General features: G+C 37.8%; 1 pseudogene; it reads left to right on the forward strand.

The window, feature by feature from the left end:
• The first annotated feature begins 31,052 nt into the window (after positions 1-31,052).
• LOC128922549 (odorant receptor 94a-like) lies at positions 31,053-53,796 on the forward strand (annotated as a pseudogene).
• The last annotated feature ends 18,293 nt before the right edge of the window (positions 53,797-72,089 follow it).

Here is a 72,089-nt window from a genome sequence, read left to right on the forward strand (position 1 = left end):
ACTCGCTTCTGGGGTGTTTTCGGGGTCACGAATTACGAATCCGGTGTCGATTTTTCAAAATTCCAAAAGACGGATCCAATATGATGGACGCTTTTCTGAAAAATTCATCAATTTCGCTTAAAACTTGCTTATTACGAATTTGACGTTAATTTTCAAAAATTTAAAATGGCGAACCAATACGTATTTTTTTGAAAGTATCCATTAAATTGGTTTGCCATTTTGAATCTTTATTTCCTTATAATTTTTATACTCTCGCAACAAAAGTTGCTAAGAGAGTATTATAGTTTTGTCCACATAACGGTTGTTTGTAAGTCCTAAAACTAACCGAGTTAGATATAGCGTTATATATACCAAAGTGATTTGGGTGACGAGTAAAGTTCAAATCCGGATGTCTGTCTGTCCGTCTGCCCGTCCGAGCTTGCACTTGAGTAAAAATTGAGAAATCTTAATGAAACTTGAAACACATGCTCCTTGGGACCATAAGAAGGTTAAGTTCGAAGATGGGCAAAATCGGATCACTGCCACTCCCACAAAATGGCGATAACCGAAAACACATAAAGAGCTATAATTAATAAAGTTATGAAAGTGAAATTTGGTGCACAGGATTGTTCTGAGAAGGGGCATATGTGGATGTAATTTTTTTTGGGAATGTGGGCGTGGCCCCGTCCCCTGATAAATTTTTTGTATATATCTCGTAAACTATAAATATATCTCGTAAAGGTATATCAACGAAAGTCTCAGGGGTCCTTTTTTCAGGCATTTATTTATATAGTCCAAAAATGGATAAAATCGGATTACAGCCACGCCCACCTCCCATACAAAGGTTCCGTTGAAAACTACTAAAAATGCTTTAATTCAGTAATGAAAACCAATGGAAACCTTAAATTTCATTATAAAGAACGTCCAGAAGACCTGCACTCAAAATGGTAAACAAAATGTTTAATGGGCGTGGTTCCGCCCACTTATGGGTAAAAAACCATATCTCCGAAACTACTCGATTAATATCAATGAAATTTGGTTTGTAATACTTTCCTGGCATCCCAATGATATGTTGTGAAAATAGTCCAAATCTACTTCCTATATACCAGAACTTTGAAGTCGATCTGGATCGTTTACTTTACAATATATATATTTTTCACTAGTGAAGATATCGGAACAGAACTTTGATTAAATACTGCATTTTTATTGTGTCAGTTCCTTTCTAAAAATCGCCGAAATCAGACCATAGGTTTTCAAGGCCCCTATATATCGTATATGAGGACCTCGGTGCTTGTAACCTAATATTAGAGTTTCCAACTTTCAATGGACTTTATACCATATATATGAAGAATATGTGGGTCAAATGGTGTGTTATATTAATGAAATTAAATAAATAAATTGCGAGAGTATAAAATGTTCGGTTACACCCGAACTTATTTATTTAAAGGAAATACAATTATAAATAATTATACTACCTGTAAGATATAACAGCACTATCAACAGGGCCTTCGGGTGTGGGCTAATATTATTTTTTTTTTTGTAATACGTAAGTTTAGTTAAGAATAAGTATGTATAGGTACATTTACGCTTATGTTTAGTATAAAGTGTTATTAAATTGTATATACATATGAATTTTTCATTTATTATTAAATGTTTTGAATGGACTTTGGAGATGATTATTTTTATGTTGGTATTTGAAGGTTCTTTGAGAAGTTTGGAAATGAGGTAAGAGAATTCCTGTCTAATATTGCTTAGAGTAGGGCAGTGATTTAATAAGTGTTCTACAGAATTCGTAGAACTATTACAATGTCGACATCCAGGTATTGTTGCATTGTGTTCCCGAATATGCAGGTGTGTAAAAATATAATCTCCTAAACGGAGCCGAGTGAAAATTCTAATTTCCAGTATGCTGCAGGAAGTAGGATAATTACTGCTTTACTGTGCTCAGGATTTTTGAGTCGATAGTGGATGTTTAACGTAGACCAGGCAGCCCTTATTTGAAGATTTTTTAATAAACCGTGAAATATCGATGTTTTCATAAGTTTTAACATAAGTACATGGGTTTCTTTACCAGCGAGTTCGTTGCGCTTTATGTCACAGTGGCCTGGTACCCACAATAGTATTATCTTTCTTTTACCATCAATTTAATTGTCCCGAGTTTTATTATACTCTCGCACCAAAGTTGCTAGCAACAACGTTGCTACGAGAGTATAATAGTTTTGTTCACATAACGGTTGTTTGTGTCACCAAGAAGTAAAAGAGTTAGATATGGGGTTATATATATATAAATGATCAGGATGACGAGTGGAGTTGAAATCCGGATGTCTGTCCGTGCAAGCGATAACTTGAGTAAAAATTGAGATATTTAATGAAACTTGGAACACATGTTCCTTGTGACCGTGAGAGGGTTGCTTTCGAAAAAGGGCAAAGTCGGACCACTGCCACGCCCACAAAATGGCGAAAACCGAAACACGAAAACATAAAGTGTCATAACTAAGCCATAAATAAAGTTATAAAAGTAAAATTTGATATAAAGGATCGCACTAGGAAGGGGCATACTTGGATGTAAATTTTTTGGGGAAGTGGGCGTGGCCCCACCCCAAATCGGTTATTTGTCTATTTCTCACAAACTAATGAAGCTATATAAACCAAACTTTCTGCAGTCGGTTCTCTTACGTACCTCACCACATACCATGAAAAGAGTTGAGATCGGATAATAACCATACAAAGGTTAGGTTGAAAATTACTAAAAGTCAGTTAACTCACTAACGAAAAACGTCAGAAACACTAAATTTTATAAAAAAAATAGCAGAATGAAGCTGCACTCAGATTTTTTTACAAAATGGCAAATGGGCGTGGCATCGCTCACTTATGGGTCAAAAACCATATCTCTGGAACTACTCGAAAGATTTCAATGAAATTCGGTATATAATATTTTCTTGACACCCTGATAAAACGGACAAAAATCGCGAAATCAGTTCACAACAACGACTACTTTCTTTATAACTCAATTTTGAATTCCATCTGATTAGTTCACTTTATAATGTATACATAAGGAACCAATGAAGACAGCGGAATAAAACTTTACACAAATAGTGCATATCACCTCTGGCTTCACTTGTGAAAAAATTGTCAAAAACGGACTAAAACTTTTCAAGGCCCCAGATATCGAACATGTTGAACTCAGCGCCTAAGGGTAAATTTTAACCGAAAATATGGGTAAATCTTTTAGATAATTTGATGTAATTCAGAGGAAATTGTTTTCTTCTAATAGTGTTCTGTTCCAAAAATTATTAAAATCGGGTCATAACATTCCCTTGCTCCCATATACCTAACTATAGATTTTTCAAAAATACGGTGGGCTTTATTCCGCATATATGTATTGGTTAATATGAGAGATATCTTACGAAAATTAAGTGAGCGTATAGTCTTGGATATAGTGCACCTTGCTGGTGAAAATGAATGAAATCGGTTGAGGAATTACCTTAGCCCTCATACACTATATATGACGATTTTCGTTATTCTATTAAACTTTACGCCGAATTTATGGGTAAATTGGTGTGTTATGTAAATAAAGAGTATAAAATGTTCGGTTGCACCCGAACTTATCCCTTCCTTACTTGTTTTCTTTTGAGAATTACAAAAAAAAATTGCACAAATTTCAATTTTACTTAGGTAGTACAGCCAGGCTTTGGCACCCCACTTATTACTGAATTTTTTGTTTTAACAAGTGAAATAATGAAGTTTTATTAGTAAAACAGTGAAAATACAATGAATTAGTGATAATAACATAAAAAAAAAATAAAAAAAATATTATAAAATATTTTATGAATTTCTTAAAAATGACAATTTTTAGTTTTAGCTTAATTTTTTTTTAATACTTTTAATATTATAAAATGTATTCGTTTAATCAACAGTTAAACACCCATGTAAGACATTTACAAAAAGAAGTGGTAACTTTGATAGCCACATTTGACAATACTTGTATTTTAATGGGGTGCCTAATACTTTTGGCTAAGGCTGTGTATATAATGCATTAGTAATGAATGAAGATAACAGAATAAAACTTTACACAAATACTGTATTTGAGGTTTCGGACAACTTGTGGAAGAATTGTTCAAAACAGGTCTATAACTTTTCAAGGCCCCGGATATCGAAAATGAAGAAGTCAATATCTAAGGGTAATTTTACATCGAACATATCGGTAAATCTCTCATTTAATTTAATTCAGTGAGAATATTTTTCTTCTAATAATATGTCTCTGTACCAAAAATGTTTAAAATCGGGTCATAACTTCCTATAGCTCGTAAATACCTAATTATAGGTTTTTCAAAAATACGGGGGCTTCGTTCCGCATATATCGGTTAATATGTGAAATATCTTAGCCAAATTAAATGAGCATATAATCTTAGATATAATGTATGTTGCTTGTGAAAATGTGTGAAGTCGGTTCAGGAATTACCTCAGCCCTCATATACTATATATGATGGTTTTATTTATTCTGTTGGATTTTATGTCGAAAATATAGGCCAAATTTTGTTATCTTTAAAAATTTACATCAATCAATTGCAAGAGTATAATATGTTCGTTTGCACCCGAACTTAGCCGTCTTGTGGCTAAGACAAGGTTAAAGATTTTTCGGTTGTGGTGTGCTTGTACTTTTGTTCAACATTTATATACTCATTTCCTTGTAATCTCTTTTATAGATTACATTACAGTCGATGTTTCCCTGATATGAAGATAAGGCAATTAAAACTGCAATCCTTTTCCAATTGCCGCCATTTGCAAGGTTACATTTAAATGCAATTTCAGTTGAATTTTGTCATTTCACTCAAATGGCAAATGAAAAGCAAACAACGCCCAACTAACCACTCAACCGAACTGGTTTCAACGCTGTTAAAACGCCACATAATCTTATATCCTTTTTCTGCCATCACTTACCGCCTCCACCTCGCTCTTGCATTAAAAGCTTCGCTGCGAAATTTTCACGTGCACAGTGATTGCAGTATTTCACTTTATATGCATTTGCTTATATGAGCGTGTACTGTCGTATGTGGGCACATAAATGCATTGAAACTTATAAATTCATATACTCGACTACATAGCATACCAACATACCTACGTACATGTAATGGCAATTAACTCCGCTGCACCTGCGTCCTCATGCAGCAGAGACGCGCAGAACCGACCAGGACCGAACAGGACCGAATCAACCAAACTTATACCCGGCTGCACTGGCTGCTCAGACTTCAGCCACGCATCCATCTACTCGTCAGCGCGGCGCTACATTCAGCTTATAATTGCTTCTTAAGCGAACGTCACAAAGTCGTTTAAAAATCCGTTGGGTACTGCGAATATCGAGGAAACTGGAGTGCTGGGGGCCCTCATATGCTCACGTGTGGAAATATATTTCATTCGCATCAGTAGGATGGTGACACTTTTTTCAGGTTTCTGCTTGCATCGCTCTCGGTTGCTCTTTCGCTCATTCATATGGCACTAACTTGCACGTTGGCGGGAAATCCTCGATGTTTTTTTATCTTTCGCTTGAAATGTTTACGTTGGTTAAATAAAAGTGCTGTTGCTTAAACGAGTATCATCTATGTATGTAGATATATATATGTATTAAAATGAAAAAGTATAAGTCATACAAAGTTGGGTTGGTAGCACACATATAGCCCAAAACTGATTGCAATAGATATTACTACGAGACGAAACTGGTTACTTTTTTATACTCTCGCAACAAATGTTGCTAAGGGGCAAGGAGAGATCGCACTATGGAGGGGCATATTTGGATGTAATTTTTTTGGGGAAGTGGGCGTGTCACGCCCCCTACTAAGTTTTTTGTACATATCTCGCAAACCAATAGAGCTATATAAACCAAACTTTCTGCAGTCGTTTTATTCAGACACTTTCTTACACAGTCCAAAAATGAAAGAAATCGGATAATAACCACGCCAACCTCCCATACAAAAGTTAGGTTGAAAATTACTAAAAGTGGGTTAACTCACTAACGAAAAACGTCAGAAACACTAAATTTCACATAAAAAATGGCAGATGAAAGCTGCACTCAGATTTTTTTACAAAATGGAAAATGGGTGTGGCGCCGCCCACTTATGGGTCAAAAACAATATCTCAGGAACTACTCTACCGATTTCAATGAAACTTGGTTTGTAATAGTTTCCTTACATCCCAATGATATGTTGTGAAAATAGGCCAAATCGCTTCACAACCACGCCTACTTCCTATATACCAGAACTTTGAAGACTATCTGAATCGTTTACTTTACAATATATAAAGTAAGCACTAGTAGAGATATCGATGCAGAACTTTGCACAAATACTGTGTTAATAGTGTGGCAGCCCCATTCTAAAAATTCGCCATTCGCCGAAATCGGACCATAGGTTTTTAAGGCCTCATATATCGAACACGAGGACCTAAACTAATATTATGGTTTCCAACTTTCTTTACAATATATATGACGAATATGTGGGTCAAATTGTGTATTATATAATATTAATAAAGTTAAATAAATAAATTGCGAGAGTATAAAATGTTCGGTTACACCCGAACTTAGCCCTTCCTTACTTGTTTGTGTAAGCAAAGACCAATGCGAAGAAGTTGCTGTGTCGATTCATGACTGTCGACGAAACAAGGATCCATTGGTACACATTGGAGATTAGACAGTCGAAACAATGGACTTCGCCCGACGAACCGGATCGGAAGATGGCGAAACTGTTCGGTAGCCCGTAAAGGTAATTAGCATTGTTTTCTGGGATCGCTCAAGTTATGGTCTACATATATTCCTCAACATAGTAACACGAACCGAGGGATATTTTTGCCGGACTATTGGATCGATTCAATGTCAGATTGCAGCAAAACAGTTTAATTACGGGAAGATACATTTTTCTGCCATACCATACGAACTATGGCTACGACCTACCTCTTCCACTGTAATCTCCTTATTAGACCCGTGCGAAATCTTTTTGTTTCCAAACTTATAAAAGTCAGTCGGTGAGCAGAAATTTCAGTTAAATGAACACTTTGCAAAGCTTCTAATATAGAATCCATCAAATTAAGTTGTTGTAATACGGAAGCAGATTAGTGAATATAGAAATTTAACTGTAACTTCAATAACCTTTTTAAATTTTTGTGTATCAGTTACTCATTCGGCCGGAATCATGTCAGCAGTTGGGGAACTATTTTTTTAAATTAATTTAATAATTTTCATGGGTTACACTGGGTTACCCCTTAAGGACAAATATGAGCATTAAGGCCAATATTCGAAAATAGTAGGTCTAGTAAAAAGAATCCGTTATTTTCAAAGAGATGACTTTTGTCATTTATATCTCACATTGTGAAAGGCGGCAAATAGTGATAGTGACTCAGTAGAAACTTCGGAAGCTTGTTTGAGAGGTTCTTTTCCATGCACCTTATTATAGTCCAGGCCAGCACCAAGTGATTATTACGTGACCCTGTCTATAGCAAACTTTTAAAAATAAATTAACCTAATTACGAATGCTTCTATAATAGTGACTTTATGACATTATCTTCAAAATCTCAACAACTTTAAACAAAACTGTACATATTTGACATAAATCGAATGTTTCTAGCAGTGCTAAATAAAACCATGCATGGTCCATGGTGATCATTTATTTTAAATCAAAATTAACTGCAAGTGTATTGGTTTAGGTGTTCCTGGTAAGGAACCCTTCTCATTTAATGCTGATAATTCCATAACGCGTTACATTTTAGAACTTTTATTTTCTTCGCGTATTTCTACTGGTTTCAATGATAACATACCTTCATATGCACACAGACACACATATGCATACATTGCGAATAAGTGCATTTTTGAGCGTGATTCCAATGGTCCGCTCTGCCATGCAGTATGGGTATAAAGTGAGCGAGCGTTTTTAATAGTATTCCGTGTGCCTCGAGGATTTAATTTATGTCACAAAATTATTTTCATATATTGTCGAAGGAGGGTGCAGAAAAGGATAACTCAAAAATAAGTACAAAATGATGTAGATATGTTACGTGAAAGAAAATAAGCCACAAGCAGTCAGGCAACTAAAAAACGTCAACAGCGTCCACACGAATATGATCACATGCGAGAAATAAGATAATAAAAGCAGTGCGCTGAAAAAAGTTGCAGCTTAAAAGTGCACAAATTGCAAATGCAACTCATGCGGATGTGATATGCGGGGCAGAGCGCGGGCCGGAGTGAAGGAAATGCTAACCGGGTAAATCGTGGCTTGGCATTGTTGGTGAGTCGACGCTGTCGTTTCGTTGTCACATTGGTGCATCGAAGGCATATTAGTTGATGTAGGTAAAGATTGATGGCTTAGCGGCTGCCTTGCAGGGAGAGAGAGTGAGGTAAAATTTAAAGGGTGATTTTTTAAGAGCTTGATAACTTTTTTTAAAAAAAAAAACGCATAAAATTTGCAAAATCTCATCGGTTCTTTATTTGAAACGTTAGATTGGTTCATGACATTTACTTTTTGAAGATAATTTCATTTAAATGTTGACCGCGGCTGCGTCTTAGGTGGTCCATTCGGAAAGTCCAATTTTGGGCAACTTTTTCGAGCATTTCGGCCGGAATAGCCCGAATTTCTTCGGAAATGTTGTCTTCCAAAGCTGAAATAGTTGCTGGCTTATTTCTGTAGACTTTAGACTTGACGTAGCCCCACAAAAAATAGTCTAAAGGCGTTAAATCGCATGATCTTGGTGGCCAACTTACGGGTCCATTTTTTGAGATGAATTGTTCTCCGAAGTTTTCCCTCAAAATGGCCATAGAATCGCGAGCTGTGTGGCATGTAGCGCCATCTTGTTGAAACCACAAGTCAACCAAGTTCAGTTCTTCCATTTTTGGCAACAAAAAGTTTGTTAGCATCGAACGATAGCGATCGCCATTCACCGTAACGTTGCGTCCAACAGCATCTTTGAAAAAATACGGTCCAATGATTCCACCAGCGTACAAACCACACCAAACAGTGCATTTTTCGGGATGCATGGGCAGTTCTTGAACGGCTTCTGGTTGCTCTTCACCCCAAATGCGGCAATTTTGCTTATTTACGTAGCCATTCAACCAGAAATGAGCCTCATCGCTGAACAAAATTTGTCGATAAAAAAGCGGATTTTCTGCCACTGATTTTGGTAATAAAATTCAATGATTTGCAAGCGTTGCTCGTTAGTAAGTCTATTCATGATGAAATGTCAAAGCATACTGAGCATCTTTCTCTTTGACACCATGTCTGAAATCCCACGTGATCTGTCAAATACTAATGCATGAAAATCCTAACCTCAAAAAAATCACCAGTTACATTGAAACTTTGAAGATGCAATATTAATTAGTAATTAAGGATAAGGTGTGGTATTGGTGGAAAATAATTAATTCCTTTACTGATAATTAGCAAATTTACATTTGAACCTTTACAGCTAGAAATTGTAGCTTAAGACATTTCTCAACCCGGTGAACTAAAGGTTACTAAAAAGTAATCGTTATATATATTTGGCTATTCATGTCAAAATGATCAGGACGGCGAGAGAAAGTTTGTCCGTCCGCGTGTCAATTGATGCGATAACTTAAATTCAAATTCAGATATCTTGTACAGACTTCTTACACTCCTTGGCAATCCGAGGTAACTGGCACTGTTCATGAGCGGAAACGATCACAAAATGAAGACATAGAAGCAAGCCTTAGAAAAAATAATGTATTTTCTTTTAAACTCTAATATTGACAAACTTAAGGTTCAACAAGTAAGGAAATGCTAAGTTCGGATGCAATCGAACATTTTCTCGCAATTTATAGATGAAATATGATTAAGATAACACAATTTGACCCATATATTCGGCATAAAGTCCACTAGAATAACGAAAATCATCGTATATAGTGAATGAGGGCTAAGGTAATTCCTGAATCGAGGTACACTACAGCCAAGGGTATACGCTCACTTAATTTTGCTAAGATATATCGCATATTAACCGATGTATGCTGAATAAAGCCCACCGTATTTTTGAAAAACCTAGAATTAGGTATATGGGAGTTTCGGTAAGCTCGGTTTTAACCATTTTTGGTACAGAGACACAATATTAGAAAAAGAGATTTTCTCTGAATTACATTAAAATATCTAAGAGATTAACCGATATTTTCGGTGAAAAATTACCCTTAGGCACTGAGTTTCCATCCAAATACCATCTTCACTGGTTCCTAATGTATATGTTATGAAGTGAACAAATCATAAAGAATTCAAAATTGAGTTATATGGGAAGTAAGCGTGGTTGTAAACCTTACCTCTCCGTATTCGTAGGGGTTCTTACGGGCCATTGCCCCATTGGGATCCACGCTGTAAGGTTAAAAATCTTACCGGATGCTAGCTGTAGAAGCTGTCGACTCTTAATTGTTAATTATTCCCATAATATGTTCAATGTATAAACTTTCCGCGAGATTGATATTCTTGTTACAGTTACGGGGTTGTTTCTGTTTGATTTAATTAACCTGCTTAATTAACCTGTCAAATATATCTGCTAAGTTTAGCTAAAACACTTCTTTAATAGACTCACAAAAAATCTGTTTAAAGTTGTGAGCCTTTGTATCATTGCTAATCTATTTACCACAGATTTTAGAACAGTGTTGTCCAATGCAATAGTATGTAGCTTTCACTTGTGTGCGTAAAGCGTTGCTGCAAACTGTGTTGGCAGAAAAGTACACTGAATAAATAATGAGCAATTTTTTTTTATAATGTTGATGAAAATGATTTAAGTTCAATTTGTACAAATGTTGATCAGTGCGTTTTCCATTACTTTGTCCTCATTTACCTCAGAATTATACTCCTTAATTCGAATGAGGTCAGCTATATGCCGATCCGAAAGATTGTTTCTATACTTATTTTGGACCAATTTAAGTGTTGAAAATGAAACTTCACAGCTATATGTGGATCCAAACATGGAATATAATTTAAAAATTTGTGTTTTTATGTTATAATATTTTGTTCCGTCTATTTTCTTCCAAAAATTAATCCCTGATTCAATAGCCAATGATAAATCACTCCGCATCTTTAGTAATTCTTCTTGAACCTCAGGGTCTTGGTTATGAAGGGTGCAATATAAGGGATTATTATGAATCGAAATAATTTAAATAGTATTCTGCTTTTTTTTGTAAAAGAAGACTTGATCGTTCGGTACCTAAAATTAAATCATACTGATTGTGGGAGGATTCATAATGTCTACATAATGCATAACGTGTAAGATGTGCAATCACTTTATTACAAATGAGGCAATGAGCTTCTCCCTCCATATTTTCAACAAAAAAAAAAATTTGTCTCCCATTCAATTTTAAACATTTTTATAAATTACGCAAGGGGGTATTTTCTGGCAGTGTAATAAATTAAACTTGCGCATACGTGCTAGCTCACAGAATTCTGAAACGCAACTGAAATAATTAGATTCTTTCGTTTTTTCTGAAGCTGGCAGAAGAGTATTGTGCTGAACACATAGAAGACGACAAACGACGAGCGACATCTGTCAAATATTAAAATACACGCGTTCTTATGGGCACAGATTTTTTGACAACAGCACGACTACGCGACAACAGGCTGGTAGTTGTCGTTGTCGCCAAATTAGAAATGTTTCTAATTTTGCCGACGACAATGGCCGCTGTAAAGCTGCCACTAACATGTGAAATGTAAAATTATTCAAAGTTCTCACAAGTATGACGTTATTTTGCCAGCAGAAACGTAAAATAGCTTTGATATATCATTTATAATAACAATCGATTATTTAAAACAACTTTTACATTTTTTGCGTAAATAATTTCACTTTAAACTAAATATGTAAATTTTATTGAAGTGAAAGATGTTAGTACGGCAACAATGAAATTGCTGTTTGATATGTCGCTGCCGTCTTCAAAATGTTCAAGACGCTGGCTTCAAAGCGGCATTTGTGGTCAGCCGTCGCTACGTCGTGTCGTGTCGTCTTTGTGTTTAGCACTTATACGTGTGAGTATACGTGTTTGACGTCGCAGCAGCTAGCCTATGCCCCGGGCATAGGAAAAATGCATTTTGGCCGACACTGCTTTAGAATGTTATTATTATTTAATATAATTTTATACGAATAAATGAACATGTTTGATCAATTTGAATGTAAATAGAATTTTAATTGACTATTAAGTGATTAAGACAAGCCTTTGATGCGCAAGTCAGCGCTCAGATGAGGCGAATGACTCATCGAGTTTTTAGCGCAATTGTGGTTGCCGCAACAAAGGAGGTACGATATGTTAAAACAGCGGAAGAGCGGCACACAAGCACAAAACCTGATGTCGATGAACACAGTGGGTTTGCTTTGACGTGTGAAAATTAGCGTTAATCACATTTGCGAGCTCAATTAAAAATATGTTGCGCGTTGCAAGTGACTGAACGAAACGACAGGTACCAACGTTTGAGTGAATGAGCATGGTTTCACATTAGGGTTATGGTTAAGTTTGAGCAGAGTTTATTAATATCAAAGCGAGCAATAAATGTTTTAGAACAGTGGAGAATCATAGTTAAATTAAGCATTTTTAAATCATTATGCTTTATTGAAGTCCCCTGAATAATGCTGCACTGATAAAAAATTATGGTTTGAGGAATACTAAGTAATTTATCGAAGTACTTTACCCCGGACGTGCATCGTTCTTTTGACACTGTCTGCGGTTTTTATTAGTAGAAACAACTAACACCAACTTTAAATACAAATTAGAAACTATCTATAGGTGAAAATATTTTGGCTAATTTTAAGTTTATATGTTTATCCAAATTCATATATAAATAGAAACAAGATACATAATTTCGTTTGGCGTACTCTTTTAGAGATCAGGTTACATTTAAGTCTTATTTTCTATATCCGGTAAAAAAGTAAAAAAAAATGGCACATTATTTTGTTTAGTTAATGTATTATATACTAATGCTCGGTTTCACAGTTCGTACTTATACCCCTGACAGACGGCGGCGTTAATCTGGATTAACTGGGATTAATTAAATAATCGGGATTAATTTGGGAGTTATCTCAGTTAACTCCGTTTGCTAATTCCCATTATATCCTCAAAATTTTAGAGAGTTAGTGAGACTTAGTGGCCTTTTCGTTGGCAACATTGTTTAACATGGCCTCTTTTCATCTATTGTGAATGAAAACAAGCAATAGTGACAGTTGTTTTTCAATTAAATGTAAACAAAAAAAACATACACATGCAATGAAATAGCTATTTTTTCTAAAATGGAAGTTCTAATAATAACGTATTATAACGTATGTATACGGCCAACAACCGCAATATTTACCTTTTATCCAATCTTATTTTACCAATCTGAAAATATTTTTGCCAATCAGCTGTTTATGGGAGTTAATAACTCGCTTTGCTGCCGTCTGTCATATACAAATTTAGAACTGATTAAAAGCGCAGTTAATCGTGGTTAACTCTGCCGTCTGTCTAGGCTATTAGATTATTATTAGTAAACGATTCAGATCGACTTCAAAGTTCTGGTATATGGGAAGTACGTGGCTATGAACCGATTTTGACTATTTTCATAACACATCATTGGGAAGCAAGGAAGATATTATGAACCGAAGTTCAATGAAATTGGTCGAATAGTTTCGGAGAAATGGTACTTGACCCATAAGTGGGCAGAACCTTGCCGACATGCACACTTGTATTAAATTACATGTATCAATTCTCTACGCTTCGCTCTTATCGACGCTCTTATCGCTTATCGCAGCTCCGACATGCACGCAGCCTAAGAAAATATTATGTACCAATTTTAATTGATATCGGTTGAGTAGTTCCTGAGATATGGTTTTTGAACCATAAGTAGGGGACGCCACGACCATTTTCCATTCAAAAAAAATAAGTGCAGCTTCCTTCAGACATTTCTTCTGTAAAATTTAATGTTTCTGTTTCCTTTAGTGAGCGTTCCGAAGAAACATGTGAATCAAGATATCTCAATTTTTACTCAAGTTATCCGTTGCACGGACAGAAAGACATTCGGATTTTGACTAGTCCCAACACCCTGATCAAGTTGATGTATATAACCCTATATCTAACTCGGATAGTTTTATGACTTACAAACAACCGTTATGTGAAAACTATAATACTCTCTTAGCAACTTTTATTGCGAGAGTATAAAAATATAGAAAACTTAAAACAGATTTTGTAAAAAGTGCCTATTTTTCTAGTCGAAAATTGTGGATGAATATGTAAAATGTGCTGTGAACACTTGAGACAGAGGACATTTGGAGTACCTATGCAATGGAGAGAACAAAAAAAATCACTTTGATGACTGTTACTTCTGCTGTGTTAATTTGCGCGGCGTACAAGAGAGCAAGATCTGCTGCTTTTGTTCATTCGGAAAATGATACTGTTTTTTGTGATGTAAAAGGCCTTATTCTCCAAATGGGTCTTCTAAAATATCAGTCAAATGAATGGCGTCTCTTTATAGAGAGTACTAAACGAAGGCTGAAATAGAGGTAGGGAAGCAGAATGTCATCTACACATCTTTGGTTTCAAGATAAAAAATTAAATTATTGGCCCCCTTGCGCATAACACTAGACCTAATGAAACAATTTGTTAAGGTGTTCGATGAAAATGGACAATGTTTTTCTTATATATATCAAGAAAAATTACTTGTCTAAGCATAGATAGTCACAGCATGGACTTCGTTTCTTGAAGTTACTAAAAACTTTCTTGGAAATCATAAGTCAAATAACTACTCACTTATTGTGAATGATATACTAAAGAACTTCATGAACTTAGGATGTAATATGTACATCAAAGTGCACTACCTCTACAGTATATATATATATATATATATATTTGGCGTAGGAACCGCTTTAAGCGATTATAGCCGAATCCACCAGAGCGCGCCACTCATTCCTCCTTTTTGCTTTTTGGCGCCAACTGGAAACACCAAGTGAAGCCAGGTCACTCTGCACTTGGTCTTTCCACCGCAGTGGAGGTCGTCCTCTTCCGCGGCTTCCACCAGCGGGTACTGCATCGAATACTTTCAGAGCTGGAGTGTTTTCTTCCATCCGTACAACATGACCTAGCCAGCGTAGCCGCTGTCTTTTTATTCGCTGAACTATGTCAATGTCGTCGTATAAATCGTACAGCTCATCGTTCTTGCGCAAAACCTTTCTCTCGAAAACCCCAAGAGTCGTCTCATCGGATGTTGTCATCGTCCACGCTTCAGCGCCATACATCAAGACGGGAATAATGAGCGACTTATAGAGTTTGATTTGGTTCGTCGAGAGAGGACTTTACTTTTCAATTGCCTACTCAGTCCAAAGTAGCACCTGTTGTCAAGAGTGATTCTGCGTTGGATTTCAAGGCTGACATTGTTGGTGTTGTTAATGCTGGTTCCCAGATAAACGAAATTATCTACAACTTCAAAGTTATGACTGTCAACAGTGACGTGGGAGCCAAGACGCGAGTGCGCTGACTGTTTGTTTGATGTCAGGAGATATTTCGTCTTGTCCTCATTCACCACCAGACCCATACGCTTCGCTTCTTTATCTAGTCTGGAAAACGCAGAACAAACGGCGCGGTTGTTGCTTCCGATGATATCAATATCATCGGCATACGCCAGGAGCTGTACACTCTTGTAGCAGATTGTACCCTCTCTATTTAGTTCTGCAGCTCGTATTATTTTTTCCAGCAATAGATTGAAGAAGTCGCACGATAGTGAGTCACCCTGTCTGAAGCCTCGATTGGTATCGAACGGCTCGGAGAGGTCCTTCCCGATCCTGACGGAGCTTTTGGTGTTGCTCAACGTCAGCTTACATAGCCGTATTAGTTTTGCAGGGATACCAAATTCAGACATCGCGGCATAAAGGCAGCTCCTTTTCGTGCTATCGAAGGCAGCTTTAAAATCAATAAAAAGATGGTGAGTATCGATTCTTCTCTCTCGGGTCTTTTCCAAGATTTGGCGCATTGTAAATATCTGGTCCATTGTAGATTTTCCAGGTCTAAAGCCACACTGATAAGGTCCAATCAGTTCGTTGACGGTGGGCTTTAGTCTTTCACACAATACGCTCGACAAAACCTTATATGCGATATTGCGGAGACTTACCACGGTAGTTGGCGCAGATTGTGGGGTCTCCCTTCTTATGGATTGGGCAGAGCACACTAAGATTCCAATCATCAGGCATGCTTTCTTCCGACCATATTCTACAAAGAAGCTGATGCATGCACCTTATCAGTTCTTCGCCGCCGTATTTGAATAGCTCGGCCGGTAATCCATCGGCCCCCGCCGCTTTGTTGTTCTTCAAGCGGGTAATTGCTATTCGAATTTCTTCATGGTCGGGTAATGGAACATCTATTCCATCGTCATCGATTGGGGAATCGGGTTCGCCATCTCCTGGTGTTGTACTTTCACTGCCATTGAGCAGGTCGGAGAAGTGTTCCCTCCATAATCCTAGTGTGCTCTGGACATCCGTTACCAGATTACCTCCTCGGTCCCTACATGATAATGCTCCGGTCTTGAAACCTTCTGTAAATCGCCCCATCTTTTCATAAAATTTTCGAGCATTACCCATGTCGGCCAGCTTTTCAAGCTTTTCATACTCACGCATTTCGGCCTCTTTCTTTTTATGTCTGCAAATGCGTCTCGCTTCCCTCTTCAGTTCTCGATATCTATCCCACCCCGAACGTGTTGTGGTCGATCGCAACATTGCGAGGTAGGCAGTCTGTTTTCTCTCCACTGCGGAACGACAATTCTCATCGTACCAACTGGTTTTTTGGCGTTGCCGGAGACCAATACTACAGGGGATGGGGTCATATGTAGAAGTTCACGCAAGTGAGGAAAGTTTCTGATTGCCATTCACTTGGGAGTGGCCAGGAACGATTCTTTTGCATATGACTCAAGCAGCTCACGACTTCCGGTTTTAGACCAAGTATCCCCTGGGTAGCTAACAGACATCCGTTTGGAGGCGAGCTAAAGTGAGAAGGCGAAGCCCGCTTCTGCGGTTGTGCGTAGGGCTTGGGACCCACCACATAAAAAAAATCTCCCCAATGAAAACAAACACCGACCCTCGGATGAGAAACCCCCCTTTTGATGACGACCCCTGCAAACGTACTAAGGATCATGATTTGAGGGCATGCACCTGGAATGTCCGGACTCTTAAATGGGAAGGTGCCTCTGCCCAGCTGGTTGATGTCCTCATACAACTAAAGGCTGACATCACCGCCGTCCAAGAAGTGCGATGGACGGGACAAGGACGGAAGAAGGTGGGCCCTTGTGACATCTACTACAGCGGCCATATAAAGGAGCGCAAATTCGATGTTGGATTTGTGGTGGGAGAGAGACTACGTCGCCGAGTCCTGGCATTCACCCCGATGGATGAACGTCTAGCCACAATCCGCATCAAAGCGAGGTTCTTCAACATATCGCTGATTTGCGCCCACGCCCCAACGGAAGAGAAGGACGATGTGACCAAAGATGCTTTCTATGAGCGCCTAGAACGCACCTATGATCGCTGCCCCCGCCACGATGTCAAAATCGTGCTTGGCGATTTTAACGCCAGCGATCACGTTGTGATAGACGGAAGACATGTCTCCAGTGTTTTAGACGTGCGTACGCTCCGAGGACCAAACATTGACTCGGACCATTATCTAGTAGCAGCAAAGATACGCACTCGCCTCTGTGCAGCACAGAACGCCCGTCAACAAACACAAGGAAGGTTCGACGTCGATAAGCTGCAATCACAACCGACAGCCGAACGATTTTCTACTCGACTTGCACTCCTGCTCTCTGAGAGCACTCATCAGCATCTCGATATAAGGGAGCTGTGGAACGGCATCGTTGCCGGAGTCCATCTACAGTAATCTGGATAAATTTCCAGAGAATCTTGGATCCTATGGCGAAGAACAAGGGGAACGGTTTCAACAGGACCTTAAAACCATGGAGGTATCAAGGTCGATGGGATCGGCATATTATGCCTGACTGCTGTTAGAGTATGCAACGGGATTGTCCTAGTACATCTTATTCACGAAAGCAGCGAAAAGAGAAAATTTGTGTATACATGATAATTTAATAAATGCTTTTTTCCTTTATAAATTTGATTTTTTTTCGATGTCAATATTTAGATATTTATATAATATTTAGTATGTATGCATTCAGAATACAAGTTATTAAAATAATACAGATTATTGGCACCAAAATTAGTCCAGTGTAATTTATGCTTTTTTATCTTTTATCTTTATTAGGAACCTTATAATTATTTTGTAGTCCTCTCAAAATGTCATATACAACCACCTTAAAGTTAACTTAACTCAAAAGCAACCCTAATATAATTAACGAAGCATATTCATATACATATGTATATATTCGGTTAAGTGCTGACAGAGTCTTTTTGATGGCTTAATGTTGCTGGCAGCAACTTTAATGCTAAATCTATTGTTTGGCGCTAATGTGAATATTTTCTATAAACAATGTAACTGGAATACATTTCACGCACATAAAATTCCATTTACTATATACATTTGTAATATGTAGTCATTTATAATGGGAAATTGAATTCCACTCAAACACCTTCGTCATATTTTTAATTGCTTTGCGGAGGGCGAGCGAAGGGCGTAAACAGCAAAAATGAAGAATACAAAGTAGAGCTTAAAGAAGTGATGGAAGTGAAGAAGGTGAATTTGTACTCCCTTTCCCCCCACTTTACGCTGTGGACGACTGACGTACGCTTTGAGAGTGTGTTAAGAAATATTTTATTTCGTTGCCGCTTCGTCACTTTCATGACATTTTTAACTTTTAATATTTATTAAAACAATTTTGCGTGAAGAATTTCTACAGCAACAACAACAACAAACAAACAAGCGCACTGAAAACAAACTGAAAGGTTGGCGCTGAAAAAGTATTAACACAGGCCGGCGGGCATAATTTCACCTGAATTAACCGCAATTTCTTTAATTAAAAATTCTCAGTCGCAACGAAATAAAATGCATGGTTATATTAAGAAAAGGTAAACGCAAAGGCAAATACAAAGGGGATGGGTAGGATTGCCGCCGTTGGCTGTGAAGAAAAGTACTACAAACAGTCATGCAAACAAATAACCAAATGATTTAAATGAAACGTTTGAGACACAACGGAAATGGTTAAAGTTAAGAGAGAATTCTTTGCATATATAACTATGTGTTTGTTTGTGTGTGTGTTGCTGTCCAAGCAGCTGAAATGCAATTTACTTACGTGCATATGTATGCTTGCAGAAGTGTGTCTGATACTGCTCGCATTAGCCGTTAGGCGGCTGTCAATCCTCAACCCAACTACCAGCTCATCATTCTATAAACCTAAGTCAATTTGGGTTAGTTTAACTGCTAGCTGTCAAAAACAATTAAAAACGGTAGCCAAGGTAAATGAAAATAAAAGCTAATTAAGAAAAGTATGCAAATATAACCTTTTTGTGCCTTATCAGACATTTTTTTCATTATTTTACTAACTTTTTCTTTGCAGCTTTTAAGATGAGGTGGAAGGTTCTTAAAATCAGGTGATATTTTTATAAAAATATTTTTCGACTACGGTTGATTGCGGTCGTAGTAGAGATATCAAATATATATACAATGTAACCAATAAGATAAATAGTTCACACGTAGAAGTATTCTTAATAGAACTAGGTTTCAGAACGAACGGAACACCATTAGTTGTGATTAGAACATTGTTTCACGAGGCAACGTCCGAATATTGAAATACTACTTTTCAAAAACCATATACCACGTAGGTCTTAAAATTTTGCTGAATCGTCGTAACCCAATTAATGGTTTCCGATACTTCCATAAGATATAAAACTAATACACTTCTTCTTCATACTTAGTGTAAACTGCTTCCAATTCGACGGTCCCACTACCCGCTAATAAAGTTATTGTGTCAAAATTCAAAAAAATATCGTATATCAATACTATATGCCGAAAAAAACATTTATTGATTATAGCAGTATACAAAAACTGCAAATGATTTACAAAATACTGTATTAATCTCTGTACTATAGACTTTGCATAAGTAAAGATCGCATAAAATTGCGTTTACTTCTTACTTACACAGATTGATAAAAGCCATTATGCTTAGCTACACTTTGAAATAGTCGAAATAACAAAATTGACAAACTTTACAAAGATATTATAATTAATTTTCTTCATTTTAACATAAAACGAATTTCTATATAATTTTTGATTGTTTATCTATCTATGTATATATTATAAAGAGGAAAGATTTGTATCTAAGTTTGTAATGAAGAAACTCAAAACTACTTTGCCAATTTCAAAAATTCTTTCACCATTGGAAAGCTACATTTGTCCTTAATAACATAGGCTATATATATTGCTAGAAAAGATTAGATTAGATAAGAATTAAAACTTAACTAACCTAATCCAAAGCGTAAAAAAGTACTTTAAAACGTCTTACGTCGCAGGCGCTCCGAAAACTCGAGAACATTGGCAACGCCCAATATCGAAAATCGTATGAACAATCCCAATGTCATCAAACATCTATCTTGTCGTTTGGCTTTTGAATCCTATTTCGGTCGTTCACGATTAGTAGCTTCAACATCAAAAGTTGCTGACACACTCAAAGGAAGGATAGATTGCAGACTTTGTTTGCAAGAAAGCGATAAATTGCGTCGTAAAACTCGATTTTTCTGTTCTAAACGTTCAAATCCAGTTTGTCAACAGCATTCGAAAATTGATTACATATGTTTTTTTGTATTCCTCAGGACCCATCATCATAAAATCAATTGAAAAATTGCTCAAAAATTATTCATATGCTCTTAAATAAATCAAAATATGAACGAAAAGGAATGCGTTGTATTTCATTTTAAAAGCCGCATACGAGTTCAGAGTATGCCCAAACCAAATCGAGAGGTAAAAAATTTCAAAAATGCATCTATATTGTACATACATATATGAGCGTAAATACAACGCGTATTTCCATACAAATGTATGTAAACACATAGGGGTCTAGCCAAGCACCATTGGTCTCGACTAAGTGTATCAGACCGTTGGTCTCGACCAGGGTTAATTTAATGACATGCCCTTCTCTTACTGACATCAATCGGCTCAGTAACTTCAGTTTTAGAGGCAGGTAAGGTGGGAGGTGGTGTCTTCCTGATGCATAACAAGTGAGTAACAGTGATGGGAACTATTAATGGAGTATTTCAGGCTACACGTCCATCGTCAGCTATTAAATTATATACTGTGAATGTTTCTGTTTTGGGTTATTTTTTATGAAAAGTAGCACAAAATAATAAACCTGGTTGTTCCAATGTGTCAAGACAATCTCAAAGTCCAGAGCAACATCTTAATAAAAAATACTATTGTTCAGTCTTTGAAGAAGATAATGATAACAAGTAAGGAAAGGCTAAGTTCCGTGTAACAATTTATTGATATATTTTTATTAAGATAACACACAATTTGACCCAATTTGAAAATCCTATAATTAGGTATATGAGAGCTAGGGGAAGTTACACTATTAGAAGACAAATATTTCCTCTAAATTAAATTAAGATACCTGGGAGATTTACCGAAATTTTCGGTGAAAAATTACAACGTGTCACAGAATTCTTCATATTCGATTTTCGGGGCTTTGAGAAGTTACATATAGTCCGATTTCGACAATTTTTTCACAAGTGATGCCACAGATCATATACAGTATTTGTGTAAAGTTTTATTTCGCTATCTTCATTGGTTCCTGATGTATATATTATAAAGTGAAATAATAAGATGGAGTTCCATGCGAAGTTGTCGTGGTTGTGAACCGATTTCAACTAATTTCACGGTGTGTGGTGGGGTACGTAAGAGAACCGACTACAGAAAGTTTGGTTGATATAGCTTAAGTAGTTTACGAGATATATACAAAAAACTTAGTAAGGGACGGGGCCACGCCCATTTCCCCAAAAAAATTACATTCAAATATGCCCCTTCCTAGTGCGATCCTTTGTTCCAAATTTTACTTTAAAAACTTTATTTATGGCTTAGTTATGACACTTTATGTGTTTTCGGTTTTCGCCATTTTGTGGACGTGGCAGTGTGGTCCGATTTTGCCCATTTTCGAAAAGTCCTTTCACGGTCCGAAGAAACATGCGTTCCAAGTTTCATCAAGATATCTAAATTTTTACTCAAGTTATCCGTTGCACGGACGGACGGACGGACAGAGAGACTTTCGGATTTTGACTCGTCTCGTCACCCTGATCATTTTGATATATATAACCCTATATCTAACTCTAGTTTTATGACTTACAAACAACCGTTATGTGAACAAAACTATAATACTCTCTTAGCAACTTTTGTTGCGAGAGTATAAAAATATTGAACATATTTAATTCCGGGACGGAGTTGAAGCAATATAAGGAAAGTGAAGAGCGTAACGACGAGGATGGTTATCTTAACCTTGAAAAGGAAGCTGATTATAACAATAAAAATTAATCTATATCGATATTTTGGGGAATACTTTCTTATACCCCTGACAGACGGCGTCGTTAATTCGGGTTAACTGCTTTAATCGGGGTTAATTCGAGAGTTATCTCAGTTAACTCCGTTTGCTAACTCCCATTTAATCCTCAAAATTTTAGAGAGTTAGTGGGAGTTCGTGGGATTTTCGTTGGCAACATTGTTAAACATGGCCGCTTTTTATCTATTGTGAATGAAAATATGCAATACTGACAGCTGTTTTTCAATTAAATGTAAACAAAAACATATGCATGCTAATTTTTTCTAAAATGGAAGTTTTAATAATAACGTATTTATGTATATTTTTTAATAATTAGTGATTTTGCACTAGTTGTGCGGCTAACAACCGCAATATTTCCTTTCTATCCAATTTTATTTCACCAAAATGGAAATATTATTGCCAATCAGCTGTTATGGGAGTTTATAACTCGCTTTGCTGCCGTCTGTCACCCACAAAATTGGAACTGATTAAAAGCGCAGTTAATCCGAGTTAACTCTGCCGTCTGTCTAGCGTATTATCGTGTCATCAGATCATATTAATACTGTCATTTGTGACTCAGGTCAACATAAGACCTATCTTAATGAATATATAAGGAGTCTTTAACCGGCGAAATCAAAGGCAAGTACTTCATAGATTGTATGCATATCAGTATTATATATTATAATAGTATTTTTTTTAGGAAAGTCATATCCCAGTTTTGTTGCTACTGAATAATTTAATTAGTTAATATAAGTAGCAAATGAAGAAGCTTTATTTAGCTGTCTTATTATTAACTTGAATACATGGAGACAATCAGAACAGGACTGTTTCTTGTTGTTTGAATATACTATTAATTGTTTGAGTTGTTGTTGCCGGGCGGGATAGCCCAACGGCGATTGGGTTGCCATTTATTATTATGCCACAGTGAAGGGAATACCGGCGAAGGAGTCACTTCGTTACATAAAAAGGGGTTTGGAAATGAGCTCTTGATGGGTTAGGATGGATTTCTTTTTTCCTTTCATTGCCTTCATTTTGCATTTGACAGCTCGAGTGATGAGCGTGATGAGTACGTTAAGAGTTATTTCTTGCATATTTTTTCATCGCGAAGTTTCTGGCGTTGTTAGTATTTTTTGGTTGTGTAATTATTTTATTTTCCGTTGTAAAATTGAAGTTGTCGCCTAAGGCGAAAGGGTTCATTATTGTTAATTAAAAACACTTTACTTGATTTGCCAATTGGGTTTGTGATTGCGTGTTGTTTTCTGGTTCCCTCAAATTGCTCACAAAAATATAATAAAAAATCTAAAGCGAGAGTGGATGTCGGGATGGATTTATATTGATATAAATGCTGTAAAAGTTGACTTGAAAAAGTTTGCATTAAATAAGTGTTAATAGACGAACTGGCTTAGTTTTGTAAAATAAGTTGTATTTTAATTTATGAAAGTTTGGAAGTCTGCGTCAGGCAGCAAAACTTAAGCTATTGCTTTTAAGCTGCTCCAGCGCGTCGCTGCTTACTGCGCTTGTCTCTATAGCAAGCTATCATTAACAATCGCGCACAACTTTTATCTAATTAACAAAACTTCAACAAAATGTCAGCGAAATTGTCGAAAATTAAAAATAAAGAACGAGGCAAACTTAACTAAAATTAGGTAAGGCAGACTAAGTTCGAGTGTAGCCGAAATTTGTGCTCTGATCCCTGGTTTTAGAAGTATAATTTAATGAAATACATATGTCGGAATCAAATCATTCTATTTTATATAATTCGATTTTTTGTACTTTAAGCGATCATTTAATGGAAAAATCACGCGCAATATTTACCATTATTTCTTCCTTCCTCTTGAACCCTGTGATATTTTAAGATATTTCATTGTTAGGATTTCTTATCCTTGTCTTATGGTAAGTCAAACTTTTAGAGGCCCTTAAAACAAATAAATCATGTATCTATACATTTCTATAATTTTTATACGTGGAATAATAAACTGGGGTATTAATATGAATATGCCCAAAATGAGGAGCATAATGAAAGGGTTAAACATCACAAGATAAGACAAGTGTTGAAATACCGAGAGAGGGGGAGGAGACTGTGACAGTGGTTGGTTCCGCTCGAATTCCTTTAAACCAAAACACAAAGGATAAAAAAACCACTTCGTAGAAGTACAAAGTTTCGGTGTGCGTTTTCCAAAAGTTTACAAACAAACACATAGCGAGAAGGTAGCGGTGCGTGAGGCTGCTCACGCTTTTTGACGAATTAAACCCTAATGGCTGACATTGTTGTGGGGTTATTGCTGCAGCGGAGTGTGGTGGCTGGATTGCCGGTGCTTAATTGTTTTTTGTGTAAACAACGCTGCTTTTAACGCTTTGGCACATATACAAGTTTTCGGCTTCTTATAAAATTATTAAAAAGTTTTTTAATAAGCGTTCAACTCGTATGTAAATATTATGTGTGGGTGTATGCTCGTCTCACGAATGCTCTCCGCGGAAGGCAAGGTTTAATGCGTTAATGAGCTCTTTGACGTGAAATTTCAGCACTGCGCGTAGTTGCGAACTTTTGGAAATGTGCTTATCTTCAGCGGATATACAATACGTACCACCCCCCTCTTTGCATTTGCATGCGCGGATGTTCGTAAAATTTAATAAAAGACTTCACTCACATGCAATTAATTATATGTTAAATTTATTAATTTTTCAATCAGAAATGGTGGTCTTCGAGCGATATAAAACTTTTATTTTACATTAAAAAACACAGAAATTATTAATGACTATTTTTAAGACTCACCGGAACAAATTTTAAACTATTTTCACCGCCGAATGTCAGATTCCAACCGTGCAATCGTAGATTGCTTATCAGCATCGATCATTTTACCAATTACCCGATTTTATCTATTTTTGTCACAGAAGCACATTATTAGAAGAAAAAGATTATCTATGGGTTTCTATAATACATCAAAAAGATTTACCGATATATTCGTAAAATCGTCCAGAAGCACTAAAGTACTCATGTTCGGAGCTTGTTGTTTGTGATGCGTCTTGGCTCACACGTCACTGTTGACAGTCATAACTTTAAAGTAGTAGATAGTTTCGTCTACTTGGGAACCAGCGTTAACAATACCAACAATGACAGCCTCGAAATCCAACGCAGAATCACTCGTTGAGTTTTAGGTGTTACAAATAACTGTTATGTGATCAAAACTGTTATATTAAGGCTCTAGTAAGCCCTCTTGGAGCCGTTTGACACCAACACAAAAAATTCACAATATTCTCAAAAAATATAAAGGGGCTCGGCCATGCCCACTTTCACAAAAATTTTTTCCGTTAGTATATTGTAGATTATGCATATATCTGCAAATTTCTGCAGCTAACTTTAATATTTACATTAACTTAAGACACCCACAAATTCGTTGGACAAAAAATGAAAGGGTGAGAGGGGGGAACACAACTAAAACTTTAACCAAACATAAATACGCGTAGAAAATCTACAAAAAAAAAAACAAGGTAAAGAAAGGTATTAATTCAAAAAACAATACAACATAAATTAGCTTTTATTAATTTTGGAACATAAAATATATACTTTTCACTTTAAAATCCATTTAAATCCATTAAAATTCGGGAAAGAAAATATTTGATAGACCACTTTGAATTACCCCTTTAGTTGTGAAGTATTCGCTGCGCTCTGGAAATTAACATTATCTGGCCATTTTAGGGGCATTTTATCAAAATATTTTGTCATCGATTTTTTGATTTTTGGCCTATGGACGGAATCACTGTGCGTTGCTCTAAATAATTTGGTGATCCGTATATTATTAAATTGAAAAGGCCTATATTGGAGTATGGTTCTGTGGTGTGGAACTTTTTAACTACACCCATTCTGATAAGCTTTTAGTCACTTACCTTCCCTAAATAAAAACGTTAAGCGGAACGTTTTCTACCGCTCAACATTAATGTCGATGCGCCATCCCTAAAGCGGCAACTTTACGTCAAATATCAAAATGTTTACTTGAATTGTTATTGTGAAATTTTATTGTACAGAGAAACTTCGTTTTTCGCAGCCAACTTTATTACTGAACGCTCTGTCGAAATCGAATTTTTCAGCCGCTCAGCGGTGGCGTTGCGTTATTTCGGTATGCGCCATACAAATTGTATGGACATGATAATTTTTTGACAGTCATATGCCGTTGTCACTTTTATATAGGAAAGGCAGTTACAGTGGGATTCAAGATTGAATCTTCCTCCATATACTAATCGTTTAAAACTTAGAACCTAAGTTCACTAGTCGTAGGGAAATGCTCGGTATAATATTATTAGTAAAATTTCTGAATGGTTCTGTTCGTAGTGCATTTCTTTTATCTGATAAAGTTTAATGTCCCGTTTCGTTCATCTAGGCAGTTTAGATGATTACTTTTAAAATCTTCCAGGACAGTTGATCTATCTGACGGAATCTTTAGCATAAAAAACTCTTCTGTCTTCGCTTAATAAGTAAGATTAAAAAAAAAGTTTAACCTTTTTGTTTGTAATTTTTTAAATCTTAGCTTTTGAACTTTTTCTTTCTGTAGCTGAAAAAAATATAAATTGTTTGTGTACCTCAATTGTTCTTTATTGTTTTTCAATTTAATCGGATATAGCACCATCACGATTAGTTTTAGGTGTCACAAATAAACTGTTAGATGAAGAAAACTATTATACTTCGCTGTGAAAGAGCATTCGCTGCTAACTCATCCTTTTAAGGCATCCATAACTTAAGCTTTTCTCCAGCAATAATTGAACCGAATGAATGGTTGTTCAGTCACTCTTTTCAGCTGAAATGTTTTTGCATTTTTACGAGTTATGAAGATAAGCACTAACATAAGCATCATAAGACTGTCAAGAACCACATTAAATCCTAATTAATCATTCTTTGTGTGTGTGCGAAATAAACTTGTCCACAACAATAAAGCGCCATACACTTCCAGCTAGCTTAATTACCGGCAAATTATGCAGCAACAAGCAGACGCTCACGCCCAGAGAGAACATCAATAACGAAAAGCGGCGAAAAGTTTTGAAAACGCATTCATATGCGCTGCGTTGCCTGGTGTGAGCCTGAGAAGTGTTCGTATTTTTATGAAACTTTTGCTTAAAAGTATTTGCAATTCTTATCATAACGGCAAAAATGTGAAAAGCTGACAAAAGAAGCAAAAAAGATATCAAACGCAAAAACTTAAAATAATATATTAGCATATTTCCAATGCAAGTGAGTCGATGTGGTTGGTGTGGTGGCATACTTTTAGGCGTTCCAGCGTAGAAGTTGAGCAGAGCTGGTTTGGTAAGGTGTAAGGAGTCTCGCTAAAGCTTCGTGGATTGGTGAATGCAATGTTTGTCCGAGTGGATAGCAAAAAGTAGCCTTAGAGAAAAACAGGGTGTAAGATTGCCGCCCGATTGCCGGATAAGGAGATACGCCGACAGTGCCAATGGTGCTGGCGTTGGCTGCGCTCGAATATCGCTGTGTATTTTTAATGAGCAGCAAAGGCGAAGTCGCACACAACAACCAGCACTTCGCAGTGCTGCTGCCGCCGTCTTGCGAAAGTGAAAAATTATCATCCGTGAAAAAGATAAGCGCTGAAGGCATGACAGTCGCATCACTTCCTATGCTCTTGCGCTTCCTGTCGCCAACCGACCGAACGACCAACGGGCCACACTAACCGGTGTAGTGCGAATGCATATTTTGCTTCGCGCCAACGCTGCGGTTGCTGCTGCTGCGGCTGCGATTATGTGCGCATTCCCGCCACCGGCGCACCTCCACCGCTGTCAGCTCACACAACCGTATTATGGGTTTACGGAGTTTTGGTTTTAGCTCGGATTTCCATAATGAAACATTTTTATTGCCATTGGCACTTCATTAAACTAAACTCATGAATATTATGAATTTTCTTACATTTTTCTGACTTTCAATGCAATGCGCAACAGCAACAACAATAAATATGCCAGCAGAAGCAACAGCGTGTGGTTAGCTTTGAGTTGAGCGCGCGCATAGTAAAAAGAATGACAAGCGCCCAAGAAAGTCAAGGCGTCGCTACCATCATCAGCCGAAAGGATGAAGAAGAGGAAGCAAGACGCTGCTGGCGTTTTTGCTGTTTACTTAAGCTCTTCCGTTTTACCATCTACATATCTATGCACATATCTATAGTAACTGCTTCGTGGTTCGTTTGTTGTGGTTTCACTATTCCCACCGCTAGCTGTCAAACACAACAACAACTGTGTATATTAATCCTTCGGTGGTTGTTGTATTTATTTGTGTGTGCTTCTTTGGAGATATCTGCCCCTGTGATAAGAACATATCGGCCTTACCTGTTTTAAGGGGTGTTAGGAGTCCATTACTGTGACCACGCTGAGCACTGTTTTGCATACACGTCTTAATCCAGGGGGTCTGTAGTTTTCAATGGCTATATATCTATCATATTGTAATTAATGAATTATGTCTATCATCTGCTTTGCTCAGTTGAATGTTTGGATTTCCTGATCTTAAAAATATTAGATATTGATTGTATTCGGAGAATATTGTAATCACTCTGCGTTGCGAAATCTAGTTCAACAGAGAATGGAATCCTATTCCTCTTCCTTACTGGTGTGGACATCGTTTATGTTGTTATAGTCGAGGGAACAATAGGGCGCTAATCGTTCTTCAGTCTCGCTATTTGGTGCCAATTGGTAATACTAAGTGCAACCAATGGAGTGGAGGTCTTCCTATTCCTCGGTTTCCATCAGCGGGTACTGCATCGACTAATTTCAAAGCTGGAGCGCTTTCATCCATTCGGACAAAATGACCTAGCCAGCGTAGCCGCTGTCTTTTTATTCGCTGAACTATATCAATGCCGTCATATTCTCGTACAGCTCATCGTTCCATCGTCTGCGGTATCACCTTTGCCAATGTTAAAATGGCCAAAAATCTTCCATCACGTCGGATGTCGATATAGTCCACGTTTCTGCACCATAAAGCAGGACTTGGATAATGAGCGACTTGTAGAGTTTGGTTTTGACTCGTAGAGAGATTACTTTACTTTTCAATTGTCTACTCAGTCCAAAGTAGCACCTGTTGGAAAAAGTGATTCTGCGTTGGATTTCGAGGCTGACTTGTTGGTGTTGTTGATGCTGGTTCCAAGATAAACTGTCACCGTGGCGTGGTCGAGACGTGAATACGATGACTATTTATTTGATGACAGGAGCTATTTCGTATTGTCCTCATTCACCACCAGACGCCTCTTTGTCATTGTAACAACCGGTTTTCTTAGAAACAAAAATGTTTCATGGGTTAGGGTCCAATATATATTAAGTAAAGTTTGTCAATCGAAGAACTTCCATATTTTTCACACCTTTAAAGAACTTTTAACAATTATTGCTTGATTGTGATAAAAGGAAAGAGCTACAAACTGAACCATACAGAAGTTTTACTAGAAATATTATGCCTAGCATTTCCCTACAACTAGTGAGTGTAGGTAGATTATTAAGATTTATAAGGAGGAAAATTCAATCTTGAATCCCAATGTAAGTTACCTAAAGCAAAAAGTAAAAATTGTTTTTGAACGGACTCTAGCTTATCGGAATGGGTATTGTAACTAGGATTCCATACCACAGAACCATACTCTAATATAGGCCTTAACAATGTTGTAAAAAGAAAAAGAGATCACCTTTAGCTAACTCCTAAATCAACAAAGCTAGATACTTGCTCTAAACTGAAGTTATTTATTACATAGGGAGAAGGATCAACAGATCTACGGGAAAAACACATCGTTTTACATTTTTTAAGATTCAGGGGCATGCATTTTTGTGACACCAAGAAACTAAATTATTTAAGTCGGATTGTAACTCAGTTACGAATTAATAGTACAATGGAAGACAGATAAACCCAATCTAACCCAACTGCTTAAACCATATATTCAGCGGTGTAAAATGGAAACTCATTTGGGATCAACTTTTCAACTAGTTTGCAAGACCCAAATTTTCACTAACAATATATTTGATACGTCCCTTTATTATTTTCATAGGACTTATATTTCTCATTTCGGATTTCTTGTGAAAACTTACCAATCGAGTCGAGGCTAATTAAAAGTCCTTTAGTCTATTCTCATAATGCCATAATATTATTGTTATTATATGTGGAAATAATTATACACTATGAAATTCATAGTTTCTTATTGCTAGTGTATGCAATTATTTCATAAAGTTCACACTTGACCATAATTTTGTTGTACAAAGTGCTAGTTATATGTCTAGATAACATTTTAATTGAAAATGCCGCCAACTGGTGTATACAACTTTGCTGGATTTTGGCCGAGTTTCTCACCAAATTGTGGCGTATGCTTTTATTTTACTCGACAAACGAATAAAATAAACGCCACCTTTGTATGTCCTTTGGAGGATCTTGATTGTTTTGTAAGCTCTATTGATCAAGTATTAAGAAATTTTATGATATGTTGATGTTTGTAGAATAATGAGAACGCAACCAGATCTTTGGAGCAGTGGTGCATAAATACAATAAATAAATTGTGGCGGACACCGGTCTATTAAAAATTATACAATTTGATTTAAACAACTAGGTATATAAACAAATTCAGACAGGTACAGAAGTACATTTAACAATAGCATCAAACACTTCAAACTCGCATCATGTTTTGTGATAGAATTGCAGGGTTGCGATTTCTGATAAAGGATCTAATTGTTTATGGACTCTGGCCTGTGGCTCGTAACGCTTCAACGTTTTTTGGACGATATTATCGGTATTATCAACTCACATTGAATATTACGATGACATTTAACTTTACACTGCTCATGTGGATCGAAATCATACTTAGTGAAGATATATAGTGTTCCATGAGTTGGCGCTTGTAATCACTGAAACCTGTCTCAACATAAAAGTTGTCAATATTTGGCACTATACATTTTTCTAATGAGCTAATGAGTTGCTTTTTGAATGGGACAGTAGCGATATGTTTTTAAAGACAGTGGCGGAACAAAAGATGTGGCGAGGCGCACAGCGGTCCTTTCGCCGGGTTTTAATCGGCTATACGGCGATCAGCCATTGCTCGTTGTGGTTTTCTTTGTGCGGAATTTTTTTAAGGACACAATTACACTGCCCATTCCCATCTGGTTGCCAGCAGGTTGGCGCGCGAACCCTGCATGTCCAATTTACGTGTATGAATTTGTTGTCATGCGTCTCATTGGCATGCGAATGGAGCGATTGGGTGCTCAAGAGAACGACGGAGAGATCACCAGCGAGCTTGAAAGCATAATAAAACTCCATCAACGGGTTAAGTGGTGAGTTTTGAATAAAATGAAAAAATAAAAATTCAGAATGGTCGATTAATATGTCGAATTCTTTAGTATGGCCAAAGGTTGTGAGAGAATCATAATGCTACCTGTGCTCACACAGATTATATTCAGTTCTCTCATCATTTGTTTCACTATTTACTCTCTACAACACGTAAGTACTTTTCTTATTCCCACACTAAGTCAAGTAATTAAAAACAGTTAACATTCTGTAGAGGGGCTTTGGTGAGGACCCGTCTCGTTTTTTGGCCTACGTGCAATATGCCATAGCCATGCCTATGCAGATATTTCTGCCGTGTTATTACGCCAACGAAATAACCATAGAATCACAGAGTTTGAGCAGCCATCTCTACAACTGCAATTGGACGGGAATGTTTGTGTATAATAGACGCCTTATTTTTACCTACATGGAGTCTTTGAAGGAGCCAATAATTTTGTATGCGGGGAATTATTTTGAAATTGGGTTGCCGGTGTTTTCAAAGGTATTTATAGAAAGATTTTGATATACGTGTATATTCTCCTGTATATCTGTAGCAGATAATAGACGGGAATAATCTTAACTCAATTAAAATATCTAAATAGTTCAGTCGATGGAAGATTTTCCTAACTTTTTAATTAATTTGATAACATTCGGCCTCAAACAAATTACACATTGAAAATGTACAAACCCGTACTTAAAGTCATTAATTTGTTATCGGAGTCAAACCACTACGGATTGTGATAGAAGAGTTGGAGTTATCATCATGTTGATAAATTATTTCTTTTTTCTAGCACGTCAAAAACTTAAACTAGAACGATAAACGAATTAAGGAAAATAATTCCACCAAAAAATTGGTTGAAGTGAAATGGCAATTTCACCATAAAACAGTTATGACTATCCAAGAAGAAGAAGAAGACAGCCAGCCGTATTAAAGTATCAAATTGGGTACATACATATGTATGTACAGTGAAAAATTTCCAAAGATCTGAAATCAAGCTGCTCCACATTCAAAGCCAATCTGGAATATTCATATCAGAATAACAGAAGTCAAAAACATGTTTTCCATTCAAGAAATTAAAGAGCTAAATTTTGAGCCACAATTATTTCATGCCAGCAACAGGGCCGGGCCAAGGACCTGCATAGTCTGCAGAAAACATTTCGACTAAGTTAATATGAATTTAACTTTAGATATAATTCTATGTGAAAAAGCGCGCGACCCTATAGTCGGAGTGGAAAGTCTTTTTGGAGCACTTGTTACAGGTATAATGACTTCGTCAGCATCACTGAACTTGGTCGCTTTTTAAGTAATTTTTTAATCCTGGAATTCAAAAATGAAAAGAAATGCCGAATTAAGTCGCATCGAACTGTTACGAACAAGAACACAAAGAGTTTCGTCGAACAAGACAGACTTATCGCGATTCACCATTCTCCCGCCCCCTTTTCAATAATCCAGGAGTTTCCGAGACAATAGTATTCTCGTTTGAAAGTGGTCTAACGAAGATATGTTTTTATACTCTAGCAACATGGTGCAAAGTCATATGGAGGATGGAAGTTCACGTAAGTGAGGAAGGTTTCTGACTGTCATTCACTTGGGAGTGGCCAGGAACGATTCTTTTGCATGTGGCTCAAGCAGCTCACGACTTCCGGTCTTAGACCTAGTATCCTCTGGGTAGCCAACAGACATCCGTTTGGAGGCGAGCTAAAGTGGGAAGGCGAATCCCGCTTATGCTGTAAACGAATAACCAATGATAATAAAGGCTGACATCACCGCAATCCAAGAAATGCGATGGATGGGACAAGGACGGAAGAAGGTGGATCCTTGTGACTTCTGCTACAGCGGCCATATAAAGGAGCGCAAATTCGGTGTGGGATTCGTGGTGGGATAGAGACTCCGTCGTCGAGTCCTGGCATTCACTCCGGTGGATGAACGTCTAGCCACAATCCGCATCAAAGCGAGGTTCTTCAACAAACGATCTGAGGCTGTTCGACTTCGCCGTGGCCCGAAATATGGTCGTCTGTAGTACTAGATTTCAGCATAAGAAAATACATCAAGCTACTTGGCTGTCCCCGGAAAAGCTCACACGTCAACAAACACAAGGAATGTTCGACATCGAGAAGCTGCAATCACAACCGATTTTCTACTCGACTTGCACTCCTGCTCTCTGAGAGCACTCATCAGCATCTCGGTATAAGGGAACTGTGGGATGGCATATCAAACTCCTTACGTACAGCTGCAGCCGAAACAATTGGTTTTCGTCAACGACAAAAAACAAGCTGGTACGATGAGGAGTGCCGTCTCGCAGCGGAGAGAAAACAGACTGCCTACCTCGCAACGTTGCAAACGACCACAACACGTGCGGGATGGGATAGATACCGAGAGCTGAAGAGGGAAGCGAGACGCATCTGCAGACAAAAAATAAAGAGGCCGAAATGCGTGAGTACGAAGAGCTTGATAAGCTGGCGCCAAATCTTGGAGAAGACCCGTGAAAAGGGGATCGACACACACCACCTTTTTGTCGATTTTAAAGCTGCTTTCGACAGCACGAAAAGGAGCTGCCTTTATGCCGCGATGTCTGTATTTGGTATCCCCGCAAAACTAACACGGCTGTGTAAGTTGACGTTGAGCAACACCAAAAGCTCCGTCATGATTGGGAAGGACCTCTCCGAGCCGTTCGATACCAAACGAGGTTTCAGACAAGGTGACTCACTATCGTGCGACTTCTTTAACCTGATGCTGGAAAAAATTATAAGAGCTGCAGAGCTAAACCGAGAAGGTACAATCTTCTATAAGAGTGTACAGCTACTGGCGTACGCCTATGATATCGATATCATTGGAAACAACACCCGCGCCGTTAGTTCTACTTTTTCCCGCCTGGATAAAGAAGCGAAGCGAATGGGTCTGGTGGCGAACGAGGACAAGACGAAATATCTCCTGTCATCAAGCAAACAGTCAGCGCATTCGCGTCTTGGCTCCCACGTCACTGTTGACATTCATAACTTTGAAGTTGTAGATAATTTCATATAACTGGGCACCAGCATCAACACCGATAATAATGTCAGCCTTGAAATCCAACGCAGAATCACTCTTGCCAACAGGTGCTACTATGGACTGAGTAGGCAATTGAAAAGTAAAGTCCTCTCTCGACGAACAAAAACTAAACTCTACAAGTCCCTCATCATTCCCGTCCTACTTTATGGTGCAGAAGCGTAGACGGCGTCAACATCCGATGAGACGGCACTAGGAGTATGGTCCCTTAAACATTGGCAACGGCGAATACCGCAAAAGATGGAATGATGAGCTGTAAGTGTTGTTCGACGACATAGACATAGCCCAGCGAATAAAAAGACAGCGGCTACGCTGGCTGGGTCATGTTGTTCGAATGGACGAAAGTGCCTCAGCTCTGAAAGTTGCAGTACCCGCTGGTGGAAGCCGAGGAAGAGGGAGACCTCCACTCCGATGGAAGGACCAGGTGGAGAAGGACCTGTCTTCACTTGGTATTACCAATTGGCGCCAAACTGCCAAAAGGAGAGATGCGTGGTGCGCTGTTGTGGACTCGGCTATAACCGCGTAAGCGGTGTCTACGCCAGTCCAGAAGAAGAAGAACATGGTTCACAGAGACTATAATATTTAATTTTGCCCACCAGGTTGTTTGTGTCACCTTGATATAAACGAAATAGATACATATATCAAAGTGATTAGGGTGACGAGTAAAACTTGAGATATCTTAATGAAACAATGAAAACCTATAAAGTGCTCTAACTAAGCCACCCAAAAGCTATGAAAAATAAATTTTGTGTAAATGATCACAATAAGTGATTTTATATATATCTCGCGAACTGCTAATGCTTTATAAACCAAACTTACTGCAGTCATTTTTCTTACTCCATTAAAATGGGTGATATCGGATAATAACCCACCTCCCATACAAATCTTATGTTGAAAACAACTACAATTGCGTTAAAGCACCTACGAAAAAGTCAGAAACACCAGGTTTTACAGAGGAAAATGAGCGTGGCGTTGGGTCAAAAACCATATCTCAGGAACTATTCAACCGATTTCTATGTGATTTTTTCTTGACACTCTGATGTTACCGATAGAAAATGTGCGAAATCAACTAACAACCACGCCTCCTTTCACTATACCACGATTTGGAATTCCATCTGATTCGTTCACTTTACAATACATACATCACGAACCAATGAAGATCCCAGAGTAAAACTATCCACAAATACTGAATTTGAGGTGTGGCATCACTCCTTTAAAAATCGTCGAGATCGGACTATACATTTTAAGGTCACAGATGTCGAACGTGAAGATCTCTGTGTCAGTGGATAATTTTATATCCAAAATGACGATAACTTTCTCAGAACTCAGAACCAAGAAAAATAGTAAAATCGGTTCAGGAATTACTCCAACCCCCATATACAATAAAAAAATATTCGTTACTCTAGCGGACTTTGTGACGAATATATAGATCAAATTGTGTTTTCTCTTAATAAAATTAAATAAATAAATTGCGAGAGTATATACCGTTGGTTACGCCCGAACTTAGCCCTTCCTTACTTGTTGTATATAGATTTGTATATGGCATACTACTGAATCTTTATCAACGGACTTACTAGTAATATTTCCTTTTGATACTTCATTGTAAGGTGTGAATCATTTTATGGAGTAAAACTCCCCAATGCAATACTAAAATGTGGAAAAATAGTAAAAGTGTGTAACTCACTAGTGAAAGAACTAGGAACAACATTTGATAGAAAATATTTTATAGAAGAAGTGCCTCAAATTGATGTAAAATATGGAATAATGGGCATATCGCGCCTATTTTTTACAGACTATAATTGTTCAAGGCCCAATATACTGAAAATTCGGACCTCAGATCCTGTGGGTAGTTTTTACCCTAAATATCAGTAAATCTTTTAAATATTCTAAATAATACAAGGGGAATCTTTCCCTTATAATATACTCCTGTGCCAAAATAATAAGTCAAACTTCTAAACCATTTCGTGGTAGTCATTCACTAAGTCCACTTCGCTAACACGACTGCCAATACGAATTTATTTCAATAGTATATGAAATATTTTCACTGTAAAAATTTTAATTATTTACAATTTCCAATGAAAATGCAAATGCGCGAAGGTGAAACCACGAGAGGCAAATAACGGTAGTTTGTTTGAGGGGGAATTCAGGCGTTGATTCGCCTGTGTTTGTGTGCGAAGGAAATTTAGAATGTGGCGTAAATATAAACAGCGTAAAATATAGAAATTTCTGGCAGCAAAGCAACAATGAAAACAAAATAATAGTTGGTGGTCACATGTGTATACACACTTAGAAACATATTTGTGTTTATATGGTATTTGTATGGAGTGCGCTTGCAATTTTATGTGCGTGCAAATGTGGCAATAACGAACTGCGCTGGAATTTCGCGTTTCGCATAGCGTAAAGTAAACACTGCGGCGTGCCGTTGCATTAATCATTTTCATTTATTTATTTATCCATGTAAATAGTAAAATGTAGACCTAGCAGTGCATCGGACCCGAACATTTTTTCGAAATTTTGCATAAAGTGAAATCTTTCGAATGAACATATCGGTCAACGCGTTAGTTATTATAATATCGTATAATATTTCCGAATTTCATATTGAATTTATACTGCTGATATTGAACAATATTTCTTTTACTTTATAAATCTTGGTCTAGACCCCATATACCAATTAAAATGAACATCGTCGTTCGCTGACTTTTCTCTTATAACGATATTACCGTAAAATATCTGTTAAATTAAGCGAGAATATTTGCGTCATGGAAAGCTGCTGCTTTCTTCACTCAAACCAGCGCTTGCAGTGTAACTACTGCAGATTATGTTCGGACCAGTACTGCCTTCAAAGCGTGATTTCTGTCAATGCATGGGAACTGTTGTATTTACTGCTGGGCACTCGCAAATATATTAGTGTTAGAATATTGAAAACTGGCGTCAAAAGAATGCAAAACACTGCAGTGGTCGCTAGGGCGTGTTACAAACGCCATTTCAACTGGCAGGTAAATTTACAAAGTAAAAGTCCAAAAAAAAAACAATCAATTTGCAAAAATTTGCATGCAAATAAATAATAAATTGAAAATGGTGCAAAATTTCATGTGTTTAGAAAATTTGCATCGATACAGGCGCGTTACAATTATATGGCTTTGGGTATATTTATTCGCAAGATTATGCCGTATGTGTTAAATAATTGCTTTCACATGTGTATTTTGACAACTGTTAATGAATTGCAGGCGAAACACTTTACTGAGCGCTAAATATTAATATTAAATAAGCTGCGTTTTAAAGCACGGGTTTTGTTTAAATTTAAGTAAATTTATTGTGATAGGAATTTATTAAATTTATTTAATAAAGCTGACCTCTATCATCTCTTAAATATTCAATTATTTGGATCCATCGCGTTTGAAAAATTAATTTCTTACACTATCCCGTAAAACAGAAGCGTTTCTTATTGTCTTTTTCACATAACATTAATCATAGCAAGGCACGTGTGAATAAGTGATTTTAGAAAAATATGCACTTCCGACTGAACTGCTAAGATATTAGATAATCTTACTAATTGAAAAGATGATTGGAATCTTAAATAGAGAATTGAATTGCAATATTGCTGCTGGTTGTCTGTTTGAACAATTGGTATAGTTTGTTCGATTCTCTACTACTAATTAAGATACTTTGCCAGTAACCACGATGTTTTACTTAAGGAGCTGAATATATGCTTAATTACAACATACATATCTCCAGGGAATACCATCTCACAAGTGGTTTCGACACAATCCAGCACATTCTTATCTATTGCGTTGACCTCACTAGAATGAGGAGTAATGGGCATAATTAATTCACTTTGTTAGTATCACAACATATCGCATTTGTAGATATTTGATATATGATTGGGGATTACCTCATTATACAATTTTTTGCTTATTAACACATTACTAAAATGAACAAATCTATTCTGAATTTATTTAGAATATCTGAGGAATTAATCTATATTTTCGATAAAAAATTATTCATAGGCACTGAGATTCTTACGTTCGACAAATTTGAATCATTTAGTATTAGTATTAGAGCATAGTTTTATTCCGATATCTTCATTGGTTCTTGATGTACATATACATATATTGAAAATAATCGAATCGGATGGAATGCAAAATTATGGTATATTTTTTCCATCCGTAATATTAGGGTGTCAAGAGAATATTATTTACCATAATCGGTCGAAATTTGGTGAATAGTTCTAGTTTAGGTGTAACAAACAACCGTTTGAACAAAACTTTTATAATCTGTTCAACATGTTGTGAATGAACGATACCATGACCAATTATGTCGAATTTTATGTCTTTAAAGTAATTTTGCGCTTAGTTATTTGTCGTTTTCCAGATTTAATTAGAAATAATAAAATGTTCTGCAATTTACTGTTGCTTTTATATAATAATTGAATTGATTTCTGTTATTCAGCTTAACATGAGTCGGTATTGACGATTTTTTTTGTACTCGTGCGTAATATTTTTTTTGTAAAGAAAGCAGATAAGTTTTTTTTCATAATATTGTGCTTAGAGAAATAGGGAAATAATATTCATTGTTTTAGTGAACATATTTATATTGTAGACTCCATATTTACTTATATGAAACTATTTTGAAGGTTTTCAGGGGGGTTACGCCACACTGAAATTTCAAAAAAAATTTATTTTTTTGGCTTAATTTCAAAGTTTACATTCAACAACAACAATTTTTATACTATCGAAACAAAGTTACAAAAAAGGAATCTTTGTTTTGTTCACATAACGGTTGTTTGTGTCACCCAGAAATAAAAGGGTTAGATATAGGATTAAATACAGTAGAACTTCCATGACTCGAACTTCTATAACTCGAAGTTCGCCATAACTCGAACTCTTGAAGTGACAATAGAAGCAACTTTCAAACAAATTTCCTTCCATAAATCGAACTTTTTGGTAAGGGAAAAAAAATTAAAATTTTACTATCAATGCTGGATATGAAAAGAGTCACTCTATATCGTATGTAGGGGAATAAAAAATATGATATTACACTTATAGATTTCATAAATCGTGTAACAAAGGCATGAGATACAGACGTCAACAGCCAAACAAAAGCAAAGTGCAACAAACAAAATTACAGGATACATGTTTTAATGTATTTAATTAAAACTGTGTATAAATCTATATTTTCCAGCTTTTTGAGAAATTATATAACCAGAAGTCTCTCAAACTCGAAATTTTTTTGTGGATTATAGTGTTTCGAGTTAGATAAGTTCCACTGTAATCAATGATATAATGATCAGGATGACGAGAAGAGTTGAAATCCGGATGTCTGTCCGTCCGTTTGATCGTGCAAGCGATAACTTGAGTAAAAATTGAGATATCTTGATGAAATTTGGTACACATATAAATAAATAAATAAAGTTATAAAAGTAACATTTGGTAAAAAGGATCGCACTAGGCAGGAGTATATTTGGATGTATTTTTTGGGGAATTGGGCGTGGCTCCACTCCCAAATAAGATTTATGTACGTATCTCGCAAACCAATAAAGCTATATAAACCAAACTTTCTGCAGTCGTTTCCATTATGTATCCCACCACACACCATTAAACTAGTTGAAATCGGATAATAACCACGCCCACATCCCATTCAAAGGTTAGGTTGAAAATTACTAAACGTGTGTTAACTGACTAACGAACAGTTAACGTAAATTTTACAGAAAAAATGGCAGAAAGAAGCTGCACTCAGATTTTTTATACTCTCGCAACAAAAGTTGCTAAGAGAGTATTATAGTTTGGTCCACATAACGGTTGTTTGTAAGTCCTAAAACTAAACGAGTTAGATATAGGGTTATATATACCAAAGTGATCAGGGTGACGAGTAAAGTTCAAATCCGGATGTCTGTCTGTCCGTCCGTCCGTCCGTCTGTCCGTCTGTCCGTCCGTGCAAGCTGTAACTTGAGTAAAAATTAAGATATCTTAATGAAACTTGGAACACGTGTTCCTTGGCACCATGAGAAGGTTAAGTTCGAAGATGGGCGGAATCGGACCACTGCCACGACCACAAAATGACAATAACCAAAAACATATAAAGAGCTGTAACTAAGCCATAAATAAAGTTATGAAAATAAAATTTAGAACATAGGCTCGCAATAGGGAGGGGCACATTTGAATGTAATTTTTTTTGGAAAAGTGGGCGTGACCCCGCCTCCAAATAGGTTTTTTGTATATATCTTGTAAACCAATATAGCTATATAAACCAAATTTTCTGCAGTCGTTTCTTTTTACAGTCCAAAAATGAAAGAAATCGGATAATAACTACGCCCACCTCCCATACAAAGGTTAGGTTGAAAATGACTAAAAGTGCGTTAACTCACTAACGAGAAACGTCAGAAACACCAAATTTTACATAAGAAATGGCAGAAGGAAGCTGCACTGAGATTTTTTTACAAAATGGAAAATAGGCGTGGCGTCGCCCACTTATGGGTCAAAAACCATATCTCAAGAACTACTCGACAGATTTCAATGATATTCGGTATATAATATTTTCTTGACACCCTGATGACACTGGTGGAATATGGGCGAAATCAGTTCACAAATACGCCTACTTCCCATATAACTCAATTTTGAATCCTTCTGATTCGTTCACTTTATAATGTATACATAAGGAACCGAAAAGATAGCGAAATAAAACTTTACACAAATACTGTATTTGAGCTGTGACATCACTTGGGGAAAAATTGTCAAAATCGAACCATGACTTTTCAAGGCTCCTGATATCAAACATGTAGAACTCAGTGCCTAAGGGTAATTTTTTTACCGAAAATATAGGTAAATCTCTAAATAAATTGCGAGAGTATAAAATGTTTGGTTGCACACGAACTTAGCCTTTCCTTACTTGTTTTAATATGTATTTATAAAGCTTAAGATATGTATAAAATTAGCAAATGTAAAATGTAGAGAAGTGCTACCTCAAATAGTTTTGTCAAAAGCATTCCTAAAAACCATCCGATTTTCATGCGTTCAGGGTGGCGTAACCACTTAACCGAAAGAGTTCAGCAATTTAAAATACACCCGAGTCACGTTTCCAACAAATATCCTGGCATAAAATGTACCCAAAAATGTTTGTGTGCGTTCGAATGCATGTGTCCATTTAACACCTAAAAATATGCTAAATTGTTGTCATTCATATGCCTTCCGTGTTTTGTACAGCGATAAATACGCGCTGCTATGGGCTTATTGTAATTAAAATACTTGTTAATTACACCATAAGCATGTAGTCGCAACGCCTAATCCTATGCACCGTTATAGGCGGGCTGTTCTCGATTTTTACATATAGATAAATTGTAATTTATTTTAATAGCCTGTTACTCACATCGGCAAACAAATGTATATTAGGGTGTTGCCTGTTACGGAAGCTTTGCTATATGCACACCGCCCACAATTTCTAATCGCCAAGCGCAGTCAGGTGTTGAGTTTATTGTGCAATTGGTGGAAAAAAGTTGATAGCTTTTCATTTTATTTGCTCAACACACATACATCCTTGTTACACATGTAAACACATATACATATGGCTATTAAATATTTTGAATTAGCGCGATGCTATTAAGCTTTAGCATTCAAAATCATCCCTGCAGAGAATGTTGTAGTCTCATTTCGCATTCTTACTCTTTCGTGTCCTTCAACAACTGGGAATTTAACGGTAATACAAGTTCACTTTACATATATAATAATAAAGACTCTTTGTAGAGTAAATAATTTTTTTATAGAATCCGTTTTACCAGAATGAACTCTGTTAGAACAATTTATGAGTTCCAGGTAAACACGCTGAAAGAACACAAAATTCACAACAAAATGTCTATAGGGTCAATGAAAAAATCTCTTTTCCTGAATATTTTGGTGGAGTTGTACTTATCTTAGTTTCCATAGTTATAGACTTTCGAAATATACAAAATGGAGATTATTTGAGAGCAACATTTGTAATTCTTAACTAACTGAAGACAGCGCCAGTCGGTAGTTAACAGCAGTTGTATATTTCCTGCAGGAATGGTTGGTAACGTAAAAAATGTGTAAAACTCAACTGAATGCCAATCATTCTACTCATTTGACATTTGACAAATATTATCAGTGAGATATTCCCACGATGTTTAAAATATTACAAGAATGCTGCAGAATCGCAGAAGAATATGAAAGAGCGATGTAATATTAATGTGTTCTTCATTTGAATGCTTGAGTATTAATTTTAATGAATTCAAGTAAAAATTTTCGAAATATTTGCAGAAGAAGTAAGTACTCCGTGAAATATACATTTTATTTCATATTCGAATGATTATTTTAATATTTTAAATTAACTGAAAATTTTAAAGTAAAGAAACAACTAGTTCATACTAAATTAGTGATATAGCTAAGCGGATATTAGATATTTTCATATAACCCTTTCATCTTCTAGTAAAACCCCATTCTCTTATGTGAAGTGGTCCTACAATTCTTTAATACTACTAGTGAACCCGTAGGCCTCCGTTTTTATGAGCAATATTTGGTGTGAGTTATTGTTTTCTTAAATAATCCCTCTTAGTACTAATCGAGCATACTTTAAGTGGACTAAGCTCCACACTGCGACTCAAGGATAAAAAATTGCATCAGAATGCCCCAATCGCTAAATAAGAAATAAAGAAAAATCAATTGTGGTCATGCGGTAGGGTAAACACTTTAAACTGCGCATTGCAGAGCTATTATGAGATGAAAAAACACATATGTACGCACACATGTCAATGTATGTATGTGATTGGCGTTGCAACCGTTTAGCCGGTTATAGCCGAATCGACGATAGTGCGCCACCTCTCTCTCTCCTTTGCAGTTCGGCGACAGTTGGAGATCCCAAGTGTAACCAGGTCGCTCTCCACCTGGTCCCTCCAACGGAGTGGAGGCCTTCCCCTTCCTCGGCTTCCTCCGGCGGGTACTGCATCGAACACTTTCAGGGCTGGAGTGTTTTCGTCCATTCGGACAACATGACCTAGCCAGCGTAGCCGCTGTCTTTTTATTCGCTGAACTATGTCAATGTCGTCGTATAACTCGTACAGCTCATCGTTCCATCGTCTGCGGTATTCGCCGTTGCCAATGTTCTGAGGACCATAAATCTTGCGCAAAATTTTCTTCTCGAAAACTCCTAGTGTCGTCTCATCTGACATCGTCCAAGCTTCTGCACAGTAATGCAGGACGGGAATGATAAGCGACTTGTAGAGCTTGATTTTGGTTCGTCGAGAGAGGACTTTACTGTTCAATTGCCTACTCAGTCCAAAGTAGCACCTGTTGGCAAGAGTTATTCTGCGCTGGATTTCGAGGCTGACATTGTTCGTTTTGTTGATGCTGGTTCCCAGGTATACGAAATTATCTACGACCTCGAAGTTATGACTGTCAACAGTGACGTGGGAGCCAAGACGCGAATGCGCCGACTGTTTGCTTGATGACAGGAGATATTTCGTCTTGTCCTCATTCACCTCCAGACCTATTCGCTTCGCCTCCTTATCCATGCGGGAAAAAGCAGAACAAACGGCGCGGTTGTTGCCTCCGATGATATCAATATCATCGGCGTAAGCCAGGAGCTGTACACTCTTGTAGAATATTGTACCTTCTCTATTTAGCTCTGCAGCTCTTATAATTTTTTCCAGCATCAGGTTAAAGAAGTCGCACGATAGTGAGTCACCTTGTCTGAAACCTCGTTTGGTACCGAACGGCTCGGAGAGGTCCTTCCCAATCATGCCGGAGCTTTTGGTGTTGCTCAACGTCAACTTACACAGCCGTATTAGTTTTGCGGGGATACCAAATTCAGACATCGCGGCTTAAAGGCAGCTCCTTTTCGTGCTGTCAAACGGGTAAATGCTATTCGAATTTCTTCATGGTCGGGTAATGGAACATCTGTTCCATCGTCATCGATTCATCCTGGTGTTGTACTCTCACCAGGTCGGAGAAGTGTTCCCTCCATACTCCCAGTATGCCCTGGACATCGGTTACCATATTACCACCTTGATCTCTACATGAGGATGCTCCGGTCTTGAAATCTTCGTTAAGTCGCTTCATTTTTTCATAAAATTTTCGAGCATTCCCTCTGTCTGCCAGCTTACTCACGCAGCGTACTCACGCATTTCGGCCTCTTTCTTTTTTTGTCTGCAGATGCGTCTCGCTTCCCTCTTCAGCTCTCGGTATCTATCCCATCCCGCACGTGTTGTGGTCGTTTGCAACGTTGCGAGGTAGGCAGTCTGTTTTCTCTCCGCTGCGAGACGGCACTCCTCATCGTACCAGCTTGTTTTTTGTCGTTGCCGAAAACCAATTGTTTCGGCTGCAGCGGTACGCAGTGAGTTTGAGATGCCGTTCCACAGTTCCCTTATACCGAGATGCTGATGAGTGCTCTCAGAGAGCAGGAGTGCAAGTCGAGTAGAGTATTTCGTGGCTCTCTGTTGCGATTGCAGCTTTTCGACGTCGAACCTTCCTTGTGTTTGTTGACGGGCGTTCTTTGCTGCACAGAGGCGGGTGTGTATCTTCGCTGCGACCAGATAATGGTCCGAGTCTATATTTGGTCCTCGGAGCGTACGCACGTCTAAAACACAGGAGACATGTCTTCCGTCTATCACAACGTGATCGATTTGGTTCCGCGTGTTTCGATCAGGAGACAGCCAAGTAGCTTGATGTATTTTCTTATGCTGGAATCTGGTACTACAGACGACCATATTTCGGGCCCCACCGAAGTCGATCAGCCTCAGGCCGTTTGGCGATGTTTCGTCATGGAGGCTGAATTTTCCGACTGTTGTGCCAGAGACACCTTCTTTACCCACCCTGGCGTTAAAATCGCCAAGCACGATTTTGACATCGTGGCGGGGGCAGCGCTCATAGGTGCGTTCTAGGCGCTCATAGAAAGCATCTTTGGTCACATCGTCCTTCTCTTCCGTTGGGGCGTGGGTGCAAATCAGCGATATGTTGAAGAACCTCGCTTTGATGCGGATTGTGGCAAGACGTTCATCCACCGGGGTGAATGCCAGGACTCGGCGACGGAGTCTCTCTCCCACCACAAATCCAACACCAAATTTGCGCTCCTTTATATGGCCGCTGTAGTAGATGTCACAAGGACCCACCTTCTTCGGTCCTTGTACCGTCCATCGCACTTCTTGGATGGCGGTGATGTCAGCCTTGAGTCGTATGAGGACATAAACCAGCTGGGCAGAGGCATCTTCCCAATTAAGGGTCCGGACATTCCAGGTGCATGCCCTTATATCATTATCCTTAAAACGTTTGCAGGGGTCGTCATCAAAAGGGGGGTGTGTCATCCGAGGCTTTCGTAGAGTTTTCATGGGGGGGTGTTTTTATGTGGTGGGTCCCAAACCCTACGCACAACCGCATAAGCCGGCTTCGCCTTCCCACTTTAGCTCGCCTTCAAACGGATGTCTGTTGGCTACCCAGAGGATACGTGGTCTAAAACCGGAAGTCGTGAGCTACTTGAACCATGTGGAGAAGAATCGTTTCTGGCCACTCCCAAGTGAATGACAATCAAAAACTTTCCTCACTTACATGAACTTCTACACATGATCCCATCCTCCTACAAAATTTAAAATTTTATTATCAGGGAAGAATTTTAAAAGAGTATTTCTATATCGTATGGAGGCAAACAAAAAATATGATTTTATACTTATAGATTTCATAAATCGTGTAACAAAGGCATGAGATATAGACGTCAAAAGCCAAACAATAGCAAACTGCAACAATGTAAATGATGGAAAAATAAAAGAAGCCTAATCCCAACACTTCCCCTTTGATTGTGAATACGCACTAAAAATATACTCATAATATATTTAGTAGTTATATATGTATGTGTGTATCAAATGGCTACCCAGTAGTCAAAAAAGTAGTTATAAACCATTTAGCAGCTAATATGAACCACAAGCGAAACCCAACATATTTCATTCGATTTCAAGGTCAGTTTTGGGTCAGAAATTAATCAGCCTTATACCGATTCATAAAATAGTGATATGGAGCAAAAACACTGCTTTGATTAAATTGGAAAATCGTTCCAAAATTGTCAGTCCTTTTCCGTCGAGTTGGATTTCTTCTAGGAATTTCTTCAGAGAACACATGAGCTGATACGATTATGGATTAGTTCATATACTTAACTATAACAGAGTTTGAATTTGGCTGATTTGAAGGTATATTTTCATTTAGATATAAGCATGATATGAAATTCTATATACAATTACAAATTTTTATTTTGACCTTCCTTAACCTTTCCTTCCTTAACTCGAAGTTCTCCATAACTCGAACTCTTGAAGTGGCAATATATGTCAAATTTCATACATGAATCGAACTTTTCGACCAGGACATTGTACAAAATTTAAAATTTTACTATCAGGGAAGAATTTTAAAAGAGTGTTTCTATATCGTATGGAGGCAAACAAAAATATGATTTTATACTTATATATATATATATTTGGCGTGGGAACCGCTTTAAGCGATTATAGCCGAATTCACCAGAGCGCGCCACTCGTTTCTCCTTTTTGCTTTTTGGCGCCAACTGGAAACACCAAGTGAAGCCAGGTCACTTTCCACTTGATCCTGCCATCGGAGTGGAGGTCGTCCTCTTCCGTGATTTTATACTTATAGATTTCATGAGATATAGACGTCAAAAGCCAAACAATAGCAAACTGCAACAAACAAAATTACAAAATACATGTTTTAATGTATTTAAATACAACTTGTTGCGAAGTAAATAACTGAAACTGTGGTTAAATCTATATTTTAAAGCTTTTTGAAAAATGTATGTTTTAATGAACATTTCTATAACTCGAAGTTTTTATATTATTATTATGGTGATTCGAGTTAGAGAAGTTCCACTGTGGTTCGTTTTCGAAAAATAAAATTTTTGGTCCAATATTTAGAAAGAACGTTGAAAATATAAATTGTTATGTATACATCAAGAAAATTGAAGCTGTTTTAACATACATAAAATACACATATTGACGGATCTATTCGTCATGTATAACATTTATCAAAGAATTTGTTTGGATCTCTAGAGATCCCATATTATTTAGAAACATCATATTATTAATATCAGTTTGTTGGAAAAGAACTGACTGCACTAACTGTCGGGTCAGTTATACTATCGTACATCATAAACTCCAAAAACAAATATTTAATTTAGGAGTAACAAATTTCAAACCATTCAAATATAGTATATATGTTTATTGATAATCGTTGCCTAAGTTATGCTAAAATTTATCGCCCAAACGATAGCAAGAAAGGAAAGGCGAAGTTCGGATGCAACCGAACATTTTGATACTCTCGCTATTTATTGATATATGTAGCTTTATTAAGATAAAACACAGTTTCACCAATGTATTCGGCATAAAGTCGGGGCATTGAAAAGTTAAAGTCCGATTTCGACAATTTTTCCACAAGAGATGTCACAGTTCAAATACAGTATTTGGTAAAGTTTTATTCCGCTATCTTCATTGGTTCCTAATGTACATATATATTATAAAGTGAACGAATCGGATGTAATTCAAAATTGAGTTATATGGGAAGTGGCGTGGTTGTGAACCGATTTCGTCCTTTTTCATTCGTGTTATCAGAGTGTCAATAGATCAATAGAATATTATATACCGAATTTAATTTAAACCGGTCGAATAGTTCCTGAGATATGGATTTAATCAATTTGTTCTAAAAAATTTAGTGTTTCTGATGTTGATGAAAAAAATTACATTAAAATATGTCCTTAATAGTGCGATACTTTGTTACCAAATTTTACTTATATAACTTTAACATGTGTACCAAGTTTCGTCAAGATATCTTAATTTTTACTCAAGTTACAGACAGACATCCGGAATTTAACTCGTCTCGCCATCCTGATCATTTAGATATATATAACCCTATATCTAACTCGTTTAGTTTTATGACTTACGAACAACCGTTATGTGAACAAAACTATTATACTCTCTTGGCAATTTTGTTGTGAGAGTATAAAAATACTGGTATAAAATCCTTGTTGTAACCAACAAATAAGTAAGTATGATTGCGGGTTTTGGTTTTCAACTTAACTTCGATGTTGTGAACCAAGATCACCACAATAAAGTAAATATATGTGGCTCAACACCGATACTTATTATTTTTGAGTTTTTACGTTACTACAACAATATGCCACCAGAACATGTGAAATCCACTACTGGGTTTATTATGGTATGTTGGATGGAAATATATTTTTGCAATTTTCCAACAACATAGCTGAAATAGCCCCCAGCTATGGCAGCAACATCAAAATACACGTACGCATCAACACAAAGGTGAAATTTATTTGCGGCATATTTATCCTCCGCTGACGAGTGTGTTTGCAGCGTATTATTCTATGAATTTAAGTTTTGAAGTGAGTGGGTACACACACATATACAAACATATATGCAGGACCCCAATCGCAAAGCTATTCCGGTTCGGTCATTTGGCCAGCGGAATGCAATTCCCGGGGCGGCAACTTTGAAGCGCCAGTGTTGCTGGTAACCACGCGTTCGCCGCTTCCGCTGCTGGGCTGAGCGGCAGCGTGAATCCCCAAACTGCCGCAACTCTAACCTAACCTTAGAGAGCTGGAATAACATGTAAATATGCGCCGACGGCACTTGATTGTGTTGGAATGGCGAACAAAGAACGAAGGCGAAACACGCTAAAATAACTATAAAATATAAGAATAACAATAACAACACTGCAAAAGAAACAATACCACAAAGCAGTTGTTGCATTAACACATAAACACAGAGGGGCAAACGCATATGCTAGCGATCATATACAATTGAAGGTGAAGCTAAACACACACACACGCGCTCATGTGTATGTGTGAGTGTGTAACAACAAAAGCTAAAAGGATGCCAATGAGCAGTAGTGTAAGGGTTGTTGCAAGTGCAGTTTCATTGTTTGTTTGTTGTTTTTTTGGCTATTTGTATTTGTATCTGCTTTTGTATTTTTTTGTTATTGTGGTTGTTGTAGAACAATGGAGAGCGGCGTGTAGATTATGGCTCAACCTACGAATTTGCTTCGAATACAAAACTGAAGCAGCCTTTAGCGCATACAACAACAACAACAACAACAACTAATGCCAATACACAATGAGCATTTGAAGGGAAAATAAAAACTTCAGCAAGAAAATAAACATTGATATGTACATACACTTGCATATATATTCGCAGTTTTAGTATAAATGATATATCATACATAAATGCAGTGTGTTAATGTCGCACACCCACACCCATCAGCCGGCCTGATAAACGTAAACACACAACGTAATCACTTATGTAATATATCACATATGCACCTATGAGCACTGTAACCCCACAAAAGGTGCACGAGCGTTACTAGCCGACAGGCTTTCATATCATGGCGGCAACTTCGGAAAAGCCGCTACGCTCTTGAGCTCTTGAATTAAAATTACACAAATAAATTCCAAAATAATATATATGTATATATGTACATATAATGCATATGAAATAATATAAACGGTCACCGGCAACCCGGCGTTGAGCGGGTAACGCCGCAGGTGATAACGAAAAAGGTGCACGCCATTTCAAGCTGGAGTAAGGGCACAGTGGATTCCTGTAGGCTGGCGGCGTTCCACATGTGCGTCGAGTGTGGGTGACGGTGGAATTGGAAGGGGAGCAGGTCAGTGATGTGGGCTGCAGCAACACAAACAGTCAAAGCAACCAACAACGCCTTTTGAACCGAAGCAGACACACAAAGTGTTGACCCCCTTCTCGGCGTACTCGCTCACACACACACACACATTCCTACTCACCCACTTAGGCTCGGAACAAATCCAGAAAAATACGAAATTTCATACAAATGCCATAAAGATAAATTACAAATATTTCAAAATATGCCGAGAGCAATTACAAAGAAGGCAAGGGTGCTGGAAGGAGGTATGCAGCGGCGGCGGCAGCGCAGCGAGACAAAGGGGCAGTTAAATACGACGACGATGTATCGGAGAGAAGGTGCACAGTCCGGTACAAATGAGATAGGCAGTGAGCGGGGCGGGTACGGGGGCGGCTGCCCAACGTCATGTCCGTAGGCGCAGCACAGGACTCATAAAGCAGTGTCAAAGTGAGGAGGCGGCAGGGTAAGTGGAGTTAGCCAAGCCGACTGGGCAACACGGCACGCGGGCCGCCTACCTACATACACATATGGCCGAGATACTCTGTGCATAAGCAAACAAAAAACATTATACATACATATGTATATGATATATATGAGACCTTTGTAAAGAAATATACATATGTATATGGTAAAGAATAAATATATATATATTCATATGAACTCGTTTGGACAAAAATTTCGCCAGCGGCCAATATAAAGATTTTCAGGTTCATCCATTGGAGAGTTAACATAATAATTTACTATTTATGTGTGTGTGTGTAAATGTCGGCATGTGTGTATGTAGGTTGATGAGGAGGTATTTTGTGCTGGAGGGCAATTATGTTACGTGTATCATACATATACACATTTTTATTTATGTATATATTTCAACGCTTGAGAGTGACAGTTGGTAAATGAGTGAGGTTAAATAAAAATTTTGAAACGGTACTTTTTAATTAAGCCCAAATTACTACCTTGCACTTATTCATATTTGTTTTTAGTTTTCATACATATAAATGCAATTGTTCAAAGTAAACTTCAAGAAAATAAAAATTATTACAAAACAATTCTGAATTGAATAAAAATGCCATATCTATTAATACTTGCATATGAATATTATATAACCTTATGGCTTTGATAAGGATTCAGACACTTTTGTTGATAACTTGTTTCTAGTTTCAGTTATTAATAATTCTAATGAAGATAAATGTCTTAACATGTCTCAACAACTCAGTTAATTAGACATCGTGATTGATTATGAACAGCAAAGCCCGAGCAGAGCCAGGAGCTGGGGTATCGACAACAGTTGGTTCACTACCTCATTACAGAGAAGCAGTTTGTGAAGTACTCTAATAATCCAAAAAATTGTCAAGCTATTTTTAGCTGCAGTACTACTTTAACCTTGAATACTCCTCATAGAAATACTTAGCAACTATCATTTAAAAGTTTTCGAAATAACGGTGGGACCAAATACATTTAACGGTTAATAATTGATATATCTTAATGATATCAAGTGGGTGTGCGTCGTTGACCACATAAAACACTTCTTCAACCTGCTGAATGACAGTGAAAGTACGACACCACGAGATAGCGAACCGGATTCTCCAATCGATCATGATGGAGAATATGTTGCATTGCCCGACTATGAAGAAGTCCGAATAGCAATTACCCGCTTGAAGAACAACGAAGTGGCGGGGGCGATGATACTTTATCCTTGGAAGCCAGAGTCCAAATCTTTGAGAAGCTTATAAAAGGTGTCCAAAGAAACCGGTTAGCTCTAGGTGTAATGCCATCTGCAATCTGCAATAAAGTCAAATATGTATCTTGCCTTAACATATATTCCGGTTTCCAAGAAACTGTATGCTCTAAATGTATTAAGAAATTATATACATTTTTTCGAAATATGCATGCATTTTGGGTTTTTATATATCGTCGACATGCATATAGTACACACAAAAATTTATCGATTGTTTGTTTTCAGAAATAAATTGATATCTGCTAAGCTCTACCGTGGAATTTAAGTTATTGAGGGGGGACATTTTTGCAGTTCATTTTGGAAACACCCATGCATTTGCACCGTCATTATCAGCACAGAGACTGCAGGAGGTACTCGACTTTTTGTCGACATAAGCCACAAGGAGCACCGGAGTAGCTGGAATAAAAGTTAGTAGTTTTCAGTTTCCACTTTTCATATCCTGAGTATGCAATACACTCATAACGTTTCCTTTCTTCGCCACAATAGAGAAACAAAAGCAGCTGAGTGCAACATGGCAGCCTCACATGGGGAGCCGTTCTGTTGACTGTGGCAACCAAACACACACACACCCGCAGCCTCGCAGGTTCGTGATCAGGATGTTATGTGGCCTGCTTGAACGGATGGTTGGTTGCTTGGTTGGCTGGTTGATGAAATGCCATTTGCTTGTTTGCTTGGTTGACTGGTCTTGGCGATGGCGATGGCGATGGCGAAATTATGGTTCACTGAGTGTGTGCTTCGGTTAAATGACGCGGTGGCCACTTTTCTTACATCTCACATAATGCATGCTGTATGCTTGTGTGAGTGTATGTCCTTAGCCACATGCTTGAACAGCCGGTACTGTGGGTGGTGACGTCGGACAACATGGCGGGCGCGCATGAGTATTTTAGCTTGAGGAAAAGCGCAGGATAGATGATTGAGGTCTGAGATGGTCGGACGGTTTGCCAGCTCGGCGGATGGATGGCTGTTGGTTGCTGTCGCGTTGCTCCTTGCAATTGCCGTTGGCGATTTGAAGGCGAATGAAAAACCACGCTTGAATGATTTTCCTCTTTCGCATTTTTCTTTATTCCCGCAAACACAAACTCACATGGTTGACATACAAACTCAACTAGCGCACATACGATAAACCTATATGGATAGGCATCTCTACTTTCCATAATATACTTACATACTTTCATACAAATATAAATTGCTTGCTTGCCATGGCTTGGCCTATAATGCGCGAACCCGTGCTGAAGAGTGGTTGAATTTGTATGTAAGAATCTCCATTTGCTCAAAATGCCGTAGGTACCTGTCCAAGTACGTCTTCGTCGCCGTCATCGTAATCGTTAGCGTCATTGTAGTGCTCAAAAATATCAACTATCACTGCGGCATACCAACCCACACGTATCAAATCATTATATGTAATTGCAACAACATCGACATAGTCAGCAGCTCTACTGATTAATCAGTGAGCTACGGTATATTTATGCGCTATGCTTTATCGTTTTCTCTTATTCTCCATATATTGAGCTCGCTCTCTTTATCTCAACTTAATACAGCGCTTTAGCTCACGCGCCTTCCCCGTAGTTGGCCAGCCGGAAGCAAAGCGTAGTTTGCCTGCGGGAACTTGTTTAACCGACTCTACATCGTCATACATTAAAGGTGAAATTACACAAGAAACGTAACATGAAATTATTATAGTTTACGTAAAACTCGAATAAATTCACTGGAACGCATGGAACTCAAACAAGCTCTACATATAATATAAGGAACAATGCAAGTCATTTAATTTCAAGGTTTTCAAAGCCACTTGAAGTTGGTTGCGTTCACACGAAATAAGGTTTCAATTTAGAAAAATTCCGCTTTGAAATTTTTGAGTGTTAATCGACAGATAAGCGTACGCATCAGCATATCAGTATAGCTTCGGCTTTAGTCTCACTGCAGCTCAGTGTTATGCGAATAGCGCTCCAATATGGACTTGTGTTCAGCTCATTCATTTCAACTGAGTTTATTTGTTATGGTTCAGTGCAACAACAAGCAAACTGTTGGGTCTTGTACAGCACGGCTACCATCGGTTCGATGCGGTTCAGTTGAGTTTCATTTGGTTTCGATTGGTTTCGGCGTAGCGTCGTCGCCGCGACTCTCATCTTCAAGCACAAAGCAGTTGCTGTTGTTGTTGATTAAGACATACACAAATGCACATCCGTGTGATTATGCTTCATCATTTATATTTGGTTCAGATTTGGTTTAGTGACGTAAAAGATCAGCGTTAACGCCGACGACAACGCCTTCATCGTTTACGTCATACCGTCGCGCTTCTGGCGTTTTTTACAAATTATTTTCAGTTATATACACATATATATACATATGTATATAGATACATACATCATGTGTTTCTTATTGATTGTTGAGGACCGACTTTAATTAAAATGCATGTTGATCATAGAGTGGGATCGAACCCTGCTGGGTAGTAATGAGCTTCTCTAACAACAATACATTAGGCACGTCGAGTAGTAGTAGAATTTTATCATCAATGTGACTATTTTCTGATCGATGATTTAGACTTTAATGTCGCTTGATATTGGATCGCTTGATATTGGATTCTTGAATGTCGAGTTTTCTCAAATCTTTTAAGAGGATGTGCGAGTAGAAAAGTGGTGAATCGAAAACTGCTATTACTTCCTTTATTCATTCTTGCTGTTCGTTTATAGGTATTACAACATATTTGAGAAGTGATGGAAACTATTTTATAAAACAACTTAAATATTTTTCAGCATCAAACAAGAAATGCTTACGAATGCTTGCTCTTAAAAAAGTGAATAGTTCAGTTTCAGTGACATGATACGAAAATCTAAATAGTACAAAATAGACCGCAAGTTGGCGTACTTTTATTAATTCGGACAATATTTTTAACCTCGTACAGGTTCCGTCGTCTGCGGTATTCGCCGCTGGCAATGTTCAAACTACCATAAATCTTCCAAAAACCTTTCTCTCGAAAACTCATAATATCATCTCATCGGATGTCGAGGTCGTTCACGTATCAGCATCCCATATACAGGACGGGCATAATAAGCGACTTGTAGAGTTTGGTTTCGGTTCGTCGGAAATGTCTTTACTTTTCAATTGCCTACTCAGATCAAAGTAGCACCTGTTGGCAGGAGTGATTCTGCTTTAGATTTATAGGGTGATATTGTTTGTTTAATGCTGGTCCCAAGATAGAAGTGAGGGAGCCAAGACGCGAATGCGCTGACTTTTTGTTGGATGACAGGAGCTATTTCGTCTTACCCTCATTCACCACCAGAACCATTCGCTTCACTTTTTTGTCAAGCCAACAACAAAATTACTCAAATAGTTAATAAAGAAAAATATTTTATGACAAAATATTGCCGATATTGATTTGGTTATTGATTGATATACCGTAAAGTTCGAAGCGACTTAAATTGTTCGTGACTTTAGATGTTGCTATAATTGTTAAGAAATGAGAAGATGATGTGTGAAAAGTGATAATCTAAATAAGTGGGCTTAAAATCTGAAAAGTGATTAATGATTAAGTACTGTTATTTTGGATTTCGAAATGTTACAGTAAAAGAAATCAATCTGCGACAACAATTTCATTTTCAAAGAAAGTCGAAAGAGTGCAAACTTAACACCGGAACCATGAAAGAAACCACGGATACAAGTAAGTGCGGCCAGCGAACTCTTTAAGTGGCAAGGAGATCAGAACTTAGCAGTCATGTACTACTAATGGCAGAAATGAAGACTTTGGTGGGCTTTCGAGGGTGCTGCGTTTTGAAGTTAGTTTACAACTCAAACAAATGCAATTCGTGCAATTTCCAACGCACCACGTTAATATGAGGCCGCAGGCGCCAGAAATCCAAGCGAAATTAGTTGCCGCACACAACGGCACATATGTATGAAAACGCTGCCATATATGTATGTATACATGTATGCATGGATATGACCATGCAAACAGGTAAACACAGTTGGTATAGTGTGCGGTCGGAATATAGTCCTACGAGTCTGTACTTCCCAACGTAATTACACGGCGCTTCCTTCTTCCTGACGTTGTGCTACGGCAATGCCAACAACAACTTGGCTGCATGCTGCAGGCAGCTCAACAATCTGCAGAACTGAAGAATTCAACTGACAGACGAATTCATATCATTTGACACAATGGCAACCATCAACATAACGGTAACCATTGCTGGCACTCGAGCTCGCCTTCCTGCCGTGGCATTGTCGGACCGCCGGCGGCAAGAACTCATAGTAACCACACACAGCTAGGCATACATGAACACGTCTCCACATACATACAGATGGGAATACGAATATTTAGGTGTGTGTATGCAAACGCCCCCTCAAGAAGATGAACTACCTCAACAGCGGAAAAGCCATATGTATGCTTGGCCGGTTAATGTGAGACAAGTTGCAACGCAAAGTGGACGACAGCGGGGGTGGAGTGCCGTACGAGACAAGCGCAGCAGTTGCAATACGAACACAATTGCAAGGATATTTCTTAGAGGATAATGATGACGCGGTTACAACTCGGTGCACTGCATCCGCTTTGTCTTCGCGAACCGCCGCCAGTAAAAAGTGCCGTAGTAGGCGCACTCGTGCATCCACACACACACAGATTCACACACGCTGGTGATGGCCTAACCCTTAGTATGTGTAGTTGCTGTCTTAGATATACATTTCCACATATTCTCTTGAGGCGGTCGTATGGTTGTTTGTGCAAGGACTGCTTTGCTTATTGTTGCACTTGAACATAATGCTGCGGTTGATATGAGGTTCCGAGTTGCCGAACGCTGTATGTTTACGGCGAGAAGCGTTGCCATCACGACTATCAAGTACACCCACGGCGCATAATGGAGACTGCATTTGGGAAGTCAATGCGCCTGCTATTACCGGTGTGACGAGTTGTGCCTGTGTGGGTACAGAAGTTAATGTTGTTGTTGTATTTGTGCTCTCGTAAATCAGAAATTGACGTTTTATTTGTTGCTGCCAACAAACGAGCTGCGCTGAGTTAGCTGCGATTGTATTTCTTAGACTACTCTTAGTAGTGCCGCAATTCTAAGTGAAGTCAGTAAAGCGCGCCCAAAAAAAATGGAACTGGAAAGAACTTGTGCTATCTGTAAATTTATCTATATTAAACTTGCCAGTAAAAAGTTTTTACGTCTCAATCTTTAAATTTTAAATAATAACACTTAAAACAAGTAAAGAAGGGCTAAGTTCGGGTGTAAGCGAACATTTTATACTCTCGCAATTTATTGAAGAAATTTAACCAATACATATATGCGGAATAAAGCTCACCGTATTTTTGAAAAACCTATAATTAGGTATATGGGAGCTAGGAGAAGATACTTTTGAAAAACCTACAATGAGGCATATGGAAATGTTATGACCCGATTTAAATAATTTTTGGAACAGAGACACACTATTAGTAGAAAACAATTTCCGCTGAATTAAATTGAGATATCTGAGAGATTTACCCATATTTTCGGTTAAAATTTATCCTTAGGCGCTGAGTTCAACATGTTCGATATCTGGGGCCTTGAAAAGTTATGGTCCGTTTTCGACAATTTATTCACAAGTGAAGCCAGAGATGATATGCACTAATTGTGTAAAGTTTTATTCCGTTATTTTCATTGGTTCCTTATGTTTACATTACAAAGTGAAGGAATCAGAAGGAATTCAAATTTGTGTTATAAGGAAAGTAGTCGTGGTTGTGAACCGATTTCGCCCATTTTTTGTCCGTGTTATCAGGGTGTCAAGAAAATGTTATATACCGAATTTCATTCGAATCGGTCGAGTAGTTCCTGAGATATGGTTTTTGACCCTTAAGTGGGCGACGCCACGCCCATTTTCCATTTTGTAAAAAAATCTGAGTACAGCTCCCTTCTGCTATTTCTTCTGCAAAATTTAGTGTTTCTGACGTTTTTCGTTAGTTAGTTAACCCACTTTTAGTAATTTTCAACCTAACCTTTGTATGGGAGGTGGGCGTGGTTATTATCCGATTTCAACTATTTTCATGGTGTGTGGTGGGGTATGTAAGAGAACCGACTGCAGAAAGTTTGGTTTATATAGCTTTATTAGTTTGCGAGGTAAATACAAATAACTGATTTGTGGGAGGGACCACGCTCACTTCCCCCAAAAAAATTACGTCCAAATATGCCCCCTCATAGTGCGATCCTTTATTCCAAATTTTACTTTTATATCTTCATTTATGGCTTAGTTATGACATTTTATGTGTTTTTGGTTTTCGTCATTTTGTGGGCGTGGCAATGGTCCGATTCTGCCCATTTTCGAACTTGATCTTCTTATGGTGCCAAGGAATATTTGTGCCAAGTTTCGTCAAGATATCTTAATTTTTACTCAAGTTACAGCTTGCACAGACGGACAGACGGACAGACATCCGGATTTCAAATCTACTCGTCACCCTGATCACTTTGGTATATATGACTCTATATCTAACTCTTTTAGTTTTAGGTGTTACAAACAACCGTTATGCGAACAAAACTATAATACTCTCTTTAGCAACTTTTGTGTATAAAAATCTAAAGCTTTTGACCGAAAAATTAGTAGTCAATTGTTTATAAACAAGGTCGTGTAGGAGTTTACAAAATAGTTTTGAAGTTTTAGGAGTTGAAGTTGACTGACTCGAACATTTTTATACCCTCTCAATACAACCCGGGTGCCACAATCCATGAAAACGCGGACCAGGAAAGCTCTGGGAGCATCAACACAGAGAGCTTCTTCTCTCTCCGCAGCATTCGACCGAGGGTTCCAATCTGGCAACAAGGGAGAGCCCCGGTACAGGACGACGGTCGGGATTTTTAACCGACTCGAAGGTTAGACCAACCTGAGTTAATAGGATTCCAAACGGTTCGCTTGAGCCAGAGAGGTGGTGAAAAGCGGCCGAGCGCACTTTGCCTCACGTAGCTGTTGTAATCCCTCTGTTCAAGCAATTGCAAACCCCATCGAGGAGCACATTGCTGGAAAGCGGCAGGATTCGACAGATAGCGAACCGAAAACACCAGCAAAGAAGAGGAAAACGAAAGACGCGGACGGGAATGAAAACTCGCTGGAGATCCCGAGATGGATGAATAATGGCGACTTCACTAGTCTTGCTTAGCATTTTGAGGTTAATGAACCGGAAGCTCACAGAACTTCTGGCGAACCTCCATAAATATAAGATGCTGAGCTCCTTTTCAATCTAGAGAAGGGCAGCTACGACGTGGCTTTAAACCATACGTGGTAACGTGATCGCCGGACTAAAGTCACCAAACTATACAACATATACCCCGACAGGGGTTGTTAACAGGGTAAGAACGGCGATACTGATAAACAAAAAGCTGTATTCCCATGCTAACTTAAATCTCTTCACAGATAACCTGACGGTGGTGCGGGAAAAGGTTGGCAAGGATGAGCGTATACTCTTTGCATCCAGTTATCTGCCACATGATGGCGAGGCACCAACTGCGGAGCTCCAACTGCGGCTACATCCAGCAGATGAAAATAGGCGCTGGTAGTTGAATGTGGCACATGTGAGGAAGACACGATATCAATTCAATAGGTGAGTCCCCATTAAACTTAACCCTAGTAAGTAATATAGCAAGTCGAGGGGACCCACCTTGTAAAACTTGGCCAAGCTAGCTGAAAGCGAGGACTGTTGCAATGAATATAATACAAAAAGTTTGTGCACAGGAGTAAACGTCTTGGAAAAACTTTTGTAGCAGCTTCGAAAAGTCAAACGCGGTGGTAAGACTTAAAAAACTGTTATCTGAAAGCACCGACTCGACAGGTCAAATTCGCAAGAATAACGGAGAGTGGGCGGACAATTGTAGGGACCCAAGGAATATGCTCTGGGAGCATTCCTGGACATTTCGGGAGCATTCAATAATGTGTCTACGGAATCCATTCTGCATAGTATCGAGTCAATTGGTGGTGAGCCTGTCTTACAAGGGTCGGTAAAAAGCCTCTTGGTTTCTAGGAAGATAATAGCAGAATGGAATGATGTCAGTTAGGCATAAGACAACCGTTCAAATTGCGGAACCACTGCAGAATATTTCAAGTAGAGGTCATTGCTATTGGGAAAGCAGCAGAGCTAGCCTCCAACGCACCAACCCGATACTCTAAAGTTAACGTCTACATATTCAGCTAAGCAGCAGTCAAGGCAATAGTTTCGAATATCAGCCAAAAGTGTTTTGAGTGTCGCTAGGAATATGTGGCTACACTTCTACTAGGTGCCAGGCCATAAAGGCATCGATGGCAACGAAATCGTAGACGGGATTATCAAGAGTGATGTACAGCTGTCACCCGAAAACATGATCGACATCGGTAAATCGATGCTCGTCTGTACGACGACATAGACAGGTGCATGGTAAGAAAAATCTAAGTGCGCTGAAGGATCTACCGGGTTGTAAAACTGCAAAAGTCATGTGCAAAGCGGTAGATTGGAAATATATGTATAAGGTTCCTACTGGCACTCGATAGAAAGGGCTGGCATTCTTACTGGTCACAGCCTAGTAGCTGCACACGCCTATAAGATGGGGCTGTCAGATCGAGTGATTAACGAGACAACGCTTCTGGTATTTAGGGGCCCCACAATACGATAAGTTGGAGGAGATATCGTTAGTGAGGACTCATGAACTCTTTAAATTCACATCCACACGATGACTACTACTTAGGGCATACGTGAAGGCACTCCATCTGGTATTTAAACAGCTTGTGACGTGTTTCAATAAATGCTTTAAAAAGTTTGTTTTGGTTTTCACAAAGGTAAAGAAATTTGTTTGTCGGATAGAAAAATAATTATTAAATTATGGAAAAGTTAGACAATTTTCAGAAAAACTTGTTGAACTAAAATTGTGCCGAAACTGCTATAAATTTATTTACGTTAAGTTGGGTATCATGGTATAGTCGACTGAAATAAACCAAATATTTCATTTCTAAACAGACGAGAGCGTATTGAGTTTCCCCATAATTTTACAAATGAGTCCTCGGAATTCTGAAATAAGGTAATATTTTTAGACGGAAGTAAATTTAGTATGCATATTCGGCATAAAAAGTGGCAATATTGTGACACAAACCAGGAATTGCCCTTAAAAAAAATGTGTGTGGTAAAGTGAAACACGGTGGTGGGGGTGCATGGCGTCTGGTGATGTGGGTTAGCTAGAATGTATTGAATTGGTAATGGATAAATGGGGATATTAAGCGATATAAGCGGTATAAGCGGCATAAAGCCTTCCGGAAATTTGATAATTCGAATATAAGGCATATGGGAGCTAGGTGAAGTTATGACCCGATTTTAAAAGTTTTTGGAACAGTGTCACACTATTAAAAGAAAATAATTTCCTATGAATTACATTAAAATATAGATATATATAGAGATTTACCGATATTTTCGGTGAAAATTACCCTTAGGCACTCCGTTCTTGCATGTTCGATATCCGGGGCATTGAAAAGTTACAGTCCGATTTCGATAATTTTTCCTCAAGTAAAGCCACAGATGATATGCAGAATTTGTTTAAAGTTTTATTCCACTATCTTCATCGGTTCCCTATGTATGTATATATTATAAAGTGAATGAATCAGATGGAATTCAAAATTGAGTTATATGGAAAGTAGCCGTGGTTGTGACTTGATTTCGCCCATTTTCCATTCGTATCATAGGGATGTCTAGAAAATATTATATATCGAATTTCATTGAAATCGGTCAAGTAGTTTTTGAGATATGATTTTTGACCCATAAGTGGACGACGCCACGCCCATTTGGCTGAGTTGAGCTTACTTATGCCATTTCTTCTGTAAAATTTAGTGTTTTCACTTTTAGTAATTTTCAACCTAAACCTTGTATGGGATGTGGTTTTTATAACCGCTTATAACAAATTGTATGGTGTGTATTGGGATAGGTATGAGACACGACTGCAGAAAGTTTGGTTTACATAGCTTTATTGGTTTCCGAGATATTCACAAAAATTTTATTTAGGGATGGGGCCACGACCACTTGAAAAATTACATCCAGATATGCCCCTTACTAGTGGAATCCTTTATATCAAATTTTATTTTTATAGCTTTATTTATAGCTTAGTTATGATACTTTATAGGTTTCGCCATTTTGTGGGCGTTGGCAATAGTCCGATTGCACCCATCAATAGCAACCCAAGGAACAAATATACTAAGTTTCGTCAAGATATCTTAATTTTTACTCAAATTATCCGTTGCACGGACAGCCGGACAGACAGACATTTGTATTTCAATTCGTCTCGTCATCCTGATCATTGTGAAATACTATATATAACCATATATCTAACTCGTTTAGTTTTATGGCTTACAACAACTTTTGTTGCGAGAGTATAATTAGATGTAAAACAAGTAAGGAAAGGCTAAGTTCGGGCGTAACCGAACATTTTATACTCTCGCTATTTATTGAAGAAATTTTATTAAGATAAGCACAAATTTACCCATAAATTCGGCATAAAGTTTAATAAAGTAACGAAAATCGTCATATATAGATATGAGGGCTGAGGTAATTCCTGAACCGATTTCATTCAATTTAAACAGCAAGGTACACTGTATCCAATACTATACGCTCACTTAATTTTGCTAAGATATATCACATATTAACCAATACATATATGCGTAATAAAGCCTAACGAATTTTTGAAAAACGTATAATTAGGTATATGGGAGCTAGGAGATGTTGTGACCCGATTTTAATAATTTTTGGAACAGAGACACACTATTGGAAGAAAACAATTTCCTCTGAATTACATTAAATTATTTGAGAGATTTGCCCATATTTTCGGGTATTTTGTAATTTTGTAAAAAAATTTGAGTGAAGCTTCCTTCTGCTATTTCTTCTGTAAAATTTAGTGTTTCTGACGTTTTTCGTTAGTGAGTTAATCCACTTTTAGTAATTTTCAACCTAACTTTCGTATGGGAGGTGGGCGTGGTTTTTATCCGATTTCTTTCATTTTGGGTGATCACAGACTTTATTGGTTATTGGTTTCATTATTGTAGTGGTATTTATGCTGGATATACATATGGATCCAATTGTTTGTTATTTTAATAAAATAAAATTAATAAATTTCGAGAGTATGTAATGTTCGGTTCCACCCGAACTTGGCACTTACTTATTTGTGTTTCTTATTAAACCGCTCTTTAACCATCTCAACTCTTTATTTACTCCAACTAAAATATTTTTTATAATAATGCCCTTACAGCAATAGTAAACTACTTTTTTGTACTATTACTACTTGCTCGAATAAGTGCCTAAAGATACTCGTTTGTATTTGAAGGGCTCGGTGTTCAATTATACCGAATCGAAGCAAATGCAAATATTTAACACCAAAATTAGGAAGGTCCCAACAGATTCTTCTTATGCTAATCATAATAATTTTAATGAGATATACTATCACTATCACTATCACTAACGTATGTATATAGACGTCATAAAACCGCAAGCGGAAATCATTATATGAGACATATGAATGTTACAAGGAGATTTGTACAGATTTTTCGTTTTATTGTCACACACCACAACAATATGCTAGGTGATATATTTCATTTATTTATATCTAGATATATGGTATAAATTTAACTAGAAGGACGGAAATAATTATTAGTAAATTTTATGATGAACAAGGTCTGTAGTACTTTTATCCATTATTAGGTACTTGATTTTGTACTTGGTAAATATCCCCATAAGATCTTATGATACATATCCGTTTTAACTTATTTCATACAACATATTGCCAAGAGGGTGGCAATACCTTCCTTTTCCCCTTTGGCCTTTCATGTGCCATAATAACAATAATAAGTACAATACAATGCATCGCATGGCAATAAAATAAACCGACAATAAATGGTAATCAAAATGCGTTAAAAACATCGTTTCGGGGCACACATGAATTGCGCTTCATGGCCAGCTAAATGGGTTAACGTGTGGGTTCGAATGTTCTGTTTGTGTGCAGAAACTCCCCATCGATAATCGAATGTCGAATGTTGCAGTCCAAGCACGTGGTATAAAGCTGGTGCCGCACTCACAAGGAAGTGCCGCTGACGATGGCCAAACCGTGCAGATGTGAAGGATATTGCCACAGCGCGAACGTAGATGTGGCGACGGGAGGATTGTTGTCGGCTTGGCTCATCGTTTGCTGCCAAGAAGATGGAACACAAAGAACAAGGTAAAAGTGAGAACGGATGATGTGTCAGTCTGATTAAAGCGTACTTTAGCGTATTTTACAGCAAAAGCGTTGAGGCGCAAATGCCCCAAATCTTCTGGGCTTTTACAAGCAAGAGCTTTGCGCTCACTCTGTTCTAGAAAGAAGTACAATGTTGATGGTCGTTTGTATGTTGCATTTGGTAGCGTGCGGCGACCTCAACCAATTCGAATTATTGTTTGGGGCTACTAGCATAATTTTTGTTCGCCGCTTCTGCGCCGATGTCGACGGCCGCATTTATTATGACTGTTGTATTCGACGTTGGCAACATTTTTGCGTCAGCCTCGGGCATATTTACGAATCCAGAGCGAATACTATAAGTAGATAGTTGGAATAAGATGAAAAAAGCACAAAACAATAAGTGTTAGAGTAGCGAAAATCTGCAGAAACGTCTGAATCCGAGGCAAATGTGAGACTGTCGACGGCACATTACGTCGCGTGAGTCGCATAGCCTCTGGACCGCGGACACATGATTCTGCAACGTAACCGTACGCCGCGTTGCTTACTGTTGCTATTGTTCTTGCCACCACAAGGGAACTAAATTTTTTTGAGTAGCTCAACTTCTTTAAATTTGCTATGTATGAAATGATATAACATTTGTGTTTTCTACTAGCATAAATATTTTTGCACTCATACCTCGGACCAAGCGTCTGCATCTGTAGAAGCGTTGAATACAATAATGAGCGAACTTATTTTGTTTGGCTCGCAGCAATGCTGCAGCGCGACCGAGTGTACGCTTCGGGCGGTTAAACCTTTTGCCCAACTTTTACATACAGATGTACATATGCGTGTTTGTGCCGGTACATATGCGAATATGTACTAGAGTATGCCTTTCATTTGGTTCAGTTTGGCTTGCTTTGTGATATTTGCGGGTTTTGCACAATTTCTCTTTTATTTTGCATTCATCTATTTATAAATAAATACTAACAAGCACGTGTAACTATATACAGGGTGGTGATATTAGGGTGGTATATTTGTTAATTCAAGTTCTCAGAACATAAAAAGTTTCAACCCGATTGAAATCGATTGAAACTCGCGGCAGAGGGAACATCAAAGAATTAAATATTTTAACTCTAAATTTGATTCTTTTTTTCACAGGGTCATCCACATCCACATTTTTATACTCTCGCAACAAATGTTGCTAAAGAGAGGATTATAGTTTTGTTCACATAACGGTTGTTTGTAACACCCAAAACTAAACGAGTTAGATATAGGGTTATATACACCAAAGTGATCAGGGTGAAGAGTGGAGTTCAAATCCGAATGTCTGTCTGTCCGTCCGTCCGTCCGTCCGTCTGTGCAAGCTGTAACTTGAGTAAAAATCAAGATATCTTGATGAAACTTGGCACACTGATTTCTTGGCACCATAGGAAGGTTGCTTTCGAAAATGAGCAAAATCGGACCACTGCCACGCCCACAAAATGGCGAAAACCGAAAACACATAAAGTGCCATAACTAAGCCATAAATAAAGCTATGGAAATACAATTTGGGATGAAGGATCGCACTATGAAGGGGCATATTTGGATGTAATTTTTTTGGGGAAGTGGGCGTGGCCCCGCCCCCTACTAAGTTTTTTGTACATATCTCGCAAACCAATAGAGCTATATAACCCAACTTTCTGCAGTCGTTTCTTTTAGTCACTTCCTAATGCAGTCCAAAAATGAAAGAAATCGGATAATAACCACGCCCACCTTCCATACAAAAGTTAGGTTGAAAATTACTAAAAGTGGGCTAACTCACTAACGAAAAACGTCAGAAACACTAAATTTCACATAAGAAATGGCAGAAGGAAGCTTCACTCATATTTGAAAATGGAAAATGGGCGTGGCGTCGCCCACTTATGGGTCAAAAACCATACCTCAGGAACTACTCGACCGATTTCAATGAAACTTGGTTTATAATAGTTTCCTTACATCCCAATGATATGTTGTGAAAATAGGCCAATTCGCTTCAGAAACACGCCTACTTCCTGTATACCAGAACTTTGAAGACGATCTGGATCGTTTACTTTACAATATATAAAGTAAGCACTAGTGAAGATATCGGGGCAGAACTTTGCACAAATACTATGTTAATAGTGTGACAGTCCCAGTCTAAAAATCGCCGAAATCGGACCATAGGTTTTTAAGGCCCCATATATCGAACACGAGGACCTCGGTGCTTCTAACCTAATATTATTGTTTCCAACTTTCAATGCACTTTATACAATATATATGACGAATATGTGGGTCAAATTATGTATTATATAATATAAATAAAATTAAATATATAAATTGCGAGAGTATAAAATGTTCGGTTACACCCGAACTTAGCCCTTCCTTACTTGTTTACTCTACTTTCATGGTCGTAATATGTGATTTTTTAGAAGCCACCCTACTGTGAATAAAACATATCTTATTTGGGTGGGATTGTGTTGCAAAAGTGTTGTTGAAAAAGTGTACGAATACTTGATCCTAACGATAGGTGGAATGTTGGTAATCGTTTTGTGGAAACGACAAAAAAAACATTTGTATTTAGAGTTTTTTTCTTGGTCAATCAAAACTATCTTTTGCTGGAGGGAGTCTAATACTCGTAATATAGAGGTGTAAACAAGGCAAATGTTTAACACCACACATTATGAGGGGGTCCCACTCTACTAGGTCGTCATAAATACATATACAATTTACACCGACTTTGGCACTTATTTTCGTATTGCATAAGCAACCAAAGAAAGAGTTGGAATTCTCCCATACTGTCTATTCTGCGTTCACGGGCCAGGCTTTGGACTTTAGCTTGACAAAGGATGGTCAGTTATTAACAGTGACGCAGTCACAAAATCCGTGTGGCCCCAGTTCTAGTGGTTCCAACTGGCATTGCCCCATCGGTATTCACGCGGTTAGATAAAACAAAAGTATCGAACGCCAGCTGCAGATATTGCTTGGAAGAAGACGACACGGAATCGTCTCAACTTTTCCTCCCGAAAGGCTTCGCCTTTGTGCGATCGAGAATAAAATGTTTTCGATCTAACTTTTTTGAACACGCTTGCAAACTTGTGGGAATAATAGTAAAACACTTATGCAGATTTGTCTTAGGCGCTTTGTCGATATTTATCTAACTAAACTGGTTCTTCTGCTATCACAAAAGACTGTCTAAGTGTGTTCTCCCTTTATGTGTATCAGCCATAGAACTCAACCTAACCCGTTATTCAGTATTTGAAAAATTGATTTGTGACTCTTGTTGCAAGATCTTGTTTTTGTTGGTAGTTGACAAATATCGACGGTTTGCGGTATAATATAATTTAGGACGGGGCGTTTATTACGTTTGCGAAGACCAACAGACATCGGGATTTCAACTCGCTTCATCTTGAACTAACAATATGTAGCAAGAGTAAAAAAAGCTTGGCATATATTGAAGATGGAAAAAGTGGAATTCCTTAAAAAAATATTAATAATGTAGGAAAAGCCTATAATGCATCCTAAATTCATTTTGTAGAGCCTTAATGAAACGAAGACTCCCCAAAATGACTACAAAAATGTGTGTATTGTTCATCATGGATAATTCTGAAAACTAATAAAAGTTTCAAGCAATATCAAAGTATTTAAGCATCTCCTTCAACCAAAGCGAAACATCAAATAAAAATAAAAGCCAGCACTTAAAAAATTGAACACAAAATTTCAATCATATAAAAGTGGCCGAAAGCGAAACGCCGCCACTGTCACATTAGCGCTAAAGCTAATGTACTAGTTGGATAAAGCAACGCACGCAGCAAGCGGTTAAAGGAGTAAGGCGACGTCAAAAGCTAGAGAGTCAGCGACTAGTGGTTAGGGGTTCATGTGCTAATGCCATCGCCGAGACCTGCGGCGCAATTGTTTGTGGGCTGGTTGCACCAATTGCTGAGTGCAAGTGTACACAGCAAACCAAAGTACCGGGAGCTACAACACAATAATATGCATATGAAAATAGTAAAAGCACCAAAAATGTATCGAAAATTGCGAGAAACACAATAAACAACAGATAGTACTTAATAGGCAACACTAGTCATGAAGGAGAGCATTGCCAAATGCAGCAACAACAGTTGCGGCTACTGTTGTAAAATAGTAAATTAACTTTGGGATTCTCTTTACTCTCTATACTGCTACCACGGCAGTCGGTAGTAGTATTCATTAAATCAAATCAGAACAACAGCAATATTTATGTATATTGAGTAATATATAATACATAATAATGCACCCGATCATTCGAAAATAATATGACCTTTAACCTCAAGTGCAGAATTTGAGTTTCGCAGCTTCACTTTTATGGACCGTCGACAGACATCACGAAATTCTGAAATTCGGAACCTGAAAATTCAGAATCAGAAACAGGCATTGAAAACTAGCAACATCTAAAAAAATGGTAAAATTTTTGACTTGTATGGAACTGGAAGGCGTTGTTAAATAATGACGGTTAAAAACCCAACCAAGGTTAGGTTAGCCAGCAGATCTCTGCGTACGACCTTTTCCGCACCACAGCAGGAATTTGCTCAGAAATTGATCAGTTGTTCAATTGAGCTATCGGGTAGTCAAGTAGTAGTAGTGGAATACATCGAACTGTCTTTAGATTTGAAGAGGGATATGCAAAGCAATCGAATGACACATTGTAATCCAGGTCTCTAATCTCATTTACTGAAACTGTGTCGAATTCACAACTTTATAAGACCACCTTACTTGAGCATAATGTTAACAAACATTTTAGATCACACCAAACATAGAACAAACGAATTTTTCCCGTATGTTTCTCCGTATGTATGTAAATGTACACCACCAATTCTATTTACTTAGTTAGCCACATGAGGAACATTGTAGTCCATTTGCCGCTTCTGCTGCTGTCATAACGCTGGCGTTGCGGCTATGCCACTCGGTGTAACAACAATAATAACTGTGGCATATTTAAATTGCCAATTGCCGGCGGTAGAATGCGGGTTTTAGCATGCGCTAAGTATGCATTTTGGTCTGCAAAAGTTAAGTTGTGGATCCAGCACAACCACCAACAACAACAACAGCACACAACAATAGCCACACTGCCGACACTTAGTCGGGGCAGCAGGCAGCAGCTGCAGCCGCCACCAATGCCGGCGGTCGTAATTCTTATCGCCAACCGAGCACCACTTTGCTTGGCTGACTGCTTCGCAACAATAACTCTGCCGCAATGCCTGGCGGTTCATTGTGGTCGTTGATGCCGTCGCCGTTGCTGCTGCTGCTGCCATTGCCCCTCGCGATATTTGTGAAATATTTACACCCAACACCGCTTATTATTTGCGTTATTTATTTGTTGCAGTTTTAAGCTGATTTCTCGCATTTGACCAAATGATTTATTGACTTAGCGGCAGCAGGAGTTTCCAGAGCTTAATGCAACGTGCTGTTGTTGTGCTGTGCTGCTATCTCGGTGGCTGCTTAGCGGGTAAATTCGTACCGTTTGCCGTTTTTGTTTCATTTGTTATGTGCGGGTGGTTGGACTCATTTGTGTTTTTTTGCTACATTTTCCTCAGTACTTAGTACAATGTTTTTGTTGCACTTCTCTTTCAAACTATCTGGTGCGTCCTTGTTGTTTTTGTAGTTGCAAATGCTTAGTTTGGCCTCGGCCTGCTTGCTCGCTCGCAACAAACTTGTCTGTCTGGGCTATTTGGAAGGCGGAAGACTATTATATTTATAAATGAGGTTTGAGGTCAGGTTAAGCGCTTACAAATTGAGATGTTATGTACTCGGCATTGCTGGGAAATGCTTCTCCAATGCAATTTATCTGCAGGTGGCGAGATGAAGGGCAACAAAATGCCTCACGTCCCTACGGTTTGATTGGTTTATTTAATTTTATTTCTTTACGAGCATGTTTTAATTCACTTTTTTTTTAATTTTAAAAGGTTATGCAACTTTTTTAATTTGTGTGGAATTTAAGTTTTTGGTATTAAAGCAGTCCTAACCATCTTTTATCATCAACAAATTTTAGTCTCGAAATCTGATGTCTTTCATTGGGATATATTACAGATTGAGCGATATTTTCGGTTTGAAATCAGATATAAGAACCGACTTCATACTCAGTAGCAAGTGGCTTGAAAATATATAATCCGATTTAGACAATTTTTTAAGGCACATTCTGTATAGAGTCTTATTCATATAAAATGATAGAATCTGATGAAATTACTAAAAAATACTCCTAAATTCAAATAGCATTTTCTTGTCTCACAAATATATTGCATATATTCTGCTCTGTATTTAGACTGTTAAGTTAGCGTGTTTTTTTTTGGACCTGTTATCTTTTCCGCAGAAGTGCAAAATTTGTTATCCTTATGACAACGTAAGAGTGAGAGTGATATCTTTTGTTCTTTTGTAATGTGAACAAGTAAGGAAGGCTAAGTTCGGGTGCAACCGAACATTTTATACTCTCGCAATTTATTTCTATATTTTTATTAAGATAACACACAATTTGACCCATATATTCGGTATAAAGTCCAATAGAAAAACTAAAATCATCATATATAATATATAGGCTGAGGTAGTTCCTGATCCGATTTCACTCATTTTCATCACCAACATATGTACATTATACCTGAGAGTATATGCTCACTTAATTTGGCTAAGATATATCACATATTAACCGATTTAAAAGCTATTAAGACCATCGTATTTTTGAAAATCCTATAATTAGCTATATGAGAGCTTGGGGAAGTTATAACCAGATTTTAATCATTTCTAAACTGAGACACACTATTAGCTAAAAAAGATTTCCTCTGAATTTAATTAAGATATCCGAGAGATTTACCGATATTTTCGGTGACAATTTTTTCACAAGTGATGCATCGGATCATATACAGTATTTTTGTAAACTTTCATTTCGCTATTTTCATTGGTTCCTTATGTATATCTTATAAAGTGAAGGAATCAGATGGAATTCAAAATTGAGTTATATGGGAACTTGTCGTAGTTGTGAACCGATTTCATCCATTGTCCGCACGTGTCATCAGGGTATCAAGAAAATATTATATACCGAATTTCATTGAATACTGTCGAGTAGTTCGTGAGATATGGTTTTTGACCCATAAGTGGGCGACTACACGCCCATTTTCCATTTTGTATAAAAAACTCACGGCAGCTACTTTCCGATACTTCTTCTGTAAAATTTAGTGTTTCTGACGCACTTTTAGTAATTTTCAACATAACCTTTGTATGGGAGGTAGGCGTGGTTATTATCCGATTTCTTTCATTTTTGGACTGAATTAAGAAGTAGCTAAAAACAACGACTGCAGAATGTTTGGTTTATATAGTTTTTTTGGTTTGCGAGATATATAAAAAACCGATTTGGGGGCGGGACCACGCCCACTTCCCCAAAAAAATTACATCCAAATATGCCCCTTCATAGTACGATCCTTCATACCAAATTTTATTTCTATAGCTTTATTTATGGCTTAGTTATGGCACTTTATCTGTTTTCGGTTTTCGCCATTTTGTGGGCGTGGCAGTCGACCGATTTTGCCCATCTTCCAAAGCAACCTTCCTATGGTGCCAAGAAACAAGTGTTCAAAGTTTCATCAAGATATCTTAATTTTTACTCAAGTTACAGCTTGCACAGACGGACGGACGGACAGACAGACATTCGGATTTTGACTCGCCTCGTCGCCTTGATCACTATGGTATATATAATCCTATATCTAACTCGTTTAGTTTTGGGTGTTACAAACAACCGTTATGTGAACAAAACTATAATGCTCTCTTAGCAACTTTGTTGCGAGAGTATAAAA

Source organism: Zeugodacus cucurbitae, chromosome 6 (assembly GCF_028554725.1).
Source record: "Zeugodacus cucurbitae isolate PBARC_wt_2022May chromosome 6, idZeuCucr1.2, whole genome shotgun sequence".
NCBI classification, from domain to species: Eukaryota; Metazoa; Arthropoda; class Insecta; order Diptera; family Tephritidae; genus Zeugodacus; species Zeugodacus cucurbitae.